The sequence below is a fragment of the Photinus pyralis genome, unplaced genomic scaffold (assembly GCF_008802855.1).
Source record: "Photinus pyralis isolate 1611_PpyrPB1 unplaced genomic scaffold, Ppyr1.3 Ppyr1.4_LG6, whole genome shotgun sequence".
In the NCBI taxonomy this organism is placed as follows: Eukaryota; Metazoa; Arthropoda; class Insecta; order Coleoptera; family Lampyridae; genus Photinus; species Photinus pyralis.
In genome coordinates, this window is record NW_022170663.1 from 17480602 (window position 1) to 17547258 (window position 66657).

The 66657-nt window shown below is 36.8% G+C and overlaps 1 protein-coding gene and 1 long non-coding RNA gene across 2 annotated transcripts; one reads left to right on the forward strand and one right to left on the reverse strand.

The window, feature by feature from the left end:
- Positions 1-41771: 41771 nt before the first annotated feature.
- LOC116175024 lies at positions 41772-54667 on the reverse strand. Its single transcript, XR_004146224.1, has 5 exons — positions 54598-54667; positions 43306-43414; positions 42185-42863; positions 42051-42127; positions 41772-41857 (listed from the first exon to the last, which is right to left on the reverse strand). It is a non-coding gene; the product is annotated as an uncharacterized LOC116175024 (long non-coding RNA).
- Positions 54668-58691: 4024 nt separating this feature from the next.
- LOC116174514 (protein yellow-like) lies at positions 58692-59924 on the forward strand. The gene has a single exon (XM_031492449.1). The coding sequence runs from the start codon at positions 58692-58694 to the stop codon at positions 59922-59924; it is 1233 nt and encodes a 410-aa protein (XP_031348309.1).
- Positions 59925-66657: the final 6733 nt, after the last annotated feature.

Genomic DNA, 66657 nt, shown 5'->3' on the forward strand with positions numbered 1-66657 from the left:
AGGCTTCAGGATCCTTGATTTTTTTTAACCTTTCATTATATTCTTCCGATCTTCAGTTACAAATCTGCTGATTGTTCAGTTTTTTTTGGTCCTTCAGGCTCTCCGGATTTTCCGTTTCTTCGCTTTCTTCGTATTTTCAGTTTCTTCAGATACATGTCTTGGATTTTTGTATTCGCCCGATCCTCTGGATTGTTCAAAATTTTCCGTTACTACATAGCCCTCAGACCTATCGAATTGTTTGGATTCTTCCTTTTTTCCAAATTCATCACATACTACCGACTGCTTGGACCTTTCAGAATCTTAAAGACCCTGAATCCTTCAAATACATCGGGTTCTTCAAATTATTCGAATTTTCTGACCATTCCGTTTATGCAAATTATTCCTATTCTTCTGTTTCTTTGGATTTCTTTGCTCTTTCAAATTCTTTAGTTTCGACTACTGCTTTTTGGTTTCTTTCGATTTTTCGGCTTCGTGCAATCGTTCAGTATTATCTCATTTTTTAGATTCTCTTGGTTGTTCATAACCATACGTTATAACGTTATACGTTCGAATCCTCCCCATTCGGATTCTTCAATCTTTCCAATTCTTCTTTCTTCATTTCCATTTCTTAGTTTCTTTAGATTCTTCAGGTCTATTAATGCTATCGGATTTGTCCAAATTTTCGTTTTCTAAGGACTTAGCCCCAGTTGCACCAACAAAATTAAGCCTTGCTTAAAGTTAAGTCGAACTTAAAATCTATGGCAATTAAGACAATCGTTGCTATGGTATTTAAGTTATGCTTAACTTTAGAGATACTTAATTATGACGGTGCAATTGGCCCTTAATGTAATTTGGGTACTTCGAATCGACCAAAACATCATTGGGGCCAATTTTGACCTCTTTAACGACTGTATGAACTAGATTTTAAACTGCGTGAACCACTAACAGGCCTATCAAGTGATTTTATTTAATGATTCGAACACTGAGTGCAACGCAGAGTCAAAAATTAGCAATTAGGCAGGAGTTTTTACTGTACAGTGGAGTGGCTACTGGTTTGAATTTTAGTCAACAGTATTTCAGAGACAAAAGCATAGGGATTGTTATGCTGATCTGAAATGTTTATACAATGTCACTCATATGGTAATGGGTGCAAAACATGCGTCCAGTAGCTATTGAAACATATTCCTTGTCTCAATACTTTCGTATGACAGATACTACGTACTTGCGACAACTTGCTTCAAATCATCTACCGGACTACCATAACAAATTGGGTAGGTATGTTCTTTAATTAAGTATTACAGGTCTGCTTGTTAAAAACTGACTCATAAAATTAAAATAGGATTTAGGTAAACGCAAAAAATTGAATGCCAGACAAAGTCAAGGAAGACAACTTTTGTCAATTGTTCTGTATTTGGTACTACTACAACGGCATTATTAGTAAAACCTTAATTAATGGAAAAGTTGTAAACACGTATATATTTAAAATATAATAATACCTACGTCAAAGGCTATGGTATTATGTAATATACTTACGTAGGTACTTGGCTAAACTTTTAGTGAATTAATTTATCTGCGTAAATGAAAACTACACAAAAGGACAGTAAGTGGCACAAGTGACATTATATTATTATTAACAATGTAAAAGTGGATGAGACCACCCTTAATTCCAAGGATGCGCTCAGAAGGATTTGTACAAATACAGACGATGGAGCAAAGGCCCGGCCTTCGTTTCACACCTTACATCGTGACCCCTCGTTTAATTTGTGCCCTTTTTCTTCTTTTGTCATTTATGCAACCGGTCCGATGAATAAATCTGGTATTAAATTACGCCCGCGTGCCCCTTTACCCCTTACCAAAACTGCATTTTCAAATAATTATGTTCGTTTTTACATGGCCTGTGTCGTTTTCCAAAAAAAAACGTAAATTTAGATGATTACATTGACTACCTACGGTAGATAGATCACGTAGAGATGATTCACTAATTATACAGTTAGATACACAAAAACCAGGTGTTCATGAAAACAGTAGTTCCAAACAAAAAATTGCTTGAACTTGACCATCAACGTAAGGAGCTGGAATGCAGTCCTGTACTATAAATAAACTTACTGCAGTCGAATAAATAACATAAGAGTGCGTTGATTCTGAATATGATTTGCTTTATAAATCAGTTGAGGCCCTTACTGAATATCTAATCACTCTGTGAGTGTAAATTAATTTCAATTAATTATTAATTAACAATTGTTTTTATAAACATAAGCCGAAAATGTCGAAAAGGCTTAGCTCTCGCAGTCAAATTTGATAGTACCGTACAAAAAGCATAATAAAATAGCTCTCTTCTAAGTTTACTTTTAAGTTTTATGTACAGGGTGTCCTATTAATAAAAGTCACATATCTATGGAATCGTTCAGTGTACAGCTTGGGGAAAAAGATTTTGCGAGAGAAATCGCTAGAAATTATTTTCTAGTTTCTAGGGTTGCCGTTAGAGGGCGTACGAGTATGTTAAGTAGAAACATGATTTTTTCCTAAAATCTACTCAACAAACATGCATTAAAAATACATTGTATGAATTTTGCATGCAGCACACATTGCTCTATATCGTAAAATATGAGGAGTGGTGAAGGGGATCATCTCTTTAAAGAATTTAACGTAAATTCAATTAGCTCAACCGATTTTCATATAATTGGTCTTGATATTAACATAAACTTTGCAGGTTTTCTTGAAAATTTCAAATGAAAAGATATAATTATTATATAATCACGTATAATGAAAAAGTAAAATATACAGTGATATTTAAACATGCATGTACTGAATTTTTTCCCCTATGTCTACTTTTAAATGACAAAATCTCTTCTGAAGAACGCCTAATTTTATGCAACCAAAATAACTTCTTAATACAACATAAAAAATGAATTTCAATATTGTTTCGTTGACTTCCGTTTTTTTAATTTTTGTTCGTATGCGATGTATTCAACTGAAGAAAAAGTCGATGTCAATTTGAACAGTGCCGGTAACTGTTTAAGAAGCATAAAAGATTCTAAATTTAGGGGTGTGCCCTTTCGTGGTAAGAATTAAAAAAAAATTCCAAAATCGGAGAGGACATACCCCAAAAGCGATTCCAAGACGTGCTACTAGTCTTTCTAACTCTTATGGTGGCTGAGAAAAAAAGGAAAGAAGAAATGCAAATGTCCCCACTTTTTTTGGGTGGCTCCCAAACGAAACACGTTGAACCCTCGGCTTATTTATTTATTATTTTTTATTTATTTATTATTTATTTATTTGGAAATAGTGCTTGTTTTGATCCTCTCTACCACCTATTTTTTTAAGACAGACACTGATTATTACACCACTCACCTTCTCCCAGACTCGGACCTTCCAGATAATGTTAGGACCCTAGAGTTTACGTTACGATAAGTGTGGGACCGAGAGGAGAGCATATGCCCACCACTTTTCCGTTAACTGTGCTCCTTTTAATTTGGGTCTAACGAGCGAACGCATACATGACAGTACTCAGGACCTATTAACTACGAAAACGCGGACTGGTTTTAGGGGTTGAAATGGACAGTGGTTTACAGAACCAAGTTTGAGGCTCGATGGCCCCGTTGACAGAATAATAATGTTTTTATTATAATAGGCGTAGTTCAGTCTAGATCTGCTTGTCACAGAACCAACATTAAAGCACTATTTGACCTTACTGCCGACCGTAGTAAACATTTTAAAAACCAACCTCAAACCAGTGCTTGTAATCCTATTTTTTTATTTATTTATTTTATTGGTTTTCTGGACAGGCTAATAAACTGAAAGAGATACATTTCACCACCATCGTAAGGGTAAAGGCACCCTCATTTGTAGAGCCCGTAGTACGAAAAGCACTTGTTTGCCAAGATGAGGAGATTTTTAGCATGAGGTCCGTGGTATCGCTACTCACCAAAGTATGCCCCCCTGCGGAAAATTAAGCGATTTCATAAAAAAACAATTTTTTTTTCACTACTAGCGTCTGATGACATGATTATTAACCTTTTTTCCACTTGTAAAGTAGGCTTTCTCGGCATTTGTTCAAAGTGGTTAATAATTTTTTATTATTAACTAGTAGTCAATAATGAAAACTGTCACGCTGTCACTTTTAGAAAACACAACCCGAAATTTCGCTCAATGAACGTTTAGACAAGTTCTCTAAAACGAATTTTTGCCACCATTCGCAATTTCCAGAGAAATTACATACCTAAAATTATCACATTTTGAAAAAATTCGAACGAAATTACTCTTTGAAAAATCTCAATGACAGAACAAAATACGGCCTATTTGACTTGTACTTCCACGTACTTGATTGACATGTTAAATTAATAAACAAAAATTCTGTCCAACCGTTAACTCTCTTATCAATATAATATGTTAATTTAGAGGATTTCAAGTGCTAGTAGTGAAAAAAATAGTATATATACCACGGTAGAGAAGTCTCTTATTGCCTTCGCACCTTACACCCCTCGGCGCAAGCGCCTCGAGATGTAATCTTGGTGCTCAGGCAATAATACTGGACTTCTCTACCTTGATATATAATGTACTATTATNACTAGTAGCGTCGCAAAGTTAGCGGACGGACGGACGGACGGACAAAGTGGCCACAATAGCGCATTTTTTTTTTATTTTTGTGGAAATGCGCTAAAAACCAACCTCAAACCAGTGCTTGTAATCCTATTTTTTTATTTATTTATTTTATTGGTTTTCTGGACAGGCTAATAAACTGAAAGAGATACATTTCACCACCATCGTAAGGGTAAAGGCACCCTCATTTGTAGAGCCCGTAGTACGAAAAGCACTTGTTTGCCAAGATGAGGAGATTTTTAGCATGAGGTCCGTGGTATCGCTACTCACCAAAGTATGCCCCCCTGCGGAAAATTAAGCGATTTCATAAAAAAACAATTTTGTTGCAATTTGAAAGTAACCACAATCTTGAATTTCATTTGACATTATTTTGAGACCGAGTCTAGAGTGAAATATAATTATATAACTAAAAGAGATGAGAGAGAAATCTAAAATAGAAAAACAGAAGAAACAAAAGCTAAACTGAAGCAGAAAATATTGAATGTGAGTACCAGAAATAACAGTTGAAGAAAAAAGCAGGGCACTACAGAGAATAAAAAAAACAATAAAGCCTCGGATAAAAACCATATTACAAAAAAGCTTCTAAAAGCCGGAAGAGACTCTTAAAACCCTATTCAACAAATGCCTAACGGATTAGAATAAGGCTGTAACAGATACAAGAAGGGGCATAAAAAGGATCTGAGCAACAGACCCATAACTTAAATTAGGTAACAGAGGTTACCAAAACGTCCCAAATGTTTCGTTAAGAGATACGCCTCCAAGGATCTCAAAATCAAGGGCTTGTCTAGGTTTTGGGATATGCGCTTTAGGGTAACATTCCGAACCCAAAACTACTACCTACTCTCGACCCTCCCTCGAATATTCACCCGCGAATTGACTATCTGCGTAGAATGTACGCTCTTGAAGAAATTTACTCCCGAAAGATTAACCCCTAAAAATTTCTTCCCGCGTGAATTCCATGTCACTCACCTCTACGAATTTTCTTAATTTCCGTGATGTGCTAATTTGGTTATGTGAATCTTGAATTTTCTTGGGGGTGAATTTTCCATCAGCAAATTTTTAGGGTTCTATATCATCGCATACAACCGATAAGGGGTGCATTTCCTACAATTACAGCTTTACTGCAGCAAGTTTGCACTTTTAAACGAATGTCATTTTTAATTGTTATTTCCCGAGATAAAAATTAGACGGATGTTTCCATTAATTTTAATATGTTTATTGACACTTACATGCATTAAAAAGCAAACGCTTACAAGTTAATTAAAATGCCAACAATGGCGCTCTGTCGACGTCCATAGACCTTGAGCACGTGCGGGATTCGCGTCAATGTCCTTTTTGTGCTGTGTAAAATTAAAATAAATTGAATATTGCCTTTTTGTTAAGAACACATGGCTGATCTTTGTCGGATTTTCCATTGAACAAAATATAAAATTGCGGTTTGTTTAGATTAATGAGCTTAATCATGTTCGTCTTCCTTGAGAATATAGTGCAATATGGGTCACAGTTATTTAAATTTAAATTAATTGCTTCAGAAACATTTCCGGGTCGCTTATTGAACTTATTTTTGTATCTCAATTCTACGAGCCACTTTTTGGCGTTTTAGGCACTCTTTTCAAGGCTGCAATTCTGTGTTTATGCTAAACAATATGTCAATATCATGGAGATAGTATTTTTCAAAATAAGCAATGCAATGCCATCTCTTCTGCACTGGCGCTTTTTGAGCGTTGGCAAGGAACTTCACATGTTTAGTGGTGAAAAATTCGCACACGGTTTGTTATTACCTTCATATTTTTCCATCTGCACAATGGTGAATTCCCTAACGAATTTGTCAGCCACCGCTCCCAGTGATTCATGTAAAAGAATACCTTTCGGCTCGGCCGAATTCTTTCCGCCATTTTGTTCTAATATGGCGGAATTGGCTGATACTTAAACTTGACCGAGATATTTATGAGTTACACCAACCCTTAAAGTTTGGTCGAAATCGGTTCATAATTACGAAGTGTTTCTTGGAAGTGAAACCCAAATATACTGGTACCATTACAATAAGTAGATAGATAGAAATCTACCTAAAAAAAAACCTACCACCTAAGTACGTGAGAGCCCATCCCGTTTCCTTATTATCACTCTTAGATTTGTCATTTCACACATTCACACAAACAGGTGCTAATATTCTTGCGCTTTCGGATGCATACAATGTTTACCTTAAGAATGTAGGGGGTGCCGAAATTGTCGCTTTTTTTACGATAAATGGGTGGTCCTCGAGTTGAATATTTAATTTCGTTAACGTCCCTTCTCGAATTCAATTAGCGCTATAAAATTTTATTGGCCACTTTAGATCCCGACATGTTTTGGGATTTGTTTGTGCAGGTAGATTTATTTGCTCCGTCGAGGAGGGACCGTTATTATTGTTGATGCGAAGAAGTGGATTACTATAAACATAAGATCGGAAGTCTTACAAGTGCGCCTTAAATGGGCAAAGTAATTTGGATGCTGATAGAAGTATTTGGTAAGTTGTTTATGCCATTTGCGCGTATACAATCGAAACATACACGTATAGAATGCTAATAAAGTCTTTGAAAAACATTAAATAGTAGCAGGACGAAAGTTATGGCCTCTATTGTTCTGCTGGGAGTTGAAGAAACTCGAGCAAATGCGCCATTATTACACTCCCGTGCCTTATATCGAAACCGCCTCGAGATATTCGTAATTTTCTCCTCATAAGGAAAATCTACTCAACTTACATATAACCGAAGTCATTGTGTTACTTCTTACTGAAATATATTTGGTTATTTATTTATATATGGGTTGTTTTGCTGTTATGTATTCATCTTTGTTTGGTTGCTTTGCTCATTTGGGAATGATGGGAAGCTTTTTCTAATGAATAAAACAACGTCCGGTTATGTGCATTGTAGTTACACTATTCTATTCAGTAACAAAGATAATTTTCTAGTTACCATTTTCATAAAAGCTATGGAAGTAGAAACTTTTACTTTTTGTACACTCACACATATGGCCAAAAATTGAAAAATATCGTTTTCCAGTACCTTTGTCTAAAACCGGTTTGGATAAATGAAAAACCAAAAAGTTGAAATAGCCTTCATGTCAGTGCAGGTGCATTTAGAAAAATTGAATTTGTTGATGGACGAATCTACTTGAAGTGAAGTTCACATTAAATCTAATCTAGAGAACCATTAAGCTACAAATTCAAACTTCGAATTTGGAGTAATAAACATTAACCGCATCTTTAAATTAAAAGTTCGATATGTATAGTTAACTTAATAGTCCAGTCAAATTACGGTTTGGGCTGGATGTTGTCACTTCACTAAACGATACCAAGCGTATCCTATGTAAAAAAATCTGCTGAATCCGAAAATCATAGTCCCCCTGGCCGGAAACGCCCGGAACATATTGTTATTAACAAAAAACGAAGAAAAAATGAGAAAATGTCGTGTTTTTTCGCATTTGACTTCGACTATTGCTCTGAGGGAAAGAATGAATAGAAATGAACTTGTTTAGAATAAAATTTTCTATAAGATACAGTTGGTCCGGAACGCTCATTTTCAACTGTTGTTTTTTTTATGGCAAAATGCAAAAGATTAATCTCTAAAATTAACAGTTTGTTATTACCAAGTAAAATTCATCCGGTCTTTTTGAAAATCCGTATTTAGTAATTTCTTTTGATAGCACAACAATATGACAAACCCGATTCATAGTAATTGATTAATTAAATAAACAAGTAAAAAAAGGAATGCTTTGTCTTTCAAACTGGGGGACTACAAGAGCGTTTCCAATTTTTTTATACATAGTTTAACCCTAAAACAATCTTTTCCAATAATTGTCCCGATAATTTTTGCAAATCAACACGACATTTTCTTCGTTTTTTGTTAATAACAATATGTTCCGGGCGTTTCCGGCCAGGGGGACTATGATTTTCCGATTCAACGGATTTTTTTACATAGGTTACACTTGGTTTCGTTGAGTGAAATTACAACATACAGTTTATACTACCTACTTTTAAAGCTAATTTGACTGGACTATAAGGTGGCGTTAACATTGAACAAGTTAAAAAGTAATCGTAAACGATTTACATAAAGCGCATTTCCACTTGCATTCATTTCCCATTTGTAAGATGCAACTTCTGTTAAAATCGTAAAATCCGGCCACAAATATAAAAGATAGCGTTGCACATGGGCAATCCATTGTTGACGTGCTACTTCAATTTCAGTTTATGAGAAGAATTTCATTTCAATGCTTTTCTAAATAAGAAAGTTGGAACAAGCATGCGCAAACCTAAATTTTAAAACTAATGTTAGATTTTCCTTTGTTTCAAGCGCCTAAGTATCACATTTCACTTAAATAGTTCCATAGATAAAAAAGTTGGCACTGCGCATGCGCAAAATAAAATTTTGAAACTGGCGCTAGATTTTCCTTTATTCCAAGAGCCTATGTATCACATTTCATTTAAATTCTTCCATAAATATAAAAGTTGGCACTGCGCATGCGCAAAGCCAAATTTTGAAACTGGCGTTTGATTTTCCTTTATCCCAAGTGCCTATGTATCAAATTTCGTTTAAATTCTTCCATAATAAAAAAGTTGGCACTGCGCATGCGCAAAACCAAATTTTGAAATTGGCGTTTGATTTTCCTTTATTCCAAGTGCCTATGTATCAAATTTCGTTTAAATTCTTCCATAAATAAAAAAGTTGGCACTGCGCATGCGCAAAACCAAATTTTGAAATTGGCGTTTGATTTTCCTTTATCCCAAGTGCCTATGTATCAAATTTCGTTTAAATTCTTCCATAAATAAAAAAGTTGGCACTGCGCATGCGCAAAACCAAATTTTGAAATTGGCGTTTGATTTTCCTTTATTCCAAGTGCCTATGTATCAAATTTCATTCAAATACTTTTATAATAAAAAAGTTTGCAATTCGGTTTACAAATGGTCGAGATGCGAAAAGGGCACTGTGAATTTTGAATCGATTCGATTCAACTTTTGGCATTGCGTATTATATGGCTAAATCTATGCCCATATTGAATTTCATGCAATTCAGTTCATAACTAACGGAGATGTAAAAGCGATCGAACATTTCTAAACAAAGTTATCGTTCACACGGACAGATAGATGGACAGACAGACAAAGGAACAGACGGAGAGACCAACCGGCAGGCGACAGATAGCAATGCAAAATTATAAACGATCTCTAGGATCGTTAATAAACGGCAAAAGTGTAAAATTATGGAACATGTAAAAAACGGTTTTTTGTTTTTTTTACAATAACTTTTTTGTAAGCGGTACAGAAAAAATTCCTCCTTGGGTACAAGACTCGAACACCCATAACGAACCAAATAGCCGAAAAAAGTAGACAATAGCTCTTAAGATAAAAAACTAGTAGCGGTCGCAAAGTTAGCGGTACGACGGACAAAGTGGCCACAATAGCGCATTTTTTTTTTTTTTTTGTGGAAATGCGCTAAAAATTGGAAATTTGTTTCCACAATAACTGCCTTCTGGGTACAAATTTTTGGTTGAAATAGCATTCATTCAAATATACAATGTTCCGACTTTTGCATGAAACAAAAATTCTTTAGCTAATTCCTGCACCTTCGCCGTTATTTAGGAAATAAGTTAAAAAACTCCCATATAAAATACATATCTTTCATTTTTATCACACACTGATAATAATTTGTTATCAAATGCAACTTTATTCACAAGCTTAAACCCTTGGCTACCATCGGTAATTAACAGAAGTTTATTTTTTTTACCTCGAAACAAAGTTATTGAGGAAATCACAAGGCAACTTTTGCACTTTTTGTAAACGAGCCGTAAGTTCCAAAGTTGAAGTTTGAATCTTGAATCTTAAATAATTTAAAAAAACTCGCATAAGAGGCACTAAAAATCTAAAGAAAATTTGGGACGGAGTTAACGAAAGCTGACAAAGGTATCATGGATAAATAGGCAAAAACCTTCACAGACACTTCAGAGGAACAATCAACTTCTAACGGGTGCTACGTTTTATTTTTCAATTTAAAATAGAATTGCTTTTTATTCCTAATAGCAGTCCCGGCGAACTTCGTACCGCCTTTGGGAAATCCCAATTTTTTCCGTACTCCGTTCCCGTGAGAACTTCGGAAAGTTCTTTCGCAGTACACCTTAAAACGCCCTCAAAGAAACCTACGTTCTAAATTTCAAGTCTCTTTTTGACAGTAAAACGTAAAATGCGGTTTTTTCCTATTGCCGTTCCCGTGGTAATTTCGGGTAGTGTTTTACTAACTCAGACATTTTCATGGGCGTACGTCCAACCACTTCCCAAAGTTTCATCGGAATCGGATGAACGGTTTAGACAGGAATAACAGACAGGCGGAAGGCTATTTATATATACATAGATAGTATCAGACCCGATGAACGTTGTATCGCTGATTACGTGAGAGCTATGATTAATAAAAAAAACACTAATGGACACCTCAATTAAGCGTTTTCAACAAAAAATTTTGCGAGATTTTCCGCAACCTTAATATAAAGCTCACATAATTTGGTCGAAATGTGAGGTTATGTTACTCTATATTTCATGATTACTTTAAGTTTTGGTAAGTGTGCGTAAGTGCGTATCATTCCAACTGCAATTTTTTACGAGATTATGTTATTTTTCCAAGATTTAATAAACGTTAAAAAATAGATGTATAACCATACATGTGTTTCTAATTATATCATAATAGCAGTAAGTAGTTCTCTACATGTTTTACATAATACATTTGTACATTATTTACAGATGAGCAGCAATTTTCGAGCTTGAAATATTAGCGTACCTCGTGAAGATCTACTACAACTTGATTGCACCTTTTTTTAATCCTGTAAATGCCCCAAATATACGATACGATTGATCTGTCGAATCCATCGTTTCAGACCAATCGTAATAATGAATTATTGACAGTGTAGGTATAGCTCTTTGCGATCAACGATTCGATGGACGTAATGAATTATTTGAGCACGTTATCGTTCCGTTCCAAACATTTAAATAGTCCATAGTTAATCGGCGATCGATAACAAAGAGGCGGTCTATGGAAGATGCGAAAGATGACCCTTCCCCTTTCGAGGGATAAGGCGGTCGATACTGGTCGCCGGCTAATACAGAATCACTTTTTAATTTGACGGTTGGCAAGTGTGAAATAATTGATTTGACGGTTGTTATTAGTTATGAAAAGCGGTCCAGCCGTTCTTCAATTATAAATGGTGCAACAGACACGCCTTTGTTTTATATGCAGAGTGGCCCAGCGAGAAGTATACAGAGGGCTTTTAGGGTATTAAAATTAGGAATTTCGAAAAATCCTCGAACACGTCAATTTTGTATTCGAGGGGGACAACTTTTGGAATACAAATCACGAACCCAAGTCTTCACCCCTCTAAGTAGGGAGCTTAACCCCTACAATTTTAAATGGAAGCCTATGGCATCCTATTGATTCGTTTCGGAGAACTGACAGGTTCACTTCAGTTTAACAAACAAATTGAAGCGTCAAAATAAAATTTTAATACAAGGTGACTTAGATCGCATTTGTTTGGGTTTAGAAAAATCCATTTCAAATGCGAATTATCTCCGAAACGAATCAATAGAATTTAAAAAGCAAAGCAGATTAGTAATCACGATTAAATTGGCTTTCAAATAATGTGCCATTTGCCATAGGATTCCATTTAAAACTTTAGGGGTTAAGTTCCCTACGTAGAGGGGTGAAGACTTGGGCTCGTGATTTGTATTCCAAAAGTTGTCCCCCTCGAAGACAAAATTGACGTGTCCGAGGATTTTTAGAAATTTCTAAATTTAATACCCTAAAAGCCCTCTATATACTTCTCGTTGAGCCACTCTGTATAAAGATTTAGAGGAAAATTGTGCATGTATAAAAAAATTCAGATTGCATCAACTGTTATTATATGAGGTCAAAAGAGGGTCGTATAAGTTTTATGAATACGTGAATTGTTATATTGACTTGTTCCATTCAAATGTTACCTATTTGTCGAAGGAATTAAATAAAAATGAATGAATGAAGATGTAGCTTAAGGAATGTATTATAAATATCGATGGTGAAACAAAAAACCATCGATACGGAATTAAATAAAGCGCACGTCACGAAAATGCACCAATATTAAAAACTGACTTTCACCCTAAATCGGAAGTTTTCCATTCGTTAATGGATCGTCAAAGAAGCCGCGTATTGTTTTACAAAACATTTGCTGCGTTTTGTTCTTTTGTACCCACAATTGTTTTTTTAATGCTTGCCACTTGTTTTTAAATGAGTCCTAGGGTTATGTCGACAAAAAGCCGTATGTTTGGCTAATTCTTGCACATCCCCATGAACACTACGTGAATTTTATTTAGAAGAGGAGAATCGGACTCAGCTTGCAGGCGCTGATGATACACAGTGGAAATGCGATCCAGCGACCTCGAATCCACCTCGAACAAGAACTCTAACTTAATGATCTAAATTTGTTTGGAATTATTATTTATAATATATAATTAAAGATGATTGTAAAAAAATTGTTTTGATTTCATTATTTACGCATAAAACATTTATCTCGACATTTATTCAACTTGAACTACATTTTTTGGAATTATTGTCACAGTTATTACTTCTTTACAAAGGAAGTAAAAAGGTTTATTTCAAGCCTAACATTGAGGTTAAGTAACTTCTCCAAATATACGTATTTAAAATAAAGTATTTAAGAATTCTGCTAATAAGTTTGAGTTAGCACTTTTCAAAATTATTGGTTATGAATTTTTAATTATTAATGAAATATTCAGTAAAGGAGAATTTGACTTCTTTCCTGTTCTTAATCCATTTTTATCTGAGCTAACCTGGGAAGTAAAGTACGGAAGGTAGGTCCAAACGTACTACAATAAGGGAAGAAGACGAAGAAAATTGCAAGAAGAGTTTCATCAATAGAACTAAGAACACCAAGTTCTTTTACACAATTGAACTACCGTTAAAAACCGGAGGTTCCACTTTTAGCATAGATTTAAAAAAGAGGGTTTCCCTAAGGTTTTCCCTTTTTCTTAAAATAACAAAGTTGTTGTTGGACATATATTATAACTTCTACCCTATTCAGTTGTATGCCTGAATTTAATAAAACGAAACACTAAAATTGATAGTTAGTCGTAATGAACCTCACCAACCTCTAAATGAAAGCTTTTTTTGCAATATAGCAATGATAATAGAATCCAATGCTCATTAGACCCGCCGAGTAAAAGAGGTACCTTTGTGTAATAAAACTAAACGCCCCTGACAATCAAAATCATGTTAACTGACGGCGAAACAGGATGTAGTTAATTTTTGTCACAATAGAAACATACAACCGACTCACGATAGGGTGTCTTCGGCAAAGCAGTTTATTTTCAATTTTGGCAAAACCCTAATAAAAAGTGATATAATTTTTCTTCTGATAAATGGACAAGGGACGCCCTTTGCGACGAAAGCTCAGGTACCTTTTTGGCGGACGTTCAAGATTAATAACCGTCCGGAACGACATTGCATTTCAAAAAATTAATTACATCCCGCTGCTACCACGTTCGGACCGGATTATAAATTAACGGACGATGATAACTGATTAACATGTATACATTTTCGGTCCGACTCGCATGACTTTGGCCCTTTAAGGTATTTATAAATTAGACCTACCCGGACAAGTAGCTACAGGAAAAAAGAAGTTTATACCCCGTCGGTGTAATTTAGAGAACGTTTCGTAACCTGCGGTCCTTCGAAATTCGATTCGAAATGACAGGAAATTCGAACATCGCCCTATAATCAAAATATAATTGCAATGCAGTTTACCTGCTACTAGCCATATACCTGTCAAATTGGTATTTGTAAAATGAAAACTTTGTGCGCCTTCAAAGGTGCGCTGGTCCGTAGCGATTTATAAGTGAACGACTTTATAATTTTGAATGCAGGTAGGTAAGTTATTTAACGGTAGTTTGGCTCACTGAATTGTTTTGTGAAAGGGGTTTTCTATAATCAATGTGTTGGGACAGGTGCAGCTTGTTTCAATACAATTCGAAAGTGTTTTACGAAATTAGCCACATTGCATGGGATGATACTAGCTCGCAATATGTTAAAAATAATTCGCTCTTTTATGTCAATTTTGATCTGATTCTGATAAACCAGCTGGCTTCAGGGACGTTTGCAAACAGACAGACAGACAACTAGTTGAATCACACGCATATTTCGTATCTTTCGTTCTTCGTAATCATAGCCATGATTAAACCTGTGTCACTAGCAAGCATTATTGAGATATTATGAAGTTTAGAAAGAGACCTGACCCGAAACGTTATGGTAATCTACCCCTATGGTTAGGCACACATCTGAAACAAAAATACGACCTGCTCTGTATATAACCAATCGTGCTAGGTTATCGAGTGTTGATTATACCTTTATATTGTTTATTTATTCTGTTTTTTATTTAATTCCCTTCACGATTATGTCTCACGTCCCAACACGTACAAGAACCAATTGCACAACGTAGGAGTTCATTCGTACCCTCCATATTGGGCCGACTGCTACCCAGATTCAAAAGTGCTCATAGTTTTTCCCAGAGTTGCCTACGGTAAGTATAGGGTAAGTCCACATTTTCAGTGTCGACTTGGGAGACCCCTAGGATCATTCAAGCATGTTCAACGATATTTTCACAAGATTTTTTTTCTTAGCTATTTTCCGAAACCCATCGAGATATTTTTGGCAGGTATGACACTGCCACCCCTACTAAAGTGGCGCCCTGAGCGGACCGCCCCCCTGCGCTACGCCACTGCGAATGACTTAATAACTTTATACAGGGTGTTTCATGAGGAACAGTACTTACGTTAATATGGTATAGATTTGTTCAATTTAAGCAGAAAAGTTCCTTAAAAAATGTGCTCACATTATTTTTGCTAATAACGCCTTAGCAATTACCGTGATGTGATTGAATGAGCATCACACTGTTAAAGAACGAGTGATTTGTTATAACAGCTAATAAATCACCAAGCATTAAAAATGATACAGTGCAGACGAAACACTCCCCCTTTCTCAAATGCAATGTTTGAGATATCGAATTGAAATTTTTGGAATGGGGGGGTATGTAAGGTACCTACTTTTTGACATTATAATGACAACTGAATGTCTGGTTGATAAAAAAAAAATGCAGAAATTCGTTATTCAGTGTTTAGAATACAGGAAATCTAGCATACCGTATGCCATATCATACAGAAAAGACCCACATCAATTTATTGAATGTTTCGTTTTAAATATTTACTTTTGCGCGATTCGGCCCCCCCGTGTAACCTAACAGACACCGCGCATCCTGACAGCACACGGCATGCCAGATTTTGTAAATATTGAATTTCTCAATTTTTTGTGTATTAACCATATGCACATTTTATATTGTCATGCAGAAAATTGATTTCTCTTTTTAAATATCTTAAAAAACCTAGGCATTGCATTTAAAAAAACAAAGTATCGAATTCCGGTAACACAGGAAGTGCTGCCGGAAGTTTCAATTTGGAACCAGATTTTTTTCAAAATTTTTGTGTCGTGTGTGTTGGATTAATATAGTATTTTATTTGATTTGTAGGGCGGGAATTAAACAAACGAATTAACGATTAAGGATAGCAATCTGCGTTAATAAGAATCCATCTTGTAAGCGTTCTGTATTTAATAAAGAATAAAGGGGATTAGTTTTGGAATACAAATTTAAAAAATTTGTGGTTAAGTACGCAGCGACTCCTTAGTTTCAAATTTAAAATCTAGATTATTCGGGTCTGAACTATGGAAATTTTAACCGCACATTTGAAAATATGGCGCCCCTTTGAGCGCTAACATGCCTTTTTCTATTCATTAGAATATGTACTGACGATCATGTTTAGCTCAATAAATGTCAAGGAATAACCACGTAGCTTTCGTCGTCTAATTAATTTGTGCGGAATTTATCAAGAGAGAAAGTGGGTGTTTTTCGGACATAATAGAAAACTCTAGCTTAGAAAATTCGAGTGCGAACTATTAAATTGAACGCAAGTTTCAAGAGTTTTACAGTAGAATCAATTAATATGTAGAAGGGCAGAAGGGGACATTAAAACCTGATTGTGAAATACGTTCTCGTCTCATAAATTGGAGTCGTGTTCGGTCAAGGCCAGATTAATCAAACGCACTGGCTTATTTTTCGCTAAAAAAATCAACTGTCACCGTTAGTGAACAAAAGGGGATTAAACTTGATCCGAAATTAGTATAAGTGCCCGCAGTTGAAAAAATAATAACCAAAATTGAGACTGAAAAACCAAATTTCTCCTTTTCTGCGAATAAAGTGTTCACACTCAAACTTTTCCGGTTCTTACATGCTTGCAATTTATAAACACAAGGATTCCCTGTTCTAAAAAACCGCACCCTAGTATTTTCTCCGTATTATTATTATTATAACGTAGAGAATCTCAAAATTCATGAATTCATCATGACTGTTTATGAGGTAAAATGTACATAAACAGTCTTTTAATTAAAATTAAGGGTACCTAATTCACAGAAAATTTTTGCACCACTCGATATATAACCATCCCGAAGTTTACATTATTACCGATTATTATTGAGTGGCATTTTTTATTAGGAATACAACAATATACGGCAAAACAAACATTGGACAGTGTTGGTTTCAACAAGATGGTGCACCCGCGCACAACGCCCCAGTGGTGCGAGAATACCTATCGAACACATGTCCTGTGGAATGAAAAATCATTAATTCATGTCCGTACTAAAGAGTCCGCTATAACAGCTAAAGGGAAACGTCTAAGGGCTTTATATGTGATGTGAGAAATAAGTCGTATTTTTAATGTCAAATGTGGAGTTCAGATCGCCAGGTACAGTATGCACCACACATTACATGCCAACTTGCTTTTCAGTAGGTTGATTTTCCGCATAGATAGGCCCCATATGGATCTGAATCGAATAACATTAGAAGGCTAACAATAAAAACTAGTAGGTATGCCTAAATCTTATTTATGTATTTACTAATTTTATCGACATAACATGCTAAAGGCAATCCCCTTTCCGAAAAAGACGCATATCCGTCTACCGTAATTTTACGTAAGTATAGAAAGCGAAGTTTTCCCAATGAATATTCCAGACTAATTGCCATCAGGTGTTCTTTACAACCAAAATAATGATGCCAGAGTCTGGATGATTACAAAAGTAGCCTGCGGAAATGCATATAATGACAAAAAAAGTCGAATTATGGGGCCTCGACGCATTTCCTCAAATGTAATTCTCGTCTTGCACCACTTGACATGTGTTACTATATCATTGTACCAAACGTCTCGGCGCAATTAAGTCCTCCCTAGAGGGTGACGAGATTACTAACATCCCTTAACCAACTGTTAGAAGTCGGCGCAACTTTGTGATACGTTTTCGTTTTTTAAATGTTTTTCGGCCACAAAGCATTCAACCCTTATAGGTAACACGTTTTTGTACCTTGAATGACCAGCATTTAATTACATTCATTACCATTCACAAAAACCCAATCTCCTCCGAAATGCAACCGGCCAAATGTGTGAAGTTGATAATTGCGTAATTAACGATAATTGCGGAGGTTTCGTATTGACGCTTGAAAAAACGAAACCATTCCAGATGACGAGACGAGAGGTGTCGTTAAATCCACCTGCTTGCAGTTGTGCATAATGCCCCTCGGTTTATAATTTATGTTCGTCTCCACTCGAAAAAAAACAGTTCATTAGGAAGTAAGTAATTACACTTAACTAATGGTAAAATTAGGCTGATCAACAAATTTAATTCGCCTACTACATCTACATGTTCCTATTTAAATATACAAAGTCGTTTGCAATTTTAAGAATCGCCAGACCGGAAACTCTGAACCGATTTTCTAACAGAGTGCCCTACAAATTATTCAAAAATAAGGTTAATGTAATATGAATTTAGTTTGTAATTTACGGTAATTGTTGTCAATGAACTTTGTACGACTACTTTTTATTTGAGTGGAAAAGGAAACTATTATACATTAGTAACTCAGTCAAAAAAACGGAAATTGGCAACCTGTACGAAGTCTTCCCTAATTAATTTTTATTCGATTGCGAAGGGTTGCAACTCCCACAAATTTTTAATGGGAAAAGAGACTATATAATTTGGAAAAGTTAGCTGACTTTATTTTTTTTAAATCGATCGATTAATTACCGAAAAATCGCGGTTTCAATTTTCAAAATTTAAAATTGAGCACATGCCCAAAGGTCTTATCTAAAAAGCATTTCAAGTTTCGACTTTGAAACACTTCAAGAGACTGAAGTGCTACTGAACATGAGCCGGATCAAAAGGCTGGTTTCCGAATACGAGCGGACTGGCAAAAAATTCCCCTACTGAAAATCGTATACGATTCTTGATATCTTGCTTCGACTATTTTATTAAAAAAATCTTCACGCCAATGTGTACCTGATAACCGGAACGTTATTTGAACGAATCCATGCAAACGTACTTACACCAGCGCACAATTCGAATTGGTGTAGATAATAAATCATTTGAGCGTTCCACTTGGAATGCTCTGTGCTGCCATGCAATGAAATTACCTGTAACTAAATTCAATTTTTGATACTATTATGGTAGACCCTGCACAGTCATCAAATTTTGCATAACTCGAATTCTTTACAAGTCAGCGATTTGGAACGACATAAGAAGATCAATATTATTGTTAGTTGCAACAACATTTTGACGATGCACATGTGCGGATAGGAGGCGTTTTTTGAGCGAAAAGGGCGGAAATACTTGGACTGCACGTGGCATAACTGGGTTACCGACTTTTATGTGGTTGTCACTAAAATGAATAACGATTTTACAAATACGCCTTTTACCTGTTTTTGAATACGGATTTAAGGGCGTGTTAATTAGTTACAGATTGTTAGCTATTACCTACAGCTAATGATTAGGGGCGAGAGACAGTGACGTCTTTGTTTTAGTCCCTTTTAAGTAGGTCGGTCGTCATTCTCAGGTTGCAATAATCTATCAAAACTCCACGTATTGGATAATTGAAACATTTATCATGAATAAAGAGTGCGCTTATTGTCGAGCTTCCAAGGGTAGGAAAACCAGCATATTTTGCCAATCTTTACAAGTTTTAAATAAAGCAGACTACAAAAAAAACCGAGCCCATCTGCATGGATAGGCAAATCTCTGATTTATTTCCTAATTCAATTACAAAAATGTAAATTACATATTTTAAGGGTGGTCTCCCTCTTTATCGAAATTTGTAATTTATATCAGTTAAACTAAATGTCCTATTCCACACAAGAATATAATTAAAAATCTGAACGGTGCGTAAATAACGAAAGCTTTAAGCCACCTGCTAGGGGAGACGTTTAAGGGTTGAGGAAGCTATGCCTTTGAAATAAACAGGCCGCGATTTGCTTCTGATAAGGTTTGAATAATTAATTTACATTTTCATTTTGATTGTTATATAATGCTACTGCTTTCCAGCGAATCCCTTAATTTTATTAAACCGTTTCACTTCGCTTTTATTTATAAGGGCGCTTAATCGCTTGATTATGCAGAGATTCTTAGTTATTTTTTGTCCTGCGTGTGGTAGTTAACAAACAAAATAATAATTCATACCACCTACGAGCCCAAAGCCCTTCAGCAAAAAAAATTTAGTGCGCAACTTCGAGACTTGAGCAAAAACTTAAATTATTCAATCATGCTCCTGCAGGGCCGTAGCCAGACTGTATAATCAGGACAGGCTCACAAACATTCAGGACAGGCGGCCTATTCCTGAACTATGACAAATGAAGCAAGCATATATAAACGTGTGTTTGCTATGCCACTGGTTCAAGATTACGTCAAAATGGCGTTACAAGCGTATACAAACTTGTTCCAATGATATCGAGAATATGCCTCCAGACTGAAATCTGAAATGTAGGTAATTGCATTTCTAGTTTTCAAAAAAACACTACTGGCTTTATTTTCATAAGCACTTATTTTATTTAGCAAATAACCACTCGGCTGGCCTAAATTAACAAAAAATTCAAAATTTACTAGGTTTGTGAACACACGTGGAATTTTTTTTAAATAATGAATAATAATCTAAAATCAAACCCTGAATTTCTCAGAGTGACCTATTACTACATTAAATGTACCCTGGAACGAATTTAATGCTCATCAAACAGCACAGACGATAGCAGATATCAAATGTCACTTACTTTTACACACTTGTTTTTTCACGGTAAGCAATCGCAATCCTCTACCTTTTATATTTATATTTAATAACATGCTCGAGAAAAATACATCAAAATAAAGTAGTACTTCGCATTTTTTAAATTTAAAAGTTTTTAATCACCGATTCTTAACCAGATTAAATTTTCTCAATCGTCCTCGTAATAGAAGCGTATATGGTTAAAATTTTTCAGAGATTTTCGTAAGTAAAAAAGATGTCATTTTGCAGTTTGCGCATGCGCACATTTGATTTTTTACTACGTGTTTCCCTTTGCGAATTACATTTCTAGTTTTCGATTTTTACTAAATGTGATATGTTTTTCTATACTAGAAGCATCTATGGTTACAAATTCGAAGAAATATTGTCATAAATAATGAAGTTGGGACTGCGCAGAATCTAATGTTTACAATATGAGATATGCTTGCCTTCGTTGAAAAATGCGCTAAGAGATCAAAGCTTCACCAAATATTTGTGATAAACCACCGACTTCACGAGACGCCCTCGGCCATTTGAGATGTTGATATATCGTAATTCTATACCGATAGACAGTGCAGCGTTGCGGATTTTAAAAAACATGTTATACATAGATATGTTCGTTTAATTGATAACCGCAACATCGTCAATAGTAATAATTATATATTTTAGCACACTAGTAAATTACAATAAGAAATTCGGAAATCTGGCTAGGGCAGGCTTAAAATTTTTCAGGGGAGGCTCAGCCTGCCCTGGCATACCTCTGGCTACGGCCCTGTGCTCCTGAATTCTATTGACGCATTTTTTGAATAAAAACTAGCTGTGTATTTCGAATTCCTGGAAAGTGATTTTTGTTAAGTATGTAATAGAAACAGATCGGTATTTGCTGATAATAATTTTCACAACCTTTTCGTGGAACAATTTTTTAAGGAAAATTTGTATCAGGCACCATAATATGGGTAAGAAGATGTCCGTCAATATTACACATATGTTATCACGCACTCTTTTTAAGGGAAATTTACCTATATCAGTTGACTATTACAGGGGATATATTCGCTAATAGTTTGCATCAGTTTTTCCTATAGAATTTTTCAGGTGATATTTATATCCATAACATGCGAAAGGATGTTCATTAATAATTTTCACACGTCACTTTTCAGTAAAATTTGTGCCAGGAGCAGTTTCTTACATTTAAAGTACGGTTCTACAAGGGACGGTTTTCGAATTATTAAATTAATAATGTTTCTTTTGCCATTTTTGTGAGTAAAAGTAAAGATGTCTTATTTGATACAATTTTTTCCAAGGGGCTAAACCGAAGAGATGTTTTTTTTTCATTGAAATGGGTGGAGTTCCCGTAAGCGTTGGTCCCAAAAAAGTTTTTTCCGACTACTGACGAAAATGATGCGTTTCATCAAAGTAAATCAACGTAAAAATGGAAAGCAAAAGGCAGATTCACAATTTTAGCACAATAATTCCTTAGGTTTTTAGCTGGTAAGTCTTCAATTAAAATTAATTTCCCTCCCTATCTTGATATACGCCGTCTCCTTTGCGCATTTAATAAATTTATTACTTACTAAAATGCTTCTAGTTTGAAATTTCATTACAGGAAGAAGAAAACCCTTTCTGGTGCCACAAAAACTAGGTTAACGTTACCATTAAAGGTTCTAATATTTGATTAATGTGCAATGAAACTAGTTTTCCGTTATTATTAATTATGCTCCCATAGCTTAATTAATTAAGTAATAGCCTATTTATGTAGATATTTAAGTAAGCACCAATTATTTTAATAGCTCTTTTTTTTAGAAATAGAATTTTTCTTATGATAATGTATTGAAGTAGCCCAAATGTACTTTACTAATCAATTCTTCTACCTAACTTGAAACATCTCTCTCATTGACCCCAAAAGCATTTAAACATTCGCAACAAAGGTCTGCATCGGGAGAGCATATGACAAATGATATTATGGGGTTTCATGGAATTCACGGGTAGAGATCAACCCCTTTTTCGAAATAAAAACGTACCTATTTTCCTAAATTTTTTCTCAACTAGGTTTTGCCGTGAACCAAGAACCGATGTAAACGAAATTCGTTTTAGTTTCTGAGTTTAATTCCAAATGCCAAATTTCGAGATCGGAATTTTTACTATCTCCGTTCAGGGGTGATCAATAAAGCGTAGGCATTTACTAGGAAAAAATACAAATTTGAAAAGAGTATACGAGAAACATGAGTAAATCTGTTTCACACTTCAGTGGCGCAACTTCTAAACAAAACATTTTCAACTTGAGATTTATTTTGCACCCAGTTTCTTTGCATATTTGTTGCGTCCTGTATAAGTACAATGTTTATTTCGTACAGCGAGCGCGCTTCTGTACTTGGGAATTTGCATTGATACTGTAGGTAATACTTGAATTTTTGCGCCTTACCAATTGCAGCACAAGAATTCCCTTTTAAAATTGCGCTAAAAAGTATAATATAAAAATGTATGCTCTTGCAATTAATTTTTCACAAGCAAGATATAAGTACGAATAAATTCAGAAGGTGTGCATTGTTGATTGCATCATTTAAATTCACTCCCCTACGCTCTTCTGATAACACTGTAAACGCTTTAGGGGCTGATTTGACTCTGTGAATTCCATTGCACGTCGATGAAGGCTTCCCACCACCCTTTGCTGTTCCACGTTGTAGTAAGCATTTTTAGAGCTACGAGTGAAAGTGCTATATGACCCTCAGCATAGAGTAAATAACTACCCTATGCCCTCGGTAAATGTTTAGTAAAGTATGTTTGAGCTCTTGCATTGCATTATTGGAGCCTCTCCCGTAAGACTAAATAAAATAAATAAAGAAAAATATTTCCCAACATTCTTTGTCAGTTTTTTAGGGGTGGATTCTGCTGAAGGAACTGGAGTTATATTATTTACATTTATATTTTTATATTATATTATTTGTGTGTGGGGATCAACGACTTTATTTTGTTCAAAGGAAAAAACAATAGTGGTAGCCATGTATGTAAATTTCCGTTTTTTGACTAATAGTTTTTACCTTGATCGTTCGTTATAAATAACAGTTTTACGTTCATTAAAAGCGCGTTTATTGTATAGCTACCTACACTTTTTTGAAGTTTTAAATGAATGCACCGAAGGATAGAAGACATTTGACATTTTTAGCGCATTTTTTAAGAATAACATCAATATGATATTATTTTATTTTCCTTATTTTTAAATTATATTGCAGATATAACAAAAAAAATTATAAAAAAACACGTGTATAACTGGTCTTTAAAGCAGTAAGTAACATTTGAAGGCACGTCAAAACTCGTTGCGCGTGCTTTAAAGACTTAAATATACACTTGTCTTGTAAAGAAGTACATCTGATTTATATTTCTCGTCATTTTGCAAAACTTACATAACATGAAAGTTAATGTATGCTCTATACGATAGTTCAATAATATTGTCATTGGATTAGTTTTCAGAATGTATCCATTTGCAAATCGTCCAATTTAACATGAGCGTTTATGGAGAAAATTGTATTCCCGTCATTTCGGGATGAAACTGCCCTCAGCAGATTCCTTATTTCATTAGGAATCCAATGTTATAAGGGAAAGTACTTGTCATTAGATTCACTTTCGAGATATCTTGAGTTGTCTACGTCAAAAAGGGTCAGATCGGCTGCAGTTTTTTGCAACGCCAATCTTCGTAAAACGTTTCCTCAATTTTTATAGAAACTAACTGTCAAAAAGGAAGCAAAAGAACATAATGCGAGTAAACCTGGTTAACACTTAAAATGTGCACAATTGACGTTTGGCACCCTATATTACAGAAAACGATCAGGAATGCTTCTATTTGGTCAATTATTTTTTGTTAGTTGTAACTCTTGGATTGCCGTTCGTTTGTACTCCCAAATACACCTCCAAGCCCTTCCTACTGTGCTCTTCGAATTCCTTCCTCCAGCCACCTTCCCAATCATTGCTTCAACCACATGCGCACCTAACACCAGACATTATGGTGGAACCAGGGCATTGAAATACAGGGTGACTGCCGCAGTCTCGTCCAAAAATCTTGGTGTTGCCTACTGTGAACGTCTGTTTAAGATTGCCCAACTGTCTCCATCCGTAAGAAATTACCGCTCAATTCTGCAGCAGCGACGGGTTACGGAGACTGAGTGGCAGAACAAACCTAATGTGAAGAGAAGGCGGCTGTAGCTGAAATGTGAAGACCGATGGAAGGAAGCTAGGCTCACTTATGTCAGTGGTATGGGACAGAAATGGAACGTGCTGTGGCAGCAACAGTAGCAGTTTCTGAAACTACATCTTGCTAGCTCCCGAAACTAACTGAACTTCAACCTGGATGCCACTTGGTCACAGTCGACCTGGAAACAACTGGCCTGTCCGCCGCTGATGATTGGGCTGGAGCAGGAGTGACAGTACATTTGGAGATGTGTTTGGAAGTGCAAATGAACGGCCATTCAAGAGTCACAACTAACCAAAAAAAATCCGCTAGAACTGAATATCGAACGATCCTCGAGATGGTCACACATACATCATTTTTACAACACACCTTAAGGGGTTGATTTTGTCCTACCAAATCAGCATAGCTTGTACAACAAATTTTTTGAATCGGCATTAGTTTTACTTTTATTTGAGGTACCTACATACAAAATTTCATTTAAATAAAAAAATCGACTGCGCATGCGCAAATAGTTCTTTATTATACAAGGGAAAAAAGCATTAGATTTCAGCTCGAGAGCTAAAATCTACCATTTTCCCCGTGTATAATACACTATTTTTTTCTGCGACGGGGAAAACGATATATTGAAGTCGTATCGATTTATAGAAATTTGAAGTTTTAAAGATAGGCTGTTCTCCTTCAATATCTGTCGATTCAGTTTTGTCATTTGATTTAAACATTTCGAATTTAATGATTGTTTAGTAGTTATATTGAATGATATATAAAGTTAAAAATGTCTGATTCTGAATTTTCTCTGACTTCACCTGAGTTAGTAGAAGCAGTAAAAGTAGCCTCACAAAAACTGAATATCTATCAAGTATATCCGGGAATAAAGTACGGGGAAAAAAGGAATTTCATAAAAAGTGACATTTTGTTACCTATCAACAGAAATAAAATGTCAAACGTTTTTCCCCTCACAGAAAATAGTTATTTGTAGAACTAGAGAAGAAAATGGAGTTTTTCAACTCGAGTTCAAAGTTTGACACATGAGCGTATCGAGAGTTGAAAAACACTTTCTTCTCAAGTTTTACACATAAATTTTTCTGAAACTACAATTAACATTCAAAAATTATTGTTTGCAATAATGAAGTTTGACAAATAGTACTCTAGATACATGTATATTTATATTGTAAATGTCATTATGAAGATTAAAGCAGCAATTGTTTTTTACTTTCCTCACTAGAGAGGAAAATCACATTTTCTTCACCCGTTTTAGAGACGAAAGTAGTTGTTTTTAAAGTAGTTTCAGAAAAAACTAATTTTTGATACGGCATTAGTTTTACTTTTATACGAGATGTCTACATACAAAATTTCATTCAAATATCTTAACAAATAAAAAAAAATGGGATTAATACAAATACAATAGTTGGGTTGCGCATGCAGTTTACTAACACAGAAAACCGGACATTCATATGTTCTTTGTAACAAGAATTATAAAAAAAAGCCCTTTTTTGGGCTGTAACTTTTCGGTCCGTTAGTCTACGTAGCCGAAAAACAATAGCGATCTTTCTTATATCCTAAAGAACATGTGTATCAATTGTCAAAGAGATCGGACGTTTCTACACAAAGTTATCGGGCACACGGACAGACAGACAGCGATACAAAATTATAAACGATCTCGAGGATCGTTAATAATTGACCAAATAGAAGCATTCCGTATGAGAATAATTCACAGAAGAGATGAAACGGACCATCATCAAAGCTCCACTCCAAGTCAGTGTTTTCTGTACTATAGGGTCTCAAAAGTCGAGTGTGCACATTTTAAGTGTTAACCAGGTTTACTCGCATTTTGTTCTTTTGCTCCCTTGTTGACAGTTGGTTCCTTTAAACATTGGCGTTAAAATTGTGGAAACGTTATACGAAAATTCGGGTTACAAAAAATTGCAACCGATCTGACCCGTTTTGGGGTATAGATATCTCGAAAGTTAATCCAATGACAAGTATTTTGCCTTATATCATTGGGTTCCTAATGAAACAAGGAATCTTTAGAGGGCAGTCTCATCTCGAAATGACGAAAATATAATATTTTATGGCGATGTTTGTGCCAGGCTGGGACGTTTCTCCATAAACGTTGATGTTAGATTGGACGATTTTTAAATTGATATCTATATCTTGAAAACTAATCGAATGACAGTATCTTTTAACTTCACTATCCCATAGAGCATCCTTTCAACTTTCATTTCATCTAAGTTTGTATACAAAATTACGGGAAGTAGTAATCAGATGTTAGATGTACTACTTTAATGCCCTAATATACCTACAGTCATTATAACTTAGACTTAAATTTTCGTGTTCGCGTATGAAGTATCTTTAGACGTACAATTCGGCACGCCTCTGGCAATTTGGATATCTTCGGAATTCTGAGAGACTGTATTTTTGGTGTATGCAAGAAAACGTAAACTCATGTATCCCTGAAATTAAGTCCTACCGTTTCCACCTTTTCCAACGTTATTTCCGTCATTGGATTATAGTAGAGCTCAAGTTCATAATATGTTCGAGCATATTTTTATTTATTTGCAATAAAATTCAGTGGAAAGTTTTTGATGCGATAATTGATTTGTGTAAATTTGAAAGGGCCATTGTATACATACCAATTTTTAAAATGCCGTACTGATTACAATGGGCAATAAAACTGTTAAACAACGTAAAGAAAGATGAATCGTACATTGTATATGATGCGTCGTTAAAATGAATCCTCATGTATAAATACACGAAATACCGGCATCTAAACCACTTTATTAATCCACAGAATCATTATTTGCTCTGCCATTGCTGCAACATTGTTGCTAATCTTTTGTTTAAAATATTGCCGAACATCTGGCACATTTTACGGACACGATATAACCCACAACCGCATTGTACATCAACTTTTTTGCTATACAGAATTCATTGTCATTACTCGGTGGAAATAGAAAGGAACGATACCTATTTTTATTTAACCTACCGCAAAACCGTGCTACTTTTTTGTATTCTTCCATGCATCTACTATTTCTTTAGTTAAGGCAAATCGCTTGATGATGATGATGTTTATATTGATTGATTTTGGCACAGGAAAATTATACGTAATCATACGACTAAAGAAAGTATGACCATCACACAACAACATTCATGTACTTACTTCATAAAGCAATTGAACGCCAAACTTATACTTCTTTATAAAAATGGCTACTAAGTATTGTACGACTCAGTTCATGATTATCCAATGCGCAAAGATCAATGGGAATGGATATTAATCGAAATGAAGTGCCGAAGACGTCTGGGAATTTGACCAAAAATGCGGCGCTCCGACCTGACAATCATTATCTATTAAAGACACGTGATTTTGCAATTTTCTTAAATGGAATCTCCTTCCTGCTGAGCTCTATTAGTTTGCTTCTATTGAGGAATGTTTTGTAGGTAATTATATTTAATGCCTCACTGGGGCGTTTTAAGGCCATAATTTCTTGTATAATGTATTCCGCATCGTGTCGGTAGCAATATTCAATGTAAACGATGGAGTTTAACATTCTCTATTATTTTAAAGTGGCGTGATAGACTTAGCCTAAATGCAAATTTACGGTATTTCGTAGTATTAGCTTCCGTAAATTGCTCAAAGCACTTTTTGGCAGTATGTAAATGGGGAATGGTATCTTCATTTCTACCGTTTTACCTCTGGGCTACCTGATTTACGAGATGCTGTACATCTGCAAGCTGCGTTTAGTTTATAATTTAAAGGTGGTGCGTACTTTTTATCCCATAAATCGTCTGGACCTATAAATCCTGGCGTATACATTGTAACGGATGAATTACGCACCCAAACCATACAGTATATAAATAATTACGCCATGAAGAGGAAATACAGCATTTTGTATTTACTTTTCTTTGTTTTCGTGTTTCAGACGGTCAATTTGGCCAGAGCTTTTAATTGCATATGATAACATTGGTCGTTCGAAATATAAGCCTTTAAAAAAAAAAGTAAATATTACCTATATGCAGTTTTGATCTTAATCTTTGAAGAATAAGCTTACCTACTCCAAGTTAGATAACAAAGATCGACAAATCACATTCACAGGTAACAATATTTTAATTTTACGCAACTTAAAAACGAATGGCGAATGGGTTTCAAAATTTATTTAGTATTAACATACAAGATTAAAGCGTTTAACACAATAGCCAAAAGATGGACACTAAGGGCTGTGTCGACATTACCGAGTGATATGTTGAGCTCCTTGAGTATCCACTTATGCGATCAACCTGATCTTATAAATGCATTTTTAAAATTTCTACCCCAAGAACGTGCACCCCACTGGTTTATGTGGAGGAAAAAGTTTTTTTAGGCCCTTCTACCTCTATCTATCTCGAAAATTTTTCAGCTTTCGAGTTTACAACGAGCATCGAGCGTACACCATGAAAATTTGTGATGGAGAGAACAGTAGCGAAGAAACTGCAAACGTCGTTTTAAGACCATTGTCCATAACCCGGGCCACATTTTTTCTAAATAATATTGAAAATCCCTTAATCTTGAATGTGAAGGGTTCAAGACCTTTTGTGCGTGTCTAGCGAATGTCAGAATTTCCCACTTGGTTGTCGCATTATTCCCACCCTTAAAAAAACGCAGGAAAATTGACAGATGGTGTATATACGGGACTCTCTCATTCTGTAATGTTCCTCTTCTTTTTAAAGTTTTACTTAACTGTCAGTATAAATTCTTTAAAACCGGTTGTTTTAAATCGTACGTATTTTTTTCTATTTTAATCTATTTAATTAGATTTTAACCATTGCAATGGTATAAGAGGTCTTTTTTAAGGATTGAAAAGTTACAAAATAAAGTTAGTAATTTTTAAGCAATAACATTTTTTAATTAAAATTCTGTGATAAGTTACCAATTTTTTTAGGGTAAATACTTTTAATTAAACCACAATAGGTGTTGGTTTTTAAGGGTTAAAATATTCTGAAATAATGTTTCAAAGGGTCAAACAATGATTATTCAACTCATCTAAGTTAAATTTTACTCACTTTAAGCTTTAATATACAGGGTAAAAATTTTATCTGGAATTATTATATCTTCAAAACAACATTTTTTAAAGAAGCTTTATGGTATCCAACATTTGCTGCCCATGTACGTACTTTGAATTTGTGATATGTGGCATACTTCTTCATGGTCAAGGAGGACTTGTTTTTTGTAATTTCTGTCGTCGTATTAAAAAAAAAGTTTATTCTTTAATAATACCTCACAAAAGTGCATTCCTTTAAAAAAAAGTGTTCTTATTTCTATATAGACCTCGGTAGACGCACACCACTATAAATAATTTTTAAGCGTCTAGATTTACTTAAATTTTTTTAATTATTTTTAATATAATAAATTTCTTGTACATAAGTAACAAAAGAAAAGAATAATGTTTTTTTTTCAGTGCAAACCAGTGAAATTATTTAAATTAATTCACACAACCATTTTCGTTAATTTGAGTTTCCCTCTTAAATTTTAGTTTTTTATGCTGCCATATCAAAAAAACTGTATTCTTTAAAAGTATGTAATGAAAACTAATGGTTGCCATTTAAAAAAATAAGCTCTCTTTGACCATGCAGAATTACGCCACTGACCACAAATTTAAAGTATCGTGGATTAGTAGCAAACTTTTTATAGTTTTGGACACCATAAAATGGGTCTTTAAAAAAACGTTTTTTTGAAGATATATGAAGTGTTCCAGACAAAAATGTTCATCCTGTATAGTTTTATAGGTTTTGCATTTTGGATTAGATGATGTTGATAGTGATCCATACAACCATTTTTCATGATTTTTTTAGCTTTAACTTATTGTAGGGGTAAATTAGGACATGAGATGATTTCATTTCAAAAATGGTGTGTGATCATTAGAATGGATACAGGATTGCTAAAGAGAGAATTAAAATCCCTTTAAACAACAAACAAACGCCACAGGACCCCCTTTTTAGTTATTTTGTTATAGTGCTGAACTATCTATTTATATAAAATGCGTCTATTTTACAAGAAAACGTCCTTCTACAACAGTAACAGGAGCTGCTAGACCGAAAAGACGAACAATTCGACCAATTATATCTACGTGTGAAATTTGTAGGTTGAGGAAGATTTGGTTTCGGCAAATTTTTATTCGATTTGTTCTTTACGTGCAAACTCGGTGTATTCAACTATAAAAAGGCAAAAAAACAGCAAAATATTTGTTTCCGAATGAGCACCTTCTATATATATAAACAAAGAGAATTTTTGGGTGTCCAAATGTTAAGTGACACCATTTGTAATTGCCCACAACCGGAGACAGTTAAGTGAAAGAAGAACGAATTGATCTGCATTGTTGCGCCAGTTTTTGTATGTAATAATTGCTTAATCAAGTAGACCACCCATTAAATCACGTACATATTAATAATCACTAAAGTGTAATAAGGTTGACGATTGGGTAATTATTTAGGATGAATCTAATCAGGCCTGTAATTTAAGTTGATTGGATGTCATTGGGAGTTAACGACCGCTAAATAAATACGAATAGGTAATCAGCCACAGACGTTTAAATGTAATAACTAATAAGTGCTAAATTGTTAATAATAATTTAGCTATACGATTGGTAGAAAGTAACGAACGTAGAAAATATAGGTAAGTATGTAGGTAAGGCAGTCCTACTAATTATGGATACTAACCAAGTAACCACAATATTGGATGATGTGCAAACACAAGTGTAGGTATATGCAATAATTCAAAGTAAATCGAGGATGAGGCAGAAAGCGAAAGCATTGACACAACAGTACTACACTTGCAAAAAACGAACTTCAATAATGGTACCCTCCGCGGAGCAGAACAAGACTACGCTTGCTAATTTTGAGTTGCAACTGCGTTTGCTTTCATACGCATGGAGAATGTATGTATCAACTTCAATACAAAATCAGAATAGACAAATACGTGAATAAATATTCTCCAACCACCCCTAACTGGGATTTACAAACCACCACAATCTTCCCAAAGAAAAACCACTACGTTTAAATGCGAATGTATGCAACATTTTGATTAACAGTATTTAAGGGATGATATGTGGCAAGTATGTTTCAATCAAATACGTGAAAGATTGAGAAAAGCAACTACGTTTAAAAACACAAAATGTGAACGCAGACAACATATATACTTATTATCGATATTTAAGGGATGATATGTTATAGGCTAGGTTTTAATCAAATACGTGAATGAATATTGTCCAACCACCCCTAAATTAGACATACAGTCCCCCATAACGCTTGCCTAAGAAAAAAACTAAGTGATATTTAAGGGATGGTATGCGTAGATTATGTTTTCAATCAATACATGAATAAATATTGCCTAACCATCCCTAAATGGAACTTACAATCTTTCATAACCTTTGGGAAAAAGCGAATACATTCAAAAATTCCCCCAATGCAAAATGAAAGTGTTGGTACAAATTTTACTAACGATATTTAAGCGATGATGATATGTGTAGTGTAACGGGAGCATTTAAATAGCGTTTAATTTTTTTGTAATTTTTTTGATTTAATTTTAATTTCGCTTAAAGTAAAGCTGGTTTGATTAATTTTCAAGAAAGAAAACATTCATCACATGGGTTGATTTGATTAGTTATAAGATGTAGATTAGTCAGAAAATCAAGTGTAAAAAAAACATTTTCATAAAGAGAAAAAGAAGAAATTCTTATTAAACTTGCTTTTAGGGAATTTTCCGAAAAAAACAAAATTCCCCTTATATGTGATGGTTTTGTTCGTATGTCCATCTGTTCTTCGTCTAACTCGAGAACGAAAACAGACAACGATGTCAAACCTTCGCCAATAGATTTATAGGAGTTCAAGGATCAGTGCTATTGAATATGAGCCGGGTTTTTTCGAGGGTTTTTTCCTTTTTTGTTCTAGTATTTTCACATTACCTCTTTTGCTAGCACTAACCAAAGTCACTTTTAGTTTTCCTTTAAGTTAATACCTTTAGCTGTAGATTTGAGGTTGTGCACCATAAGCAGAGCTGGGTCGAGCGTTCTAAATAACCGCTCGAGCGACGAGCGCTCTAATTTTCTCAAAAATGGTCGCGAGCATCGAGTTATTTTGCAAATGAAAACTGCTATTTAATTAGTCATTAGTCATTAGTTGAATTGGTTACAGATAACGGTCTCCGATTAAGTCGAAACTACATACGCTAGATGCGCCCTTAAAAAACTTGAATTCTGACATCGGTCTTATATTTTTAAGACGTCTGGGGAGGACGTAATTAAATTAAAGAAGTTTTAATTTTCGAGCGTTATCGCCGTTATCGCGAGGATGCGCCGGCCGACTTGGAATTTTCTACGTTCTCTCCATGGCCTAGCCGAATTTTAAATAAGGTAAACGTTTAATTTAGAGGGGATGGTTAACTGAAACGCAAGTTTAACAGACACGTAAAATCCTTTGCCTTTCGTGTTTCTAACCGTATTTACATGTTTCTGCCTTTGCACTTTTGCCAGTTACATTTTGTAAGTACTGTACTAAATTCCGTAAATTTATTTTGCATTCAGACCGTTTAATTTTTGCTTTTACATCTATCTATAGCTTTTGATTTTTCTTGCACAGTAATTCCTACCGCTCCCTTAATTGCAAGTTAAGCCTTTTGCTACTTTCCCTTTCATTCTATGCAGGGGGGCATATTATCTCGCCGTTTTCCATTTGCGTTACCTGGAGCTTACCATCGCCGACCGTACCTTGCCCAGAAGCAAACGAGACCGAAAACTTCTGGTGGCGCTCGAAGCACTCCCGTTGCGCTGACTATCGGTGCCGCCGCCGTTCACAGATTTTTACTTGTAAACTACCGCTGGATGTTCCATTTTTTTACATTCATTAAATTTCATTTTTTTAATTTATGCCGTTTATTTTTGTGTGTGTAAAGTAGAACCGAAGGTACAATTGGTGCGCGAGCTTCCGACGAAAGTTCGTGTCGCACTAGATTTTCATGTATATTTTGATAATGAAATAAAATACGTTTTATCTAAAGAAAGTGACTACCCACATTCGGTAAAACCGGGACTGAAGCGATCATGAAAAACTAAGATCGTATGCACATTTTCAGATTTAAATTGTCAATTAGATAATACTTTTAGGTAACGACCTGTACTTCCAGTAAGATGTTGCCCTGTATGTTTGACTAACGTTTCATTCTGTGGAGGACAGTTGCGATGCATCATGTTACTTCCTCACTTGTGTGCGCTGCCGGACGTTACGTAAGCAATACGAGAAGGGGAGTCCTCTAATTAACTTTTTTTTCTGTTTAGTAATTGTAATTGCAATGCTAATTGTAATAGTAATTGACTAACTGTAATGGTAGTTGTAATGGTAATTGTAATGGTAGTTGTAATGGTAATTGTAATGGTAATTGTAATGGTAATTGTAATGGTAATTGTAATGGTAATTGTAATGGTAATTGTAATGGTAATTGTAATGGTAATTGTAATGTAGGGCGTGACTAACACCGTCCTATATCAAAATACCATATATCATTTTACTATGGAAAAGTGAAAATTAGACCGTTCGTAAATACTCGAAGTCCAACTTATTGCGTAATTGTCAAATAGCAAAGGTATATTTTGACAACTTGTTATTGAGGGTGTATATATTCTGGGTGAATGTTAAGGTAGAGTTCACAGTTATACTTAGTAATTTCACAAGATCACTTTCAGTAACTTGGTTTGTGGAAAAAAAAGTATGAGACCTGAGCTGTACTTTCTCGTGTTAAATTAATGGAAGCAGCTGCGGAAGTATAGAGATGCCGTTTTGATGTTTTTTATGTATATGCAATTTATCATTTTACGGGTTGATTTGTTTTGGCTAAATTAAACGGTGAACCGTAGATGTGCTGTGATTAATATGTTATTGTACTAAAATAATTTATCTGTTTACCACATGCGTCTCGTTTTATTTAACTGCATTTGACTCGATGCCTGATTTTTATTGTACTTTTTGAGATGTTTGATTTGTGCATTTCTATTTTGCATTTTGTTGTGGTAGCGGATTTATTTCTTGTATTTGTGTGTGTGCATAGCCAAATTCTTTGCCCAATGACAGTTTTTCCTGGTCTGTTTGTATGCGTGTTACCTATATTTAATTTTTCTTGTATTTACTTACGCACAAAACTGTTCATATTGATTCAATTTCCTTCCAGATTGTGTCTCTTGTCCCAACATATAAGAAAAACTACCCTAGTATGCTTATATTCTTTTTCCCCAGAGTTTCCAACTGTAAGCAAGGCAAAATTGCAGTGCTGGATCCGGAAACCCTAAGGACATCACAAGGTTTAAACGCTTTAGAGTGAAAGCCAGTACAGGATCCTCTACAGTCAAGTAATAATATAAGTACAATATTTCAATAAAGAGAAGTAAACAAAAATTGATGAATTACACATGGAGGTTGCTAATATTTGAAGATCAAGAAGGTGGTTTCGGAAGCATAGTGGAGTGGGGAGTAACGTGGTTCACTCGTATGCTACTTTTACTCTCCCTCAAAGTATGTTTGGTATTATTTTAAGTTTCTCATGCATGTCCAATGGTTACTTTTAAAATGGACACACTGTAAATGACTCAATGGTGACGCTATCTTTGATATTGCGCTCCTCAGAAATTGTGGATTTCAATGTAAAAACCATAAGGGCTTTGTTAGTTACCCGGAAATAATGGAATGCTAAAACGGAGAATAAGGTACAGTATGTGTAACCACTACTGTAATATTATTTATAATCATTTACTCAGTAGAAATTCAGTACAAGAATCTGTTGTAAAGCCCGTTGTAGTAGTTTCCATAGTTGTAGCCATAGCCATAAGGAGCATAGCCGTAGTATCCAGAGTATGCATAGGGATAAGCGTTGTATGCACCGTAGAAAAATTGCGGCTTGGCTTCCGGTTTCGGCTCGGGATCTGCCATTGCAACGGCGAAAAAGGCAAGAACGATAACGAGCTGTAACGTTAATTAACTTAATAACAAAGTAGAATTATACGTACGACTTACAAGCTTGAACATTTTAATCGGTTTGGATGATTGCTTGCTTGTAACAAACTACAAATTCTGATTCGCGTATAGTCAGTTTATATACAAAATTGCACTGATCCAGTTCACCTTCTCCTTGTCATTTTTGTACAATTTTTTTAAGAACGCGGTATCCGTCTATAGCGGGTTAATGTACGTTTTGGCATTTATATAACTGGTAGGTATAGATTATTGCTTTATTAATGGGTAAATGACATTATTGGCAATGACCTTTAGAGCCTTGTGCAGTAAACGAAACTTTGTCTGCAATTTTTAACGCAAAATGTGAATTCATAAATAATACGTATCAGGGTCACTAAAGCTTTACTCTGGTAGTAACAATGCATTTGAATTTCCGGAAACCAAAATTACTTTGTGCAAATTACATATGATACCAAAAGAAACCTATAGGTTATGATGGTATGATTCAAAGGATTTTCTAGGGTAGGCGAAATTCCTCCAAGAAATGTTAACTTCTTCAAGAGAGGACAGGATGGCAGTGTAGGTTAGAATAAAATTTTGCAAAAGCGACGCAGTATTTTTGGCATCTAATAATGTTGTTGAAAATTAGCATTTCCAGAAATTAACAATGTTTACTCTAAAAGGTTTTAAATGTCATCATTCTGATCGGAATGATTTGATTATCCACACCGGTTACAGACGTACTTAGGTGATTATTAACCCGTAGACACTACATTTTTACATACCTATAAATTGCACAAAAAAATTTACGGTGAGAAGGTGAACTGGTCCGCCCTTTAAAAACAATGGACACGAGTTTGTATATAAACTGACCACGCGAGGGCAGAATTCGTAGTTTGTCGCAAGCAAGCAATCATCTAAACCGATCAACATGTTCAAGCTTGTAAGTAAATGATGCCATTATTTTAATTCAATAATTGTTTTGCAGCTAATTGTCGTTCTCGCCCTTTTCGCCGTGGTCATGGCAGATCCTGAACCGGAACCGGAAGCCAAGCCGCAATTCTTCTACGGTGGATACAACGCTTATCCCTATGCGTACTCTGGATACCACGGTTACGCTCCTTATGGCTATGGGTACGGATACTACGGAAACTACTACAACGGACTTTACAACAGATTGTTGTATTAAGCTACGTTTGAATAAATAAATACACACAAATCGCATCATTTGGTTGATTATTTGCCTCTCATCGCTTTTCTAATTGTATGATAACGTCTTTTTAGCGCATTCATGGTCGAAAGTGCTATTATGGCCACTTTTTCCGTCCTTAACTATCCCACAGTTTTCAAGATGTTTAGTTTAATTTTTTGTATTCGGTAGCTTATAGCGCTGGCACCTCAACCAAGGAAAATCTTAACGATTAATGTGTGCTAGCGCAGACTGCGCAATGTCAACTTTCCTATTAGAGAAACCTTTTAACCACGTAAAAATCCATAACAAATAAGAAACCTATACCTTCTACATCTAGCGTGCTATGGAAATTCTAATAACAGATTCAGATCCTCCGAAAAAAAAGTGCTTATAGAAGGTGCTAACGCCCTAACGGGAACCGTCCATTTCATACCGTTTAAGCTAAGGAAAATTAACGCAAAATTTGACGTTTTTCGGTGATATCTCGGTTATTTTCAAAATTTTTTTTAAAACTTCAAAACCGTTTTTTTAGTTACAAAATGGGGCAAGTTTACCCCCATTTAACCTACACTGTATCTCTCACCGTTGCCACTCCGTTATATGATCTTTCGAAAAATACTGATCCATTCATTTTTTAAATTTTCGACCCATGAAGAAAACCCTACAAAACTTAAACAAATTTATTCCCCAACGTAATGCTATCACCTTTACTAATACATTTAGTCCAGTGTTTCTAGAGCTGTTTCGATCCATAAAAAAATCATCAGTTTGCGCTTTTTAGCATCATCTGAGGAAAATGTGTGACCTTTGAGGTATTTTTGTAGATGTTTGAACAATAAAAGTGACATAGTGCTAAATCTGTGCCTACAGTCCCCACAGGTAGATGCGACAATTATTTGAAACCACGGTTTCCCGGTTTTCGTAATAAAGTAAGATCCCAGGGCCCCCAGACCCTACTTTCTGACGGACCAAATATATACAATATAGTAGCATTTTGTTAAGCATCAAAATATGCAACTTTGCCAAATTAAAAACTACATACCTATCTCTTACAGTATTCCGAGATTCCCATGGTGGCCCTCGAATTTGAATCAGCCTGCATTATTAATAACAAATCTTTGAAAATGCTAAACAAAAATTCCATTTTTTTTTATCTACAAACGGCATGTTTTTTTTAATAAGGGGGATAATCAAAAAAATTTCAATTTTAGAATCACGCTATATTTTTTAGTTAAAAGAGAGACAGAAAAATGTGTATTACAACAGTTTCTTGAAAATGATTGTTGAGTAATCTGCGGTTTTCAAAATATGCGTACGGGGTCAGGTAAAAACGTGATTAGACCAAACATCATTTTTTTAAATGGAATATCTAAATCTAAAAAAATACCATATTAAATTCTCTTTTCAAAAATATTGAACAAAAACTCTCTTGTTGATGGGGAGAGCTTCGGTTTTAATGCTGCTGCCGATCAGGTTGAACAGCAGCCTCACTCTTGGAAGACTCAAAAAATAAGAAACACTTTCTCATTCCCAGTTTTGAAGCCCTACAAGACAGCGTTGAAAGATTTTCAATACAACGTTTCGTTTCGGAGATATGAGCTTCAACTTCATTTTTTTATATGGCTCGTAAAAAAAGTACGCATATTGTATTGAATAGCATTGCTTGATACGAACGATGTACGGCATAAAAAAACAAAAGTTGCAAACTGTTGGTTTCAACAGGATGGTGCACCTGCGCACATCGCCCAAGAAATTTGCCCGATAGGTGCACGATTAGGATGCTATGCGCCGGTGCACCATCCTGTTGAAACCAACACTTTCCAACGTTTTTTTTTTGGGGGCCGTATATCGTTGTATTTGTAATGACAATTCAACTCATGTATAAAAAATCGCATAAGCCGCAGTGCAATTGTCACTTTGACAGCGGCAAAAGTTACCTGCATCTTCTCCAGCGACAAATGCACTAGTGGTTTTTTCACTATTCATTTTCGAACCAATTATCGCATTATCCTTTCCCATATGACTAGTTTGACGTCTGTCAATAATTGATTAGTTTGGTGAATTTCTTGTTCGTTAAATTGTCCTGCCGAATTACACTCGAGGTTTGTATTTAAACCGAGTAAATTTGAGTTGTTGCAACTCAAATCTGTTTCCTTTTAGCAATTGAACTCGAAAAACTGTCAACCTAAAAATGCCCCACGTTCGGTGTCGCATTTTTATTAGTTGACAGTTTTTCTCTAGGCAACAGATTTTCATTACCTAAACAACCCAAATTTACTCGGTAAAATACAAACCTCTTGTGCAATTATAAGTGAAAAATGCTACTCATTACAGTATGTACTTTTTTTACGGGCCATATAAAAAATAAAGTTGATGATGATTTCTCCGAAACGAAACGTTGAACGTATTGAAAATCTCTAAACGCTGTCTTGTCGAGCTCAAAAACAGGCAATTAGAAAGTATTTCTGGAATTTGTTTAAATAAAATCACACACAAAACAAAGGTGGTACCGCCGCAGAAGGGAATTTCGAAGTGAGACTTTCAATATATGTAAAATAATGGGAGGGGGGCGTTGGCCATCCTCAGGTGGCTCAAGTGGTCCCACTGAACTCCCGAAGACATTTTTTAAGAGTCCGCATTAATCGCACTTATTTAAACAAATAAAATTTTTTGAAGCACCTAAAAGTAATTAACACCCCCTGGTACTTGCAAAGCAAAGACAGGGTTTTAAAAGGTAAAATTAATTAATAATTAGAGGGGTTGAATTTTATGTGATTGGGGTTACAGAATACCCTTTAAACAAAATTAATCAATCAAAAAATATCGGACAACGATTGGGGGTTGTGCGTGGATACAACATCCTGTTGAAATTTACAATTTCCAACTTTTGGAATTTTGAAATTGACGATAAGCGAGCGAATATTTTTACATTGACGCCTATATTACTTTTTTGATATCATTAACAACTACGAAAGTACCCTATAACGGTGTCGCAAATGGGACACCCTGTACATGAGGCTTATAGAGTCTTCTTCGAACATACTTATTACTTAATTAACGAATTAAAAAAATGTTGATGCACAAAAATGATTTTCTATCAACACTATGGAGACCTGTAGTGTAACGAAGCAGCCCTAAAGTTCATACCCGAAGTTATGACCACACCGTATATTTGTGAAGTCGAGCAGCGTTGCTGAACACTTGGTATCTAGAAGCGTTTTAAGCTGGCCACTTCGTTACTAAGAATTGTAGTTTCGGAATTAACTCATTTGTTAAGTTAAGTAGTGAATTTATTAGTTTTCCAGCCGTTCCAGTAGGAATATTTAAATTGTTTTTACATTCGCCCAAAGCTCTCTTGCCGAAGAAGATGAAGAGGGATTAATATTTTGAGATTTCAACGATATTAATTAATTAATAATTATTAATGTTAATGTTAATATGAATAATAAATAAGTAAAATGTGATTGATTCAAGATTTTTCCTTATTCCGCTAGTGGAATAAAATAATTTCAATATTCCACTAGTGGTTAAAGTGGTACTTTATACGGTTCATAAATATGGATAAAACTTCAATTATAAGATGATTAAATTGTTACATTTATACACGATGTTTTTTTAAGATGACAATGCAAAGGCGTTGAGTTATTTAAAATGGGCCATAGGGAAATTTACATTGCATTAATTGTGAAATAACTAAGCGCAAGGCCAAGATTTGAGAAGAATTAGCGCAATGTAAGTTTCCCTATGACCCATTTTAAATAACTCAACGCCTTTACATTGTCGTATGGCCCATCTTAAAAAACACCCTGTATATATGGAGTTGTTAGAGTAGGTATAATTAAGAAAAGCTGACAATCCTCGCAGAAAAGAATATCTAAATGAGACTTTCAGTATATGCATAATAATGGGGGTGGACGTTGGCCTTCCTCGAGTGGCTCAAGTGGTCCCACTGAACCCCCGAAGACTCAGTTACCTTTTCAAGGCTGAGGTTTATAACATTCGCCTAAGTAAGTCAGCTCGGACACTAGACTAATACTGTAACTTTAAAGACCGCAGTAAAAATACAATGTATTTAGATTGGATTGCAGATAAAATCTTTGAGAAAAGCTCTTGCCAGAGGAGACCTTTCCCCATCAAAAATCTGCACTTCATACCAAATAGGTCCAACCATGAAGTCGTGGCTGTACATTTAGTATGAAGAAAAGTGATTTTCGAGTAGGTTTTAGACATTTCTTCCAGTATCTCTGGCAAGAACTCTACTCCGCAAATGTTATCTACAAACTAAAAACTCAACACGAATGTATGGCTTGGAGGATGCTATGTGCCATCTAGTACAAATTGTGATGGATTTTCATTACCACCACCGCGTTTTCGATACGATCACTGTGCGCATTTTAACAAAGTAATAATAATGCGTAGAAAGTAAAGTCGGTTCTAAATGTTAGAAATGCGCTAATTTCAGAATTAGGTTATGAATACTTCATATCATTTAAGAAGGTTTAGAATTTTTCAGTTTTTCGTGGGTAAATAAATCAGATAAAAATTCTGCTTGGGAACGAAAGTTAATCTACATCACGAGTATGATAGCTTGAGGGGATGATCACAGCCCACTCTATAAGTTAAATTCGACGTTGATTTTACTATTATTCACTATATGCACTATTCACTTTCCCCCACTGCACTCCTAAATACATAAAAAAGAAAATGCCCATGCATAGAAAAAAGAAAATCCTACCTTAATAAGGCTGGCCTTCTGGAATCTGGAACAAAGAATACGATTTTAAATTGGACAAAGTTATGTGGCGCATCTAAAAATCAAAACTGCTGAATTTAAAAAATCTACCTCAAATGAGTTTACAATCAAATTTCAAAATTTATAAACAAATGCGCAATTTTTGTTTAGTCGTGGGACGTTTACTGTAGATGTGAACAAATTACAAGGTGAGAACTTACCCTTAGCTTTATTAATTCGATCTCGCCTGTCAAGAACCTCACAACGGGTGGTGAACATCTTTCTCCATTCCCCAATACTAAAGTGGAATATTGTACATCAGAAAAATAGATGTTAAAAACAGTGTCGTACTTACCTCGCTCGTTTGAGCGATATCCATGTCATTCTGAAACCGGGCCGCGGGTTGATCGTTTTGACAGTGGATGCAGGGCCCGCACTGTGAACAATGGAAAAGATCAATAAGTAGGACCGTTAGGCCCAGTATACTTGTTAGAATCAATTTTCAGCGCGTTCGTTTATTAAAAAAGTATGAAAACCAACTCAGTAGTAGACGAACGCGCTTATGGTGATTCAGTCGCACTTACCTTTTTTTATTATAAAAAAATCGTTAAGCTGATCTTCAAGTGATACTAAGCGAGGTATGGAAATCTTCGAAACCCCTCAACTTCGAAACGAAAGAAATGGCTGCGTCACTTCTACATAGTCTGATTTGCAGAAACAATCCGTTTACTTAACAGAACTGGTATGGCTAAGAATACTGATTCTTATGAAGTAAATTGATTGGTTCTGCACTTCACGAAGATTCGTTGGAGCCACTCTTACGTCACTGAGATGGATTAGAAGACCACCACAACTCACTTAGTAGTAACATACGAAGGTCAGCCAATATTAATACCTTACCTTACCTTATTGTTACGATGCACTATTCACTTCCCCCCCTCACTGCTATATACAGAAAATAAAAAATGCAATAAACCCTACACCCGCATGCAAAAAGAAAAAATCCTACCTTTATAAGGCTGCCCTTCTGAAATCTGTAACAAAGAGAAAATTTGGTTTAAAAAACGGGAAAATATACTTACAGTATGTGTTTAAGGGTAATGAAAATAACTTACGGTAAATGTCAGATGTCATCAGAGAAGAGTGAATTAAGGATGAAAAGGGCGAAATTGAGAACGCCAAGTCTAATCTGCTTTCACACTGGCGATTTTTGGTCGCGGAGCTGAATCGCAGATATACTTCATTATAATACATATAATATGTCTTTCTTTATTTAATTTAATTTTTAACTATTTCGCGCGCACACGCTGCTAGTCGCGGGACTAAAAATCGCCATCGTGAATGCAGACTAAATAGCTCGAAAATGGTACTTCAAAATTAGGCTCTACGCTTTTAATGAAATGAAAGATAATTTTGTACTGTAGCCGAAGTAAGAGAAGAGCAGCATGCCGTGATTAATTTAAAAAAGAAACTTACCCTTTAGCCTTATTAATTCGGTCCCGCCTAGGGAAAACCATCATCCACTGCAGAACGAAACGCGGCACAACCACACGCGGCACACTCACACGTCACACATTTCCAATATCTGAAAAGTGAAATATTATCTTCAAATGCAACATTGAGAGGAATTTGTTATTTTTATGTACTACAACCATAGTGTAATAGCTCTGTATTTATATGGACTAAATGTCCAATGACAAAATCCGCGTTGCTCATATAAAATCGCCTTGCTTATGAAGCAGTAACTGGGAGGTACGTATACTAAATCACAAGCGTTAACTAGATCTCGCAAAGGTAGGAAGTTATGTTTTATTTATTCAAATTTACAAACAAATACCTACATGGTGTCCCAACAAAAATGTATACTCCCCTAAAACTCGGAAAAATAAATGTTTGGGCAAAAATCAAAAATCGGGGAACCCCAATTTTATGCAAAAGTAATGCTTAACCCTGTGCTGGACATTGGAACCCCCACTTTTGAATGGGACCAAAGGTCAAATGACCCATTAATTCGCAAGGATCTCCATTCTCTCACAACCGGACTATTTATGTGTACAAAGGAAAATAAGTTAAGGTATAAATATTCTTATAGATAAGAAACTTAGCATTGCGCAGTCTCCGCATGCGCACACCTGATGTATAAGATATGCGGTATGTTTGCCTTTAGTAGAAGAGTCTTTGGCTAAAATTACAAAAAATATCTATAAATAGGAAATACGGTATTGCGCAGTCTGTGCGGGCAACGGTTTACAACTCTTCACACCTGGACGGTTTTTTTCCGATCCGGTTGAATCCTGTCAGTACTCCATAGTCTTTTCAGCAGAAAACAGAATGAATCCCAAGTGGAAAGGCGTTATTAGGATGTGGCTTCTGTATCGGCGGCGTCATCGACTTCAGAAAAAAGAAAAAGAGTATATTGGGTGTGTACTGTCCTATATAACACAATCCCCATTACCAGGCTAATAGTCAAGATGTTTTTTGGTTCAGATGCCAAAGCTAGAAACTACCGAATGTAAAACGAAGAACTAAATATATTGAAAACTGTAGAAGTAGTTAAGGCCTCGAGCGGACGGACGGACGGACGGAAAAAGTGGCCATAATAGCGCCTTCAAACACGAGTTGGAAAATGCGCTAAAAAATCAAGTTGTGTATGCGGCAGTAGACTTGCTTTGATCAAAAAAGATCTCATTTATAAGATTTTTTTTTTGAAATTTTAACCAAAGATTCGTCTAGTGAAGTCAAACATATCGCATATTTTAAACTTCAGGTGTGCTCACGCGACAGTTTTTTTATTTATAAGAATATTTATGCCAGAACTATTTTTCCAGGTATTTTTCCTTTTTACGCGTAAATAGATCGTTACATCACCTTTAGGGAGGTACTGCTCAATTCACGAAAAATGTGCTTTTTTGATTTTTTATGTTTTATGACAAAGACAAACGAGCATTTATTTCATGATAATTCTGTATGGTCTAAGGATGATCCTGCTAAATCACAGCCAGCTAATAATTAAAAATCTTAAACAGCTACGCATCACAGACTACCCCTATTTTTTAATGTAGAATCTATTTGTGGATAGAAAAAAGGGTAGTTGGATTAAGTTTTTACATACAGCTTGATTCAAATTAAGCTACATCGAAATGAAAATAATTGAAAAGTCTTGGTTATTTGAAGTATTTTGGCTATGGTTACATTAAGAACTTTTGTAGAGAATTTAATAAGCTGTGATATAATGTAACAATATACAGAGTGTTCCATATAAAAGTTACTTTTTTGTTATTATCTGAAAAATGCGATCGTTTGTTTTTTTTATTACAGATTTGGATTCAGTAGAAAATACACAATTGTGGTAATTTAACCCTTTCTAACTATAAATAAGAAAGCTGGCAATAGTGCCGACTTAATTTAAAATAGACTATATATTAGGCAAGGTGCTTATTTAAGCAAATACTGAAAATAACTCGTTTAATTTATAAAGGGAACTTACTTTGTGAAGGAATACACTTTTCCAAAATTTCGAAGAATAGAAAGAATTACAAATAGATCTGTAATTCAAAAACCGTTCGATTTAGGTTTAGGGTATCTACAAACTATTCCAGATTTTGCATAGAGGAGGGCTATGGTTGGTAGAAATTAATTCCTTTCGTTGAGACCTTTCATTGGAGTACCATGAAGGATAAAACTAGTTTTACTCCCCCCCTCTCCCTCCACCCCGTACTTTGATAAGGGGACAGAAAGAAGGGCAGTAGTTGTTAGAAAACGGTTCCTTTCGTTGAGACCTTTAATTAGAATACAATGAGAGATCAAATTAATGTTTAACCCCTCCTCCTCCCCCTCAGGCCCTGTCGATCACTGATCTCAAAATAGAGTCGCACGGGAGAGCTATAGTTTGTACAAACCAATTTATTTCGATGAGACCTTTCATGAGAATACCATGACGGGTAGAACATGTGCCCCCCCCCCGCTCCACTATTTTCTAAAGTTTTAGCAAAATCTGAGACCAATTGGTTGTCGTATGTAAAAGTTATGCACGTTTTACTTTCAAAAATAGCATCTCAGGAAATAATTCGTGGGGAGGGGGGGCCCTTTTAGACAGAGAAATTTGATGGCCATCTGGCACACCTTCAAAGTATAGGATACCTACTGCAAACAATTCCAGGACTCTAAGACCATTCCCCTAGAACTAGTTCAAAACGGTAGAACTAGAAGTAGGTCCCCGGGCGGACGGACGGACAAAACGCAAACAATAGCACATTTTTTTAATTCTTAAAAAATGGCCCTAAAAATGAGTGGAAACGGTCTTATTGAGTAACCCATATTTCAGCAAAATTAATCCGGCTTTTGCATCATATCATTACAAGGAAGTTTACATATCGATGCATGAATGAGAGACCTATACATATACCGTGTATTACACATGTGTATGTAAAAATAATTGGGTAGCAGAGGGAATCAAAACAAGCCCTTTTTCCAAATAAACCGAGGGCCCAACTTGTTTCGTTTGTGAGCCCCCCTCTTTAATTTTTTTCAACAACCATAAGGGTTACAAAGACTGGTGGCACGACACTCGGTTTTGCGGATATTTGCACTTAAAGTTCAGCAGATATGTCTCGACCTGACGTCCCACTTGCCTATATATGGTTACCCCTTCCGACAATCTGTTTGAGATAAGTATAAGGAATTAATTTACACCCGATCACGATAAGGAGTCGAGGAGGAGGACGATGGTTGGCAGAAAGTAATTCATTTCGTTGAGACCTTTCATTAGAGTACCATGAAGGTTAAAACCATTTCCACACCCCCCTCCCCCCTCTAAACCCTTCTTTAGATAAAGAGTCAGAAGAGCGGTAATTGGCAGGAAATAGGACCTTTAATTAAAATACCATGAAAGATAACAGAAATTCTACCTCCTTCCCCCCTCCCCTCTCTCCGTCTACCTACTGATCTCGAAAAGAAGTTGCGCAGGGAAGTTATAGTTTGTGAAAAACAACTCATTTCGGTGAGACCTTTTATTAGAATACCAGGAAGGGTAGAACGTGTGTTCACCCTCAGCATCTCCTCCCCCGTTTATAACAATTTGACTTGGCACCACTAAAGGCATGCGTATGCAAACTCTGAGACCAGTTGGCTGGCGCAGGTTTTACTTTCAATAACAGTATCTCAAGAAATAATTTATGAGGGGCTCCCCTTTTGAAACAGCGAAATTTGATGATCGTTGAACCCTCTGTTTATTTGGAAAAAGTGCTTGTTTTGATGCCCTCTACCACCCAATTTTTTTTACATACACCCTGTATAATGTGAGACATAAGCGATCTTTCTTTCCTGTGCTGAAATCGCGTCGCTCACGCGGAGGCCGGAGGGCCGGTCAGACAGAAGAATCAAGTAACACAACACTGTCACTTTTAAAAATCGCTTAAAAAATAGGTAGGTCAGTTTAAAAACCGTTTTATTATAGAGACTGTAAACGAAATTACATTTTTGTGGGCGTAAACCACCAAAGTGGGCCTTCCACCCCTGCAGGACCTGTAGACCAAGTAATTCGCGACTTTTATCGTTTAGGCAGATGTAAAATAGAAGGATTTTCGTCCTAAAGAAAGGCGAAAAAACGAAACAATTATGTATTTATTGATTAATGATTAGTGTCCAAACGCCCCCCGCAAAAAATTGATTGAAACTTAAAAATTGCTTGAATCAAAAATCAACTTCAATTTTGAATTTTATCTACAACGCCATTAAAAATTATGGTTGGAAGTAGAGTCGGATCGTCTCTTTAAAGAGATGTGAAATATTTTTGCCAACTGATGTTCTCTAAATCATCCTACTATCATTATGACCATTTAAAATAAAAACATTTCCTAGAAACAAATTAAATCGTTCGGCACACGCACAGGTGGGATGACTAATTCCTAATCTTGCAACATGTGGCGGTGCGTATACGCAGTTTGATTTGAAATTTAGTTCCAAAATACGAAGAAAGTATAGAGTTTCTTACACTTTCGAATGGTTTTTAATGTAATTTGATCAGAAATTACTTTTTTGGGTTTCATTACACGATTTCTAGTACAATATACGTATACTATGTTGACCAACACGTTAGATTCAAAAATCAAATTCATTTGAATGATCCGTTTGCCGAATGAGGATTGATGTGGTTCTTTTTCGTTTGTTAACTTTACTGACATTTGATTTAATTTATGAAACATTAACACCCCAATTACAAAATCAAAAAACTCACCCTATCCGATCCTTCGTTTATCTCGATCGGGAGAAGCAAGAACGAAACACTACAATCGCAAATAGCGCGCGCCGCGAAATGAACGGGTTTAATAAGGCATTTGACTATGCGATACCTGGCATAAGAGATAACGCCTGGCCGTAGAGGTCATTTGCGCGCTTACCCCCCTATCTAAAAATTGCAAAGTCGACGTTTTCAAATTTCAACGCCTTGAATAGAGTGGAATCAGTGGCGTTTTTGTGGGGTTTTTTAAGGATCCTCGGCGTTTTAAAATAACCCTATGACTCTACTCTTGATCAAATTTGTCATTTAGCACCGCAGTGTTCGTCCGTGTGTCCCTCCGTCTGTCCGTCCCTATGGCTATGCCGATGTTCTACTTTTTTCGTTATTCGGTTCATTATGATATCAGGGCCTTGCACCAAGGAAGGACTTTTTTCTGCGGCACAAAAAAAGTTACAGCAATGTTTAACTTTTGTGCTTATTGTTACATTTTACTTCTTGATTAACAAAAACTCAAACATGAACTTCAGTTTTAGCAATCGTGTTCTACCAGAGAGACCAAAATGCTTAAGCTTAATTTCATTTAGGAAACGGCTCAATGCATTGATAACGAAAAAGCAAATTGACTGCTGGCAGCCAATTGATAGGGGACGCTGTAAGGATTAAAACGGGGAGTATACTAACTCAATTTTTAAGAATTAAAAAAATGTGCTATTGTTTGCGTTTTGTCTGTCCGTCCGTCCGGAGCCACTTCAGCCGTTTTCAACTATTTCTAGAGGAATAATGGCCCTAGAGACCAACTACCTCCCTTCTTTCTAGGCCCTTAACAAAAGAGAGAGTTGGAGGGAAGGGGTGGGAGTGGAACTGGTTTTATCCTTCATGGTACTCTCATGAAAGGTCTCAACGAAAGGAATTAATTTTTACCAACAATAGTCCTCCTCCTGGACTCCTTATCGTGATCGGATGCATTCCCTTATATATCCAGAACGGATCGTCGGAAGAGGGTACTCACAAAGGGCGATTGGGACATCTGGGAGAAATGTATCCATTGGTGATGTCAAAACTCGAAAATGGTTTGTCGGAGGAAAGTATTCTCAAAGGCAAAATGAATGAATCGAAACAAATACCTTGACAACGAAGTGTCGGAAGAGGGCACTCATAGAAAGGCAAGTGGAACGTCAGGAGAGGCAGTGCAAATATCTGCAGAATGGAGTGGCGGAGGATTTAGAATGTATGCCAGGCGATTTTTAAGTGTTTATGTGTAAAGAGTTTCCTCTCCATTAATCATCTACCAAGAAAGTAAACATCGATAGCACAACCCATTCTACGTGAACTGCCGCGTCTGTCACAGGAAAGAATTCAAAATAAGTACAAATTGTGCACAACTCTTGTGCAGATAAAGCGCATTTTTTTAACTGAAATAGCTTTTGTTTTGACATCACCAATGGATATATTTCCTACAGACGTCTCAATCGCCCTTTGTGAGTACCCGCTTCCGTCAATCCGTTCTTGAGGTATAAGGGAATATACACGATCACGATAAGAGGCCGAGGAGGATGGCTATGGTTGGTAGAAATTGATTCCTTTCGTTGAGACCTTTCATTAGAGTACCATGAAGGATAAAACTAGTTCCACCCCACCCCCTCCATTCCATATTATAATAAGAGGGCAGAAAGAAGGGCAGTAGTTGGTAGAAAACGGTTCCTTTCGTTGAGACCTTTAATTAGAATACAATGAGAGATAAAATTAATTTTTAACCACCCAGGCCCCGTCGCATACTGATCTCGAAAAAGAGTCGTACGGGAAAGTTATAGTTTGTACAAACCAATTTATTTCGATGAGACCCCCCATTTTCTAAAGTTTAACTTTCCACCATTAAAGACATGCGTATGCAAATTCTGAGACCAATTGGTTGTGGTATGTAAAAGTTATGCACGATTTACTTTCAAAAACAGCATCTCAGGAAATAATTCGTGGGGGGGGGGGGGGGGCTTTTAAACAGCGAAATTTAATGGCCGTCTGGCACACCTTCAAGATATAGACTACCTACTGCAAACAATTCCAGGACTCTAGGACCATTCCCCTAGAAGTAGTTCGAAAAGGCAGAAGTGGGTCCGGACGGACGGACAGACGAACAGACGGATGGACGAACCGACAAAACGAAAACAATAGCACATTTGTTTAATTCTTAAAAAATGCGTTAAAAATACGGTAGAGTTGTCCTATGAGAGATGTGTCACTGCAACAGTTTTCTATCACACTAGCGCGACTCCGCAGGCTACGTTGTAATTACAGGGTGTAATTGTCATTGGCTGAGGTGGCAAACGGTAAAAATAACACGGCAGCTTATTTTTTCTTGTGCAATTTTTAGCATTTTTACCATAAACTTGAGTTCTTCACATGAATCAAAATAGGTATTTTGTCTTTTTTCCAACAAAATTTGTGTATAAATAAATATCCAACTCTACCATCTTAACCGCGCCCTTTACCACAAAAAGATGACATAAGTTAGTCCTTCCCCATGAAATCAAATTATTCTGTTGTTTTCGCAAAGAATTTTGTAAATAATTGATTGAAGATTTTGCTCTACCAACTTAATTTGACCCCTAACGCAAGAGAAATAGCGTCAAATTTAAACTCTCGCATGAAATTAAATAGTTTTGTCGTTTTTCCGGATCAAGATTTTGCTTTACCGACTTAATTTGGACCTTTGGAATTTAGGGGAGCCTCCTCCCTCTTAGGACAAGGACATTTGATTGCCGTCTGGCACACCTGCAAAGTATAGGCTACTTATTGCAAAACATTCCAGGATTCCAGGACAATTCACCTAAAAGTAGTTCAAAACGGCAGAAGTGAGTCCGGACAGACGGACGGGCGGACTGGCAAAACGCAAACAACACACCACAACGTCATAACTTGTAAAGGCATTTTTTTGAATCGGTATTATGTTCACTTTTATTCGAGGGGCCCACATACAAAACAAGTTAAAAAGTAATCGTAAACGATTTACATAAAGTGCATTTCCACTTGCATTCATTTCCCATTTGTAAGATGCAACTTCTGTTAAAATCGTAAAAATCCGGCCACAAATATGAAAGATAGCGTTGCACCTGGGCAATCCATTTTTGACGTGTTACTTCAATTTCAGTTTATGAGAAGAATTTCATTTCAATGCTTTTCTAAATAAGAAAGTTGGAACTGCGCATGCGCAAACCTAAATTTTGAAACTAATGTTAGATTTTCCTTTGTTCCAAGCGCCAAAGTATCAAATTTCACTTAAATGCTTCCATAGATAAAAAAAAGTGGGCACTGTGCATGCGCAAAAACAAATTTTGAAACTGGCATTTGATTTTCCTTTATTCCAAGCGCCTATGTATCAAATTTCATTTAAATTCTTCCATAAATAAAAAAGGGCACTGCGCATGCGCAAAACCAAATTTTGAAATTGGCGTTTGATTTTCCTTTATTCCAAGTGCCTATGTATCAAATTTCATTCAAATACTTTTATAAATAAAAAAGTTTGCAATTCGGTTTATAAATGGTCGAGATGCGAAAAGGGCACTGTGAATTTTGAATCGATTCGACTCAACTTTTGGCATTGCGTATTATATGGCTAAGGCTATGCCAATATTGAATTTCATGCAATTCAGTTCATAATTAACGGAGATGTAAAAGCGATCGGACATTTCTAAACAAAATTATCGTTCACACGGACAGATAGAGGGACAGACAGGCAAAGGAACAGACGGACAGACCAACAGACAGACGACAGACAACAATACAAAATTATAAATGATCTCTAGGATGGTTAATAAACGGCAAAAGTGTATAAAATTATGGAACATGTAAAAAACGGTTTGTTGGTTTTTTTACAATAACTTTTTTAGCAATAAACGCAGAAAAAATTCCTTCCTTGGTGCAAGCCTCGACACCATAACGAACCAAATAGCGAAAAAAGTAGAACAATAGCTCTTAAGATAAAGAACTAGTAGCGTCGCAAAACGAGCGGACGGACAAAGTGGCCACAATAGCGCATTTTTTTTAATTTTTGTGGAAATGCGCTAATGATACAAAATGATCTAGCACAGATACCACCCACTGATCCGGCCCGCCGATAAGTTTTGTCCGGCCCGCTAACATAATTCATAGTTAATACTTCATACGGCCCGCCACCAAGTTATATTAAAAATTCGAATTAATTAATTAATTATGAATTATGATTATGTTAGACGGCAGCATCTAGTGGTCGCAATCCGAAGCTTCCAAGACGTTTGAAAGCCTCTTTGAACATGCATTTCTTTTTTTACAAATATCGCCAGGTATTTTCCAGAATTTTCGTCGCGATATATACCAGGTGCGGCAATAAAACGACACGTGTTTTGGGTTTCCGCAACATTTTTAAGCCATATATTGCAACAAATCTTAAGAGCATACATGAAAATTTGGATACAAGCTGAATATGGGGATTTTTTATCCACATCTGGTAAACTGTATGCAAAATCGTGCCAATTTTCAAGAGTACTTATTGTTATGTTTTTAATGATTTTTACGAAAGCAAAAAATAGGTTAACACCAAAAAGATTTCTTTAAACATACTTTTTATTTGGATTTTCAAGTTTGGCCCGTGGCGCATACGAACAATTTTATTTTGGGCCCTTGGAAAAAAAGGTTGCCCGTGCCTGATGTAGCCTATACCTACACCTTGAAGGTGTGCGGTTCTCATGGCTCCTTTGAGCTGCCAATTCGGTAATAAACTAGTTATTTAAACCGTACTAGGGTTCGCAAAGAGCTCAAAACTTTTTATGAAAAGAAAACTTTAACGACAAAATTCATATTTTAAAACGATCAAAGGTCAAAGGTCCTCCACAATTGAAAATTGCAAAACAAGAAAGTCGCGAATCTGGTCGCGATCGCACTAGGTTTGAACAAACGGAGCAACTATCAAAACGAACACGTTATAGACGAATTTTTAAGATAGGTTACAGAAATTTAAAAGAAAAAATAACCAAAAAGTGTGCATTCGACTTTTGCATTGTGAAATCGTTGAATAAATGAAGCTTTTTAGCGCATTTTTGCAAAAATTTTTTTTGTAAAAAGTAGCTTTTAATCTCACTTTGGCTGGCTGGCTGGCTGGCTGGATGGCAGTAAATGCGCGCCCGTAGAAAAACGCTTGTAAAAAGACAAGGAGTGTACATGTAACTATCGGGGCCGTGTAATTAAGAACGTTAGGGATGGGGCTACAAGATTTGGAGTCGACGACATCTTGGACGCCATCCCCGAGCGTATTATACTAACCTGGAGATTTTTCAGTTTTTATCTATCTTCTTCTACAGTTTTTCTCCGATTGTTTTCAAATTGGTGTCGTCGGTAAGATCTTGTCAACGCGCACAACTCCTGCGTGGCCGAATTTTGTTTTTTTTCCTAGGGGCGAAATAAACCACCTTTTGCGCGGCGCGCTTCGAGGGGTAGTCGACTTTGGGCACCCAAAAGTTTCTTACAGCGCGAATCGCGGTCTCTCTTTCTCGTGTCACTAATAGAAGGTCGAGCTATGTGAAGTACCCAAAAGTTGAATACGATTTTATGCCGGGATTTTAGCGAAATCTACCAAAATGTAAATTACGAATGAACGGGACGTCGGAACTGTGTATCGACAAAGGGAAAGTGGTAACCCCCGACGAGATCTTACTGATGGTGGAGTCGAAACTTCAAATCCGAATTGTTGCGGGTGATCAGAAGTGGGTGTCGACAAAGGGAATATGGTAACCCCAAAGGATTTTACTGATGGTGGAGTCAAAACTTCAAACGCGAATTGCGAGTGCACGGTAAGTGAGAAAATGGTACCGACAAAGTGAACGTGGTAGCACAGATTTGTCTGTGGTGGTAGCTTTCGGCAAGATCTTATTGATGGTGGAGTCAATATTGGCTAATAAAACACTGATCTGCCACACAAAAATGCGCTGAAGTCCCTTCGATCTCACACGAGGACTTTGATAATTTTTTTTACCAACTTAACCCTAATAGGGTGCAAGACAACAAAATCCAACTCAAATGTATTTTCCCCATTTCTCATCATAAAAATCCTATGGAATAAATTTTTGTTACCGGTAGACGCACAGGTGGGATGACTAATTCCTTATCTGCCAACATGTGGCGGCATGCAGTTGGAAATTTAATTCAAAAACAATAAGAAGAAGAAAGTATAGAGTCTAATTCTACTTTACAATGATTTTTAGTCTAATAGTACGGTCAATAATTACTTTTTTGGGTTTTACGTCACGCCGTACGAAGTCAAAATTCGTTACCTAAAATCTAGAACAAGAATACCTACTCTGGCATTAATTGACCAAAACGTGAGATTAAAGAACCACATCGTCTTAAATTTTTGAATTCGTTTGAAAGGTCAGTTTGCTGAATGAGGATTAATGTTGCCCGGTATAGACGTGCGATTGTTTGTATTGTGGTCAAATATATTTACTACCTATGAATTTAGTTGTTGAAAAAGTAACACCCTAATTATAAATCAAAAAACTCACCCTTTATTCGTTTTGTCTTGATCCTTTGAGGAAGCACGAAACAAACACTCCACTCGCATAAAGCGCAATGCGAAATGATTTCTATCACCTAATTAGGTATTGGAACACGTCACACGTGTTACCTATAATAGCCGATAATGCCTAGGCCGTACAGGCCAGTTTGATCGGTATCGTCTTATCTTAAAACTCACACAACTGGCACGTAAATTTCCAAATTCAAGCGCGTCGAATATTGAAGTCAGTGGCGTGTACATTTTAGGATCCACCCTTGCATTTTCTTTACCATCCGTTCCAGCTGCTTCTGCTGTGCACCAAATATTTTTGTTGCTATAATGCTATAATTATACTCCTGTGAATGAGCATTCAAACGTAACCTTCTCCGTTTTTATTACAGTAATAACGAGGGGTGTAATTTTTCACATTCTGGTTAAAAATGTAACCATTTGGCGCATTTATTAGCCAGCCATTGCTTTCCACTGCTTGTAGAACTGCTGCAAATTCTTCATCAATATTTGTCGTAAGTTATTTGATTGCGATAGGAAGGATACTTATTAACGAGCAACCCAGAGCTAGTTCATGATTTTGGATTGTGCCCGTCATCCGTCCGTCCGTATGTTTACATGATAACTCACGAACGCTTTTCAATTTTCCAATTCTGATTTCAGTAATAGGTAGACAATGGCCAAGGGACTAACTGATGAAATTTTGGTCATTTGGACTTTCTGTCTGTTGTCTGTGTGGTCATGTGACCATGTATCACATGTCAATCTTTTACATAAGAGCTCCTATGGAGGATTGGCAATCCAAACGAACATACCATGTAAGGGGAGCTGTAAGGGATGTATAAGCGAGAGCATAGTCACTCAGATTTTTTTGTGCAGCTACGGAAACTACGGATTACGGCGGTCAGTGGAAGGAGTTGGATAAAAATCAGGAAAGAAATATCCAGAATATTTAGTTGAAATGGTCCGTTGAGGTCGTCCCTTTTCTATTGTTAATAAAAGTGCTCATCACATAGGGGTATCATTTCTGTGGCACATCAAATATATTTTAACGAAAGATACAGCTAATAGCTATGTAATTCAGTCCGTTCTAGGCAGGCTAGAAACCAATTTCGTAAGAAATTTCAAAGGGCTGTACCTTTTGAACTAGTAGCCCACTCTTGGAACTGTTTGAAATTATGGATTCTACAGGCCACATTCTACAAGACAATTTTTTTTCCGGCTGATCTGAAACAATTTTTGTTTCGGCCTCAAAAAAAGGCAGTGTATAACCTTCCTTTTTTACCAAAAATCGACTACACTAGAATTTCTCGGGAAAACACTTTTCCGTATTAATTTTGGTGCGTACTTTTTCGATTAGACGTCGCAAACAAAAGTTATAGACTAGAAATCAATCAAAGGGCTGTAACTTTTGATCTAGTAGCCCAATCTTGGAACTGTTTGAAATTATGGATTCTACAGGCCACATTCTATAAGACAATTGTTTTTCCGGGTCGATCTGAGACAAGTTTTATTTCGGGCCTCAAAAAAAGGCAATGTATAACCTTCCTTTTTTACCAAAAATCGACTACACTAAAATTTCTCGGGAAAACACTTTTTCGTATTAATTTTGGTGCGTAGAATCCAAAACGATTCGTACTTTTTCGATTAGACGTCTCAATCAAAAGTTATATATAGAAACCCTGGTTCTAGGGGTTTAGATTTCAACACGGAACCACGCAGAAATCTGGTGTTTAGGGAAATTGTTTGAAAAATAATACGAATCTCTTTGCGTTGTCATTTTCTCCTTCTTATACAGGGTCTTTTTTAAGGGACAATTCGCCATATGTGGCAAAGTAGAGAAGATACGCGTATAAAAATGAAATGCAAGGTTCTCGACCATTGACTTTTTAGCGTAACACAACGAAATTGCGGTAACGCTTTTATGCTCAATTTTCCGCAGTCTGTCTGTCTATCTATCTGTCTGTTTCAGGGTCTGTTTGTTCCTTCGAGATCTCGGCCCCTGACTCCTGAGCCTGGGCCACCTTAGAGACTTCGCGTTACTCTAATTGAAAGCTGCTATGGTCTACATTTGCCCGTTACTCATCATTTACAGTTTTGTTAAACGACAACACCCTTTTTTGTTTAATAGTGGCATTTTTGGCACTTCCGGTTCTACCGAAAGTATGTATACCCACTCCCTTATTTTAAATGGCAATCCCAATTTTTTATTACACAGTTAGATTCCTTGTTAGCGTATTTTCGAACGAAGGGTGTTCCGATTACCAGTCCTGAACATTATGTCTGTTATACGTCCCATTTTATTTGTTTACCAGTTCAAGATTTCGGCATTTAAGGCAATGAGTGGCTCAGATGTAAATGTATCCGTTATCTTGTAAGATGCGCAAACCCTTTCCTATAAAGATAAGCAACCTCCGCTAATTCAAAAACAGACATCCACCCTTTACCGCTTAGCTTAGGTCAAAAATTTTTTGGAAAAATTTCATTTGTAGATAGTCGTTTATTTTTAGCGCATTTTTTAATAATTAAAAAAATGTGCGATTTGTCCGTCCGTCCGGGCCCACTACTGCCATTTTGAACTACTTCTAGGGGAATAGTCCTACAGTCCTGGAAGTGTTTGCAGTAGGTAGCCTATACCTCGAAGGTGTGCCAGGCGGCCATCAAATTTCGCTGTCTAAAAGGCCTCCCCCCCCCCCCCCCCACGAATTATGTCCTGAGATGCTGTTTTTGAAAGTAAAACGTGCATAACTTTTACATACGACAACCAATTGGTCTCAGAATTTGCATACGTATGCCTTTAGTGGTGCCAGGTTAAATTTTAGAAAATTGGGGGGGGGGGCAAACACATGTTCTACCCTTCATGGTATTCTAATGAAAGGTTTCATCGTAATAAATTGGTTTGTACAAAATATAACTTCCCCGTGCACCACTATACAGGGTGTCTTAAATTGAGTAGAATAACAGTTGGCTATCTTTGTTATTATTATACTTACAGATTCGGTTAAATTGGCAAAGTTGTGTAGTTTTTAATGCTAATGGAAATTCCGCTGCGATATTTTGAAAAAAATACATCGTTTCGTAGATAGGTAATTCAAAAAAGTTAAAATCGCCATTTTGATAAGGTTCCAATATTTTAGTAGCAAATCTATAGCTTTTGCTTTTTCCTGCACTGAAATTTGTACCGCTTCGTTTCATTGTAAGGTAAGGATATGTTTTGTTACCAGAAAATTCCGATTACTTTCGAAGATACGTCAGAAAAACGGAAATTTGTCGATTTCGATTTTTAATTTTTGTTGTTATTGGGGCAGATACAAAAAAAATTTTAAAGAAACTTTCTCATTGCCACTTTTTGAGCTTTACACGATACTGTTGAGATTTTCAATATGAGGTTCCGTTTCGGAGAAATCATCATCAAATTTGGTCCGTAAAAAAGTACATACTTACTGCACCTACTCACGCATTTTTGACTACGCATACAACGATGTACGGCACACAGAAAACAAGTTGGAAACTGTTGATTTCAACAGGATGGTGCACCCGCACACGACGCCATAATTAATTAAGGCGTTGTGTGAAGGTGCTGGTGAACCAAAACGCCAAATGCCGTTTGTAAAATAGAATATACAATGTACTAAAAACTCCATACAATCCCGCAATTTCGCAAAAGCTGACATTCTTGTTTCACAAAGCGTACCTACTTCTTGCTTACTTTCCCAACAGGTTCTAATGTTAAAAACATTTATTAGAACATCACGTACAAGACACAAGTCTACCGTTTCGTAACGCGATCCTATTGTTCTAATTCACCTTTGAAGTTGTTAAAATAATTTAGAAGGTCAACCGTTCTTCTTCATTCCGTTTAGTTTTACCCCATAACAGTTACGCTCTGTTTCTGTGTTAATATTTCGTGTTAGAATACATGCTTACTAAATTAACACGCTTTCGATCGTAAATTCAAGTGGGGAAATTAATTCCCCGCAAATCGTGGACAAAATTAAAGCTGACATTACTTTGATATACCTCGCGTTGTAAATGTCTTGTACTTAACCGCAAGATTTCGCTCGAGCCCGCGCTGCTCTCGCATTATGTGAAATGGTGTTAGCGCAAATGGGTCTCTGCGATTTTCTCGGTTTTTTATTCGTCTCCTACTGTGCGCGTCAGAGAAATGTCGAGAAGAAACCCTCGGAAAAATTCGAAGTCGAATTTCAGTGGAGTTACATTAATTTCACGTGGCCCTCGACTATGGATTACCACTACGCGACCACCAATGTTAAGTATATACCGGAAAACAACGCGATGGCCGGTATCAAGTATTACAATAACAGAATGTACATTGCATTGCCAAGATTGCGAAAAGGCACGCCGGTTACTTTAGCTTTTCTTCCTATGAATTCCAAGTCGACCACCAACCCTCTTCTTCGCCCTTATCCCAGTTGGGAGATGAACGTTAGGAAGAATTGTTCGGCTTTGCAGAACGTGCAGAGCATGGAGATCGATCGTTTCGGTGTCATGTGGGTGATTGACGGTGTCAGAATAAACAGTTTGACGAAGTGTCCGCCGAAAATTGTGCTGTTGGACCTAAAGAACGCAGGCAGGGTTTTGCACAGCTACGTCGTTCCCAACGATGTCAGTTTGCATCAGGGGGGTTTTCTAAATGACATCGTGGTGGATGAGAGTGACGGTGGTTTTGCGTACATAACTGATAATAGTGTGCAAGATCCAGGCCTTGTGGTGTATTCGCGCGTTTACAATAAATCGTGGAAGCTACGAGACGCTTCCATGTTCGGCGAAGTGGACGCCTCGGAATTTACAGTGGATGGATTGATTAATGAAGGTATGGTACCAGTGGATGGAATTGCGCTCGAGCCGATGCCGGCGAAACGAAAAGGTAATCGAATGGTATACTACTGCGCCTTGAGTAGTTACAGCCTCTACGCCATTAGCGCTTCCATACTGAAAAATGAAGAACTGTGCAAAAGTGGCGAATGGCGAAGAGACGTGGAGTACATCGGGAAGAAAAGGAGTCAAAGCGATGGATTAGTGATGGATAACAAAGGTAATCTTTACTATGGACTATTAAGCCGTTATGGTGTCGGGAAGTGGAACATCAAAAAACCTTTGCAATCTGCTAAAAACATCGACGTAAACAAAAAGAAGTTTGTGTGGCCGGATAGCTTTACGTTCGATACGGATGGTCATTTGTACGTACTCGCCAATGGTATTAACAAATTCTTTTCTCGTACGTACGAATTGCGGTTATCGCCCGATATGAAGTTTAAAATATTAAAGTCGTACACTGGAACCAATAGTTATTTGTACAGTTAAATAAATTAGTTATATTTGCTCAGATTGTTTTTATCCTCAACGTATGTAGAGTTCTCCCTAAATCTTCTAACATTACATCTGAATCAATTTTGTTCGGTTAGTTAATCTAGACATCCTCAACTACATCGAAAGGCGGAAACCCATTAAATGCGCCCGGTAATTAAAGTAAATTTTGAAAAGATAGACATATTAACCCACATTATTTGCGATGGCAACAATTAAGGTTAATAATGGGATTGCACATTGTATAAGAACCCTAAATGATTGTTTTTATTTAAACTTGTCTCTAAAATATGGGAATCTGTCCCACTTACGACTAATTCGAATACTTTCTTTATTCAGTCAATTTTTCCTTTCATTTCATTTCATCCCGCACATGTAATATAATGAATTACTTGACAGGGCTTCCCGAAACTTCTCTTATTTTCCATTGCAGAATCTACTGATGAAGAAAAAAAATAGGAAAATCCGAAATAGTCATCGCACGCAAAGATTTGACTCCAAAAAACTAATCTTCGTAATTTTCGGCCCAAACAAATTCGCCTTCTGAAAATTTTCCAGCCAGGAACTTCATCATATTTGTTATCGATATAGATGTAGAAAAGTCGTTTATTCGAGATAACACATTATACATATAGAAAATACAAATAAAAATAAACGTCTACGCTTCATGCTTTAAGAGTCTTGAATGCCTGCATTGCGTCATTTCACCTTCTTTCCTCAGTTCGCTCCCACCGATATTAATTCTCGGTTTCCGGCGTGACGTCAACATCCGGGTTCTCCTGACAATTTCGCGTCCCCGCGTAATCGGTCACGACGTAGTCCTCCAGCCTCGATGGTAACTTCCTTACGCGAGTCGGCCGAACTGGCTGGTAAACAAATTCTTCTGCTTCTGAAGAGCAGTCGTCGTTTACCGCTCGTTCTTCCTGATCGCGGTCGTTCGTTGGGTACGTTGTGTTGTCTAATTCCTGTTCCAATTCTTCTTCCGACTCGTCTTCGTCTTCCGTGTCCTCGTGGTTTTTGTAGGATTTTAACTGAGATACATGCGCGGTTGTTATGAAAGCACGTCTTCCTTCGGGTTGGATTTCAGCGACTCGATACGTGTCTCCTGGTAAAATTTGGGTCACGGTTAAAGGTCCCCTATACTTCGCCTGTAATTTGGTAGATTCTCCCGTTACTTCCGGAGCTCGGCGCATAAAAACCAATTCGCCTACATCGTAATTGTATCCCGTAGATTTCTTTTTATTAAAGTACGATGTTTGCTTCTCTTGCTCACGCGTAACTCGATCACGTATTTGTTTATGTGTGGACTCCCGTTCCTCTTTAAAATTACAATCTTCGTTCGCGTCGGGTGCCAACAAACGTAATTCGCCGTCTACATGGCGCGCCTTAAAACCATAAACAATCTCGAATGGCGTTTTCCCCGTAGTTTTATTCACCTGACAATTTAAATTTCTCTGAACTTCCCCAATTTTGGTGTCCCATTCGCGTGAGTCACTGTGCACTAACATACCACTGATAACTGGTATTATCACTCGATTCACTCGTTCAACCTGCCCGTTAGCCCTTGGATGGCGCGTCGAATTTAAAGTGTGTTTAATCCCGTTCATTTCACAAAATGTTTCGAATTCTCGCGAGGTAAAACACGTTCCCCGGTCTGTAATTACACGTTCTGGTAATCCGTAAAAATTCACATATTCCTGAAAAGCGGAAAGTACGCCCTTAGTCTTGGTACTCTTCACGGCCCACATTCGTACATATTTGGAAAATGCGTCCGTCGCTACTAGGAGATGTGTATTTCTCTTAGAAGTCGTCACAAATGGTCCTAGATGGTCCAAATGGATTCGTTCAAACGGCCGTGTTGGGAAAGGTATTGGGTGTAACAGTCCCTGTTGTTTACCCCCTGGGATTTTGTTTAAGGCACACGCTAAGCACGCTCGGATGTGTTGTCTCGCATATCGGCGCACTCCTGCAAACCAGTACAATTCCAAAATTTTGTCGACAGTACGGTCTAACGCAAAATGGCCTAGCTGGTCGTGAAATTTTATAAGAATCGTTTTTCTCATGGATTTCGGAATTACGTATAATTTTCTTGTTTCTCCCTGAATCTTCACCTTTCGTAATAACCTCCCCCCTTCCAGCACGTAATCTTGCACTAGCTGCCTTTCGTCTGCCGTGACGTCATCCTTGCGCTGCAGAATCTCGATGAATTTTTTCAATTCCTTGTCCCCGCGTTGAATTAGCAAAATGTAGTCTTCGTAGCTCATCTGCTGGAAAACCACGCCTCTGCTCTCGGTTTCCTCTTCCACGCTTCCCGGTTCTTCGGTGGGTGATCGAGACAAAGCGTCCACGTGCTCCATACGAGTTCCCGGTCGATGTTTTATTTCACAATCGTATTCCGACAAAATATAATACCACCTGGCGATCTGCGGGTTAGCTGTTCGTTGGGCGTTCAAATACGTAAGAGCTTGGCAGTCCGTGATTATTTCAAAATGGATACCAATCAAATACGGGCGTAGACGATTCACGCAAAACACGATGGCCATTAGTTCTAATTTACTGGAATGGTAATTGCGTTCCACGTCTGTAGTTTTCTTTGAAAGATAATAAACTGCTCTCCACGCGTTATCCGATCCCTTTTGCATCAAAATTCCTGCAAGTCCGTCGGCTGACGCATCACAATGTAACTGGGTCGAAAACCTCGGGTCATAAATTGCAAGCGTAGGTTCCCTCGTGAGTGCGTCTCGCAGAAATTCAAACGCGGATTGTTCCTCTATTCCCCATTTAAATGGGATTTCCTTTTTCGTTAAGTTTGTTAAAGGTCGCGCGCGTTCTGCGTACCGATGCACAAACCGTCTAAAATATCCCGTTAATCCCAAATAGCGTCTTACCTCGTGTGGATTTTTGGGCGGCGGGTAATTTTCTATTGCACTTGTCTTTAATCGTCCTGGCTTCACGGTACCGTTAGAAACCACGTATCCTAAAAACTCAATTTCTACTTGTCCGAATACGCACTTTCGCAAATTCAAAGTTAAGTTTGCCTTGCGTAATTCGCACAATACCTTTCGAAGGTCCTCGCACATTTCACTCCAATTTCGTCCCGGCACTAAAATGTCATCCATGAACCACACTACATTCGAATTCTTAATTGGTCCTAATACCATTTGCATAAGTCGCGAAAACACAAACGGAGCATTCGTAAGTCCAAATATCATTCGTTCGAACCGTCCTGTTTCGTCACTCGTAATAAATGCCGTTTTTTCCTTGGCGCGTTCTGTAAGTGGCACCTGAAGATACCCGCTCATTAGATCCAAAGATGTAAACACTTTGCAGCCCGACAGTTTCTCAAACATCTCGTCCATGTTTGGCAACGGAAAATTTTGTCTTGCGGTCTGAGCATTTAATTTCCTGTAATCTACCACGAGTCTTGGTTCCCCACTCTTCTTTTGCACCAAGTGGACCGGTGATGCATATGGAGACTCCGTTTCGGTAACGATACCAAGGTCTTTCCATTCACGCACAATTTTCTTAGTGATCTCCCGTTCAACCGCACTTTGACGTACCGGCGCACTTCGAACTGGTCGATCGCTGTCCTCTATGTCCATTTCTAGTAAATTCGTGCACCGAACTTCGCGAATTGACGTAGCGAAACAATCGCGGAACTCATTAACCAAATCCAGCACTTGCGTCGCTTGCTCGTTGGTGACGTCCTTTGGTAAATTCAAGTCGTTTCGCGTGATATTACTCAAAGTCAAAGATTCGTTTTTCACCCCCACGTAGTTCGCGTTTTCGTTGCCTCGAACGTATCCTATTACCTGCCCTGCACGCACTTTCACGTTCTCGTCAATGATCACGGGTACCGAATGCTCTTTTCCCGCTGCGTCGACTTGGATCACGTTAACTTCTCCACGTTTGAGATCGGAGTTCTTCATAACCGTAAGTGGTACTCGTCGCGTTTTTCTCTCGTTTAGATGCTTGAAAACGTCGTCGTCGTGGCTTCCAAACACCAGGCTGTCACCTACTTTATAATACGCTACGTGTGATTGTTCTGTGTATGAACGTCCCACAATAACGTCCGCGGTCTGGACACCTTCTTCAACGAGCCATAGTTCTACGTTTGCCTTCACACCATCTACCTGGAGAATCGCGTTCACCTTTGCGTTGCACACTACCGCTGGTTGCGTTGTACTACCAAATGCGTATAGAGGTAATTGTGCCCTTTCGGGTTTTAATCCTTCGCGCTCCACAACTTCCTTCCTTATGGTGCAGATGCTACTCCCTCCGTCGATCATACCGGATAGAAAATGGACGTCATCGACCGTCACGTCCTTCAGATATTTTAGAGCCTTCGCGTCCTCCACAAGATGTACCCGTGCGGCGGTTTCCGTTTTTTTTGTGTCGTCGTTCGTGTGGTTTTGTTTTCTCGGTTTATCACAATCTCTGGATAGATGTCCATAGAGGTTACAATTGTAACATTTTGGCTCGCCCTTGTCGTTCCACCGTAGAGAGCGTTTTGGTGTCGTTGTTGAAGCCTTACCCTTGCTGCTTGCAGTCTCGTCCGGATGAACCTCTTTCTTCGGTTCGTCGGTTTTCCGTGTATGCGCTGATTTCGTGGGGTCGTTGCCGTTACGATGTATCCGTTCCAGGGATAGAATGTCATGTAGAAGCTCGTCTGCGTCCACGTGGAATTTTGTCAGCAATGCACTTTTGCTTTCGGCTCGCGCTAATCCCGTTAGAATCTGCTCTTTGGCCTCGATGAAGTCAAGATTTACGTCACGACACATTTTATACTTTTCGTGAAAATACGTCGAGATATCCTCCTTCGACCTTTGCGTTCTTGTTCGCATCGCCTCCCAAAGCTCTGTGGTGCTCGCCTTCCTGCAGAACGTTTTCTCGAAAGCGTGTTCGAAGTTTTCCCACGTTTGCAGCTGACCGTCTCGCGCATCGTGCCATGCCTTTGCCGCTCCTCGTAGATGGATCCTCGCGGTTTCCAACTTAACTTCGTCGGACCACCGATGCATCGATCCGCTTGCCTTTATACCATGGAGCCATTCTTTGGCGACAGTTCCGTACTTTTCGCCGTTGTACGTACCTACGCCTTTCGTCAAGTCCGGCATCACATGATAAGTCGTTGCAATTGGTGTCGTTGGTTGTGGCATCGTTGCAGAAGCTAACCGTTCCATCATTTGACCCATTAGTCGTGTTTGCGTAACTAGAAGTTGCACCAGGTCCACGTTTTCCGTTTGCCCAGCAAACGCACTTGCAGTAGCGCACGGATCAGAAACTTCGTTTTCGTCGCCATATTGGACCCCGTACTCGTTCGTTCCATTCATTTCGTTTCAATTCACTGTGTAGGTCTTATCGCACTTCTGATTTTGTTATCGATATAGATGTAGAAAAAGTCGTTTATTCGAGATAACACATTATACATATAGAAAATACAAATAAAAATAAACGTCTACGCTTCATGCTTTAAGAGTCTTGAATGCCTGCATTGCGTCATTTCCCCTTCTTTCCTCCCGCCGATATTAATTCTCGGTTTCCGGCGTGACGTCATCATATTGCACTTTTCACAATTAACGTCACTACCATCGACTACGCCAGCTCTGTTAGGGACTGTATTGCATAATTAATTAACGAAACATATCCCTGGTCCAAAATAAGGGTGAAAATCAATTTTTATTAGCGCATTTTTTCCTAATGATAAAAACTTCGAGGGTAAATTTACAGAGGACGAATATTCTGGAGGTGCATTATCATATAATGGACTAATGCCCTCTATAGTCAATCCCAATGGTATTTCTGAGGTGAATTTATCCATGGACTTGTTTTCTTGGGGGCGACTTTATTAGAGAGAATTTTGGGACGAATCGTCCTACAATCTTGGATCATACATCTAAGCCTACAATCGAAAGTGAACGTACGTACCTAAGTCTAATGTGTAACAATCATAAAGTGATTAATAAATTTTAAGGTAGGTTTATGGGGAAATTCTGTATATTGTACCTACTGTCAATTCCCTAAGTAACATGTACGGTAAAAGACCTTAGGTGGAACAGATAAGGGGATATTTTAAACCGAAATAGCTAAATTACATCCTACAATAAAGGAACTCCTACTAACATTCAGAGGCACTCGTAGACTCATCATACGTTGTCGATGTTTATACCTTCTTGGTCAATGACTAATGGGGAGCGAGACGGAGGTTAACTTACAATGAAAATCCTAGATAATGTAAGAAGAATCAAGCAATTTTGCATTTTCCCTTCCTCCGATATTCCATATTTTCGAGATATCTATACAGGGTGGTGACTTGCGTAACGCATCATAGGGATTTCAATGTAAATTTCATAACAATCAACCGTATTAGTTTTCAATTTTTTGCAAAATAAAGACGGAAAATTGGGAAAATAAAACCCGCATCTTTTTCAATAATCTGTGACGCCATGGAATCTTATAATACAAAAACTACCCCAATATCCGTCATGCCATGGAATGTCTGCTATACCTAAAACAAATCAAATTCTATCAAAAAGTATTATATTTAGAACAGCGAATTCAACATAAAGAAAGACCAAATTACTAAAAACGGTTTCCTAATATATAGTCTGGTCAAAGTACACAAAATATCCGTAAAATGCAGCAAAAAGTAAAAACCTTTTGGAAATTCAAATTTAGGTAGTTAAAAGGATTGTGCTTAATATGAGAACATCTTTACCAATTTAGGTAAGCA

What these genes read in the sequence shown, in the direction of transcription:
- LOC116174514 (XM_031492449.1), top strand. Translation starts at nt 58,692, where the DNA reads ATGGTGTTAGCGCAAATGGGTCTCTGCGATTTTCTCGGTTTTTTATTC.